The sequence below is a fragment of the Misgurnus anguillicaudatus genome, chromosome 15 (genome assembly GCF_027580225.2).
Source record: "Misgurnus anguillicaudatus chromosome 15, ASM2758022v2, whole genome shotgun sequence".
Lineage (NCBI taxonomy): Eukaryota > Metazoa > Chordata > Actinopteri > Cypriniformes > Cobitidae > Misgurnus > Misgurnus anguillicaudatus.
In genome coordinates this window covers 16,248,657-16,320,745 of record NC_073351.2, presented here as the reverse complement: position 1 = coordinate 16,320,745, position 72,089 = coordinate 16,248,657, and the positions used below count along the sequence as shown (strand labels likewise).

Sequence of the window (72,089 nt, the reverse complement as noted above, 5' to 3'; positions counted from 1 at the left end):
TTGGGAGTACTTAGACTCGCCTGAAAAGTCCGCTCCCCTTCTCCCTCTCATAATGGGAGAAGGTGGGTGTTACTGCGCCGAGTCGAAGTACTCCCATAAGTGCTATTACGCCATACAATATAGTTCATCTTTTAAATCCGCTTAGAAAAGCGCTACGTTTTATTTTGTACCACCAAACTTGCTCGTATAACTACTCGTCTTAAATAGGAAAAACGTTGATGTGTTTGGTCCTTTCTAACTTTATCTCTAAATGGTACCATTGAATGAATGGGGCTAAGCTAAATGCTATCGAAGCATCGCAGCGCGCTCCAGCGCTTACGTGCACGCACACAGATGATAGAGGGATGTATCAACAATTCTTAGTTAAAGTAATAACATATTTTAATATTGAAAATGAGGAGATTATTCCTTTAAGACACAGTCTTAATGTCACGGCTATGTTTATGCAACCGGCCACTGGTTTCTGACCACACCACAGTACAGAGTCAGCACTCATAAAGATAATAAATGATATTCGCCTCAATAAAGACACAGGCAAACTATCAGTGCTGGTGCTACTTGACCTCAGTGCTGCTTTTGACACTGTCGATCACAACATACTTCTTGACAGGCTGGAAAACTGGGTCGGGCTTTCTGGGGTGGTCCTGAAATGGTTCAAGTCATACTTAGAAGGGAGAGGTTATTATGTAAGTATAGGTGGCCATAAATCTGAGTGGACATCCATGACATGCGGAGTCCCGCAAAGCTCAATTCTTGCGCCACTCCTGTTCAACCTGTCACTGCCCCCTGACCAGCGCTTTGTACTTAACCCTGAAAACATAGTCTGGGCTGGAGGACAAATGGAGGTAAATGAACATAACCTAGCTGTGGTACAGTGTTTGTAATTAATGAAGGAAACTGAAAGAAAATAGCTAAAAAATAATAATAATTCTTGCATTGTCCTATGTGAAGGAATTAAAAGACACTGCATTATAATAGGTTATATGATTATATAAAGGATTTTATAACATGCCCACTCCCAACAGAGTTTCCACACCCAAAACCATTTTTATTTGTATACAATAAACTTCTAGTAAGTTTGAAAAAAAAATAGTGACAGACGTCTTTACAACTCATTGAATCAATTAAGGAAAAAACATTAGTTATCCTGGTTAACCAAATTAAAGATGTTCTTTTAATAAGCTAAAATTTCACCACCAATATCTTTATGACATTAAGTGGCATTGTCAGTTAAAAGTTACATTTAATCATTTAAATTTATACTTGAGGTTGCCAAATCAACAGCAGAGGGCAGTGATGAATGAAAAGATTATAATTTATTGCTGAACGCACAGAGCAGTTATGCTCAATTTCCTTTACATCACAAATTACTTTGTGTTCCCATAAAATACATCAACACTTATTACATATTGAGTTTCAAAATTGTCTCAGTAATACCGATACATTCGAAATCTAAATTCTGTACAGTTCATATAATAAACTATGTGCATGTTATTTTCCATGTAGAAGCCAAGGTCTGTGTGCAGTGAGAGTTGTCCTCCAGGCACTAGGAAGGCCGCACAGAAAGGAAGACCTGTCTGCTGTTATGACTGTATTACATGTGCAGATGGAGAAATCAGTAATGAGACAGGTAAACTTCAGACCATCTCCAAGGTCCAAAAAAACTGGCTGGTTACTATTTTTGTGTTTTCCTTTTATTGTTTAGTGTGCAGTTTCTAATCAAAGGTGTTCGTAAGTAAAATCCAGTCTTTTTGTTTGTTAAAAAAAACAACAGCATCAAAACAACAATAAGAATAGCAGATTAAACATTGTGGTTAGAGGCCCTATTGGCTTTGTATTGGCAAAATTTGGCCTGTGGTAAAACTAATTGAACTGCCCTCTGCTGTTGATTTGGCCTATGCGCCTATGCTATGCCCACAAAGTCAAGTGGCATTTTCTTATCTGTGACTCCAGTTAATATTTCACATTCAGAATCTGATGTATAGATATTTCACTTCGGTTAGAAGAAAAATTTGTACTGATGATTGATATGTACTGAAAATTGATATGTGTTATTTGTGTTTTTATAGATGTTTTGTCTTAATATTCTACATTAAAAGTAATGTATTTTTTATTCAGACTACTTGCATTTATTTCGGGCTACCAAAAACTGAAGAGTGCCTGCCCGAAGGGCCACCAGGGATTTTGAAATTTTGCGAGCCCTGCCATGAATACAGCAAATGAAATTAATGTACATGTGACAAAAAAAGGCTGTTTATTATTCTGGCCGGTAAAAAAATATGCTTGGCTGGTGGATTTTTTCATCTATACCAGTCCCCGTGGCAGGTGAGCCAAAAAGTTAATTTCGGACCCTGGACGTGAACATCATTGCAGCGTTTGCAAGTTTCCGCAGTTTTTGCAAGTTCCGCAATTTTCGCGAATTCCTGCAATTCCATCTCATAAATTGCATAAATATCCTGCATATTCCATCGCATTTTTTAAGAAAACGTGCCGCAAAATCGAGGATTTTTGCCCACAACAATCACAAAAAAACTCCATGTTTTTCTGGAAGGACTGTTTACTGGTTGTTCTTGTCTTTCAGGGAGTCTGATGTATCAGAGAGGAATGAATCCCGGACGACCCCCCACTTTGTGTAGTGCCCCCTACCCTATTTGATGTGTATGACTCAAATTTCTTTAGAGTGGGCGACGGGTTCAATTTGTTTGTCTCTCGACTAAAAAATAAACATCCTACTCTGATACCCTTAAAGCTGCTTTTGGGAACTCAAATAACCCAAACAGTTTGAAAAAAAAAAACACTTTAAGTGGATTTATTTTAACAAAATATAGAAAAATATGAAGATAAATGCAATAAAATATATATTTGTGTTTAAAGAATAGAATTTTATAAGAATTTTTTCTTATTGCAATACCTGCTTATTATCACAGTTTGTGAACCGTTAATCCACTGTTATACTGTTATTTTTACACTACACAGTATCACAGAATAACACACTATAGCAAAGAGAAAAAACTGCAAAACCCCAAATAACACTTTACAATACACACTGGTATGCCAAATCTCAAACGGTAAAAGTGCAAATTGGTATTCTCAGACACACAAGAGAACCTTTAGCTTATTAGTATCCCTCATTATAACACAGCATGTAATTTTCACAGATTTCTCACAGTATCAAAGTAAACAAATGATGACAAATAGTTACAGGTGTGATGCCCCAGCTTTAATGTGCTGGGTCTGCCACTTTCTCCCTTTGCTAGTGTGATATTTTGTGGCTGGTTTTGGTTTGTTTCTGTTCTGGTTTGCAGGAGGAGCTATGGGGGTTGTACCAAGGTGGCTAATTGATGGCCTAATTGGAGGCTGGATAAAATCAGTGCTCTCCAGCTGGCTCGCCCTCTAGGACTGCACTCCCAAGCAGACTCTTTACCTTTTTGCAGTACACATTCACTATGTTGATTTACACAACAGTTTTGATTTGTCTTACATATACTGACTTCATGAATATTTTAGTTAATAAATATACTTTTGTTTAAAATATACTTTGGTGTGGTTTCCCCTTTATGTCGTGTTCACTGTGAGCCAAGTGGCTACGACATATGGGGGCTCGTCCGGGATTTGAACCCGGGACCTCTCGCACCCGAAGCGAGAATCATACCCCTAGACATGAAACCTGTGGGGCTGTTATCAAGGAGGTATTGAGCACATCTCAGGTGGCAGCTGAAGATGGGGTTCAGGGTCCGGACGACGCAGTCCTACATGGGCGTTTAAATAACACTGAGCCGCTGGCTAAGTTGGACAGTCTTTTGACTCATTTGGAGGGGAGGCAACGTGAACAGTGGAAAAGCTTAATTTTTGAGTTTTCTTTATTTTCAGACATTCCAACCTGTACGAGTCTAATAGAGCATGACATAGACGTCGGGGATGCACAGCCTATTCGTCAGAGATTTTATCGGGTTTCACCGGATAAACACAAAAGTTTGGAGGACAGTGTCCGGTATCTTTTAGATAATGGTTTGGCTAAGCCTTCTTACTCAAGCTGGGCATCACCATGCTTGTTGGTCAAAAAACCTGATAACACCTTTAGGTTTTTTACTGACTATAGGAAAGTTAACATGGTGACAAAACCAGACTCATTTCCATTACCCCGAATGGAAGACTGTGTGGACCAGGTTGGTGCTGCACGTTTTGTTAGTAAATTTGATTTGTTGAAAGGTTACTATCAAGTACCGCTTACACCTCGAGCCCAAGAGATTTCCTCTTTTATTACACCATCTGGACTTTATTCTTATAACCGGATGAGCTTTGGTCTTCGAAATGCACCTTCCACTTTTCAACGACTCATACACAGAGTTGTTGCTGGGTTGGAAGGGTGCACAGTTTATCTTGATGATGTGGTGTCCTATGCTGACACCTGGGAGCAACATCTGGCATGCATTCGTGCACTATTTGAGAAGTTGGTGGCAGCGAATCTCACTGTGAATCTTGCGAAATGCGAGTTTGCCCAAGCCACTGTGGTTTACTTGGGCATGGTGGTCGGTCAAGATCAGGTACGATTGGTGAGAGCCAAAGTTTTGGCTATAGATAAGTTTCCTCCTCCGACAACAAAAAAAGAGTTGATGCGTTTCTTGGGGATGATTGGTTATTATAGAAATTTCTGTTGTAATTTTTCAACTGTTGTCTCCCCACTTACAAATCTGCTTAAGAGTTCTGTTAAGTTTGACTGGTCCCCTGAGTGTCAGCAGGCATTTGAGAATGCAAAGCTAATGCTGAGTTCTGCACCTGTTTTGGCTGCGCCACAGTTAGATCAACCTTTTCAGATTCAGGTTGATGCAAGCCAGGTAGGGGCAGGCGCAGTTCTTTTGCAGAGAGATAAAAATGGGGTGGATAGACCTGTTTGTTATTTTTCACGCAAGTTTAATCGACACCAAAGTAATTATTCAACAATTGAGAAGGAGGCTTTGGCCTTGATCTGGGCTATCCAAAATTTTGATGTGTATGTGGGGGGTGGCCTGCATCCAGTGGTGGTCTATTCAGACCACAATCCCCTCACTTTTCTCCACTCTTTGCAAAATGCTAACCAACCCCTTATGCGGTGGGCACTTTTCTTACAGCCATATAGATTGTCTATACGTCACATCAAGGGTGTTGAGAACGTGATGGCTGATGCACTATCTCGGGCCGCGGAGGGGTCATAATAATTGTGTCTGTCTTTATCCTTGTCTTTTTGGTCTCTACTGTCCTTAATTTGCTTTCCAGGCGCCAGGATTGCTGGATAGTGAGATATGAAGGAGACTGGGGGTGAGAGTGATCAATCTAGGTGAAAGTGGTGTTTCACGGGTGAGTGGTTATGAATGAATCAGTGTGATTGAGTTTTCCAGAACGAATGTTTTTGATATTTGTTTTGAACTTATTTTTAGTTATTTGTGCCTGTAAATGCTGATTCAGAGTCCCATATATATGGGTCTCTGTCTTTGTAGAGGGGAGGTGTGATGCCCCAGCTCTAATGTGCTGTGGTCTGCCACTTTCTCCCTTTGCTAGTGTGGTATTTTGTGGCTGGTTTTGGTTTGTTTCTGTTCTGGTTTGCAGGAGGAGCTATGGGGGTTGTACCAAGGTGGCTAATTGATGGCCTAATTGGAGGCTGGATAAAATCAGTGCTCTCCAGCTGGCTCGCTCTCTAGGACTGCACTCGCGAGCAGACTCTCAGCAGGGCTGGCTGCAGCCCTGCTTCTTTACCTTTTTGCACTACACATTCACTATGTTGATTTACACAACAGTTTTGTTTTCTCTTACATATACTGACTTCATGAATATTTTAGTTAATAAATATACTTTTGTTTAAAATACTTTGGTGTGGTCTCCCCTTTATGTCGTGTTCACTGTGAGCCAAGTGGCTACAACACAGGTCAATTAATAACCACCAACAATATACAGAATGGGCCCACTCTCACAAACAACGGTACTCACACACCCCCACCCCGATGCAGGCCTGTGTAACTTTAGTTGCTTGAGATCGTAGAGGCCTTTGAAACTTTAAAATGGCCGCTTCGCTCGTGTGAGCAAATAAACAAAACAAACACGGTACCTGTGCTCCTTAACCAGCAGCAATAGATCTTGTACCGGGCAACCGCGTCCACTCGCGACAACGCTCACCGTCACTCGTATCCGTAGGAACGCCAGACAGCGTCCGTTGCTACAGGCAATAGCTGGATGTCTCAGATGTTGAGTCAAAGATTATTTTGCGTACTCACAAGAAACTCGGTGTTAACACAAAAACAACACTTTTCTCACATATAGCAAGTTATTCACTCACTGACGAAAACTCTCATCTGTCCAAAACTTGTATCTCCCCTCTCTCAGTCACTCACTCATTATCACCCAATAACATCACACCCACATAGGAGGCAGGTTTTAGCCTTTCATATCCAATCAAATAGCAAACTTGGCTACACACGCCTCGTGTTTTACAAGTACATTTCAACCCAACATTATTTAGGATGACATAACAAACATTACACATAATAATATAAGACATATTGAAATAAATTAACTTTTTATCTCTGAATTAGAGATAATTACCAGATGTTTGTACAGATGATGAAAAAACAGAAAAAACAGAAAAATAAATGTTTTTACCCAGCTGCTCTGTATTAAAGCTATAGGGCATTACATAAAGATATAAAGAAATACTCATGTTCAGTAAAATACATCATGGAATTAAATAAAATTGTAATATCTTCCGTTCGTGCGCCTACATTTGAAATAACGAACTTGCAAAAGACGCAATATGTAAACCAGCCCTAACATTGTAGAATCCAGTCATTTTTCTGTGTGTGTGTGTTCAGGTAGCAAACTTAAAAAAAGTAGCCAAGTCTCGTACCGCTCAGATCAAGGGAACTATTTAAAAAAAAAATTAACTTATTTTGCCCACATTTGTTCCCAACTCGGTATGAGGGTTAATGGCTACTTTAGCTATTATTAAATTAGCTAACTACCAACTAACCAGATATTAACAAATTGACAAGCACACAGGGCAGAATGGCTCCTCAAATGACGGACAAAATTGGAGGTTGTCGTCTGTCTGCCCGTGATTTTAATGGTGCATGTCTTGCAACGCATTGTTCATCTTTTGCCATCTTGTTAAAGCCGAAAGCAATGACCCTCGCTACCCCTCCGGCTGACATGTTGATATCTGTTCTAAGTGGGCGTGGTGTGCATAAGGTACGAGAGGGCATGACTGGTGATAGTGTCATGATTCAGTCATGACAGTGCCATTATCAGCCTGCGCTCCAACTGGGTCAACTTTATTTTTTAAAATAGTTTATATATTTTATATTCAAACTGAAAACATGATGTGATTAACACTCAAGTCATTCAAGTCATCGTGTCTCAAGTCAAGTCAAGTCCCGAGTCCCATAGTCTGATTTAAATTCAGTGTGGTTACTTTTACCTTTCCACTGTACAAGACAACACAGAAAGAGGGCCAAGTGCAGGAGGGGAGGAGTGGTCTTGGGGCCAGTACACCAGTGTGAAGCAAGGCCTTTCCATCTCAGAGACGCAAGTTGGTGGTCCAGGAGGTACGTCGGGAGGAGGAAGCAATAAGGTGCGCCCAAGCTGTGGCACAGGCAAAGCAAGGGCAGTGAATGACATTGGAAGAAGTGGAGAAGAGGAAGATTTCCTGGAACCAGCTGTGGGAGATGGAGGCATTCAGGGCAAGCTTTACCGTCAGGGCTGCCTACGATGTCCTGCCTTCTCTTTTAAACCTAAGCCAATGGTATGTTGAGGACCCTGTGTGCCCTCTATGCCAAAGTCTAGCAACACTGAAGCACATCTTAGTGGGATGCAAGATCAGCCTCACCCAAGGCTGTTACATCTGGCAGCACAATCTGGTGTTGAAGTGTCTTGCTGCAGTGTTGGAAAGTCGACGGACAAGTGAGAATGCACTTCCTTTCAAATACGAAGTACAGTACCGGCCGGGCTGTCTTAATTCAACCGCGGACTGCCTGTCCCGTCTTCCTCTGCCTTCTGATTGCCCTGATTCGGACATTGAGCCTGAACAAGTAGCTTTGCTTACTTCTGCGCTGATGGCTGTGACACCAGAAGAGTTTGCTACTGCATCTGCCTCCTGCCCTGAGATGTGTGCGTTGTGCGCGCAGATACAAAAAGGCTGGCTGCGTTCTCTTCACATGTGGACCCTCTCTTGCTGCCATTCTACAAACTGAGAAACGAACTGGCTGCAACGGATGACCTTATTCTAAGGGGATCACGTTTAGTCGCACCTGCTTTGTTACGTCATAGACTGGTGATGCTCGCGCACGAGGGACACCAGGGTATAGTTGCGCACAAAGCAACGCTTACGTGATTTATATTGGTGGCCGCGGATGGACGAGTCTGTTACATGCTTTATTTCATCCTGCCAACTGTGTCAGGTTTCAGATAAAACTGCTAAACTCAATTCTGCTCCACTGCAACCTGTTCCCTTCCCGGCCGAGCCATGGCGCAAAGTTGCAATGGATGTGGTAGGCCCATTTGAATCAGCTACCTGGGATTGCCTCTATGCTCTGACACTGATAGATTACCACAGCAAATGGCCTGAAGTGGTGTTTATGTCTTCAGTGAGCGCATCGTAAGTTGTTAATTTCCTCACATCAGTGTTTAGTCGGCACGGGAACCCGGAGTGTATTGTAACGGATAGTGGACCTCAATTTACAGCTGCGGAATTTTCCGCCTTAGGTCAAGGGACATTGATCATGTGCATACACCTGTGTACCATCCGGCTGCTAATGGAGCAATAGAGCGTTTTCACAGGGTTCTCAAGAGTTGCATTCAGTCTGCCACAATTGAGTTAAAACCTTGGAAAACGTCTGTCACTAAATTTCTTCATGTTTACAGAGCAACTCCTCACTTCACTACTGGAGTGACCCCCTTTGAATTACTACACGGAAGGAAAATGTGCACTCGTTTGGACGTAATGGCCCCACTGACATCTAGTGCGAAGGCGGATGTTGTGCACGAACAGGTAACAGCGCGACAAGCAAAAATGAAGCAATGGTTTGACACAAGGCGCAGAGCCCGCTGCACTCTTCTACAACGAGGTGACAAAGTGCGTGTTAAACTTCCTTGGCATGTATCAAAAGGACATCAAAGATTTTCAGAGCCAAAAGAAATCAGCAAACAAGTGGTAAAGAATACTTTCATTCTTTTGGATGGGAGGAAATGGCACGCATCACAGCTGGCATTATTTCCTAGTGGGTCAGCTACAACCACTGTGACTGATATGGCTTACTCAGCCACCTCAAGCGCCGGTCAATGTTCATAGACCTGGTTCTGGTGAGGTTGTATTACCTCGACCTCAGCGTGTAAGGTGCTCTGCGGCGTGGTTAAAAGACTATGTTCATTAAAGTGAAAATACTGTTGTAAGTGATGTCACTGTATTAACCACTGTTGAGGTAAATTGATGTTTGTTGTTGCATTCATACCCGTTGTTGTATTTGGTGCTTAGTTAGACTTGGATATGCATTTAAATAATTTTATTCATAGTGTTTCCAGAAATAGAAGTTAGTTTTGGTATTGTATGTTTTCTAAGTAACATACAATATTTAAGTACAGAGCATTTGTTCTTAATGTGAATTTCTGAGGAAGAATTGTTTTGAGTAAAAGGGGAATATGTTATATTTCTATGTTATATTTCTCCCCGACAATAGGTGTCACTGAGGAGGTTAGGTAAGTAACAAAGTAGCAGAGAAAAACGAGTAGAAAAATAAGTAGTGATGAAGCATGAGGTGTATGATGCTGCTTGAATAATAAAAGATGATTCCTCGTGATTACTGGTGATTAATTTCTTCTACGCAACATAACATTATGTTAATAACATTTTTACAAACCAAACCATTTAAAACTAATAGAGATACATAAAAGCCTGATATTAGACTCACATTGTGCCAGGGTAAAGTTTAGATTCAATTTGTTAGTTGTCCTATGTCACAAGGTGACAATCTTTTTGGGCGGAACCAAAAGTTGGGAAAGTTTGGTTCCGCCCGGATGTTTCCGCCCAGACCGGGAAGAGGAAACACCGGACATCCGGTAGCATCGCGAGGGCTGTAATCAGCCAAATCAAGCACAGCTGTGCGTTGTTAAGAGGAGCGCCGGGTGATTGGAAGACTGAAGCACACAGAGGAGTATTTAAGAGCAGTTTAAATCACAGTTTGGGGTGCTTAGTGTGAGTTGAGGTGCGGAGCTGTGCTCGTCCGATACGCATTGGTGGCTGTTTATACTTTCTCTCTCTCTCTTTCATAGTCTGCAGTGGAAATGCTGGAGTAATAGGAAACCCTACGGGTGGAAGAAGCATCGGTCTAAGTGACACATTTAGAGGAACAAAGGAGGAAGGAAACGTAACGTGTTTGCAACGTAAACAAAGGCGGACCGCTGTGAGTATTAAATCCGTATTAAAACGAAGTGGAATACTTACCTGTGAATTTACTGAATACCTCCAGGAGGAGGAGGGCGGCCCTACCCCTGAACCAGCGTGGTAGGTGAGCCGCAGGAACGTTCCATCTAAGCAGCCACAGCAGCAGAATAAAATATCCAGGCCGTATTATCATCGCCCCCATCCAACCCAAGCGAAGTGGAGGACGTCGGGCGTCTCTTTGTGTACACCTGTAGTGTGGTGGGTGAGTCCTTGTATTTTGAAAACCTTTCACGTTGAAGTGGTGCTGTGTATTTGCTGTGGGTTGCTGTGCAAGTGCTGTGTGTCTTGTCAGACGTACCCCGCATCATCCATTTCATTGAGGAAGAGAAGGAGAGGCTAACGGCCCCAGGAAGAACCATCTATTATACGCTGTGTGCGTTTTTGAGTGTGAAGTGACAGTGTGGGCCTCTGGAAGCCGCCCCCGTCTGTATATCGGCAGATTTCGGAGAACGGCGGTGAAGATTTGGAAGCTGGCAGTGTGTGTGAGTACAACTACGGCCTTTTGCATTGATACCTTACCTGTGTATATTCCCTTGCTGCAGAGTTAGAGGCGAAGGAGTTCCGCCGCCCCGTGGTCTCTACGAAAGGGCGCCCCTGTCCGGTATTCGATCGCCCTACGGGTAGTGAGGATAGGGCAGCGCTCGACCCGGTGAGACGGTGTGACATTTTGCCCCTCTGCCAACCAGCGAGCTCGCCGAGAGGGTCTTGTCCCCGGCGCCTTCTGGGAAATCATCACCCGTTTGACCTTCTATGTAGGCCAGCCGTCGTAAGCCCGCCACCGTTACATTGTCGATCAGAACGCCGTATAGCGAGCTGTGGAAAAGCTGCTGCCTGTGGAGAAAGAGAGAACGAGAGTGAAAGTCAGGAGAACGAACTGTGGACAGTTATACTTGCCGAGAGCTGTAAGCAGCGGAGAGGTGAGCACCATCTGAGTCTAGATTAACCGTGTCTTTGTGTCCCAGCTGCTGCCTGTGGAGAAAGAGAAAACGAGAGTGAACGTCAGGAGAACGAACTGTGGACAGTTATACGTACCAAGAGCTGTAAACAGCGGAGAGGTGAGAAGCATCCAAGTCCGAATTAATCGTGTTGTTGTGTCCAGCTGCTGCCTGGGGAGAAAAAGAGAACAAGAGTGAACGTCAGGAGAACGAACTGTGGAAAATTACATTTACCAAGAGCTGTAAGCAGCAGAAGAGGTGAGAACCATCTAAGTCCAAAGTAACCGTGTCTATGTGTCCCAGCTGCTGCCTGTGGAGAAAAAGAGAACAAGAGTGAACGTCAGGAGAACGAACTGTGGAAAATTACACTTACCAAGAGCTGTAAGCAGCAGAGAGGTGAGAACCATCTAAGTCCAAAGTAACCGTGTCTATGTGTCCCAGCTGCTGCCTGTGGAGGAAACGAGAACGAGAGTGAGCATCGGGAAAGCGAGCCGTGAGGAAATTATACTTACCAAGAGCTGTGAACAGCGGAGAGGTGAGGATCACCCAAGTCCAAATTAACCGTGTCTTTGTGTCCCAGCCGCTGCCTGTGGAAAGAAGAAGGAAGGAGAGCGAGCTGAGCGCAAAGAATTGTATGAGCCCGAGCAGTGAGGCCTCTGCAGAGTGCAACACAGGTACGCAGGTGGAGAGAGAGTCAACCCCCACATACTCACACTATTTTATATTTGCCTCCAGGAAAGAAGAGGAGGGCGCCACGGATAGCGGGGACAGGCAGGAGCCTGTTTTCCACGTCTCCCCCTTGGTCTCCAGCCCCCTGGACCCCCCGTTGCCCCTTTTCCCTTCCTGCCACCTTCCCGTGTCGTGGCCTGCCTGGAGGGCAGAGCCAGAGCTCAGTTTTAATTGCCCCTCCTCTATCAGACCTCTATCAACTTCCCCTCCTCGAGGTGGAAGTTGAGAAGGGGCGTGGCTCTAGCTATACATAGCCAGCCCCTGGGTGTGACAATCTCCTCTTCTCTCCAGCCACAACAAGCGTCTCCACTCGGGCTCACCTACAACATATATTAGAAAGATGCAGCGACTGACGCCGGCAGCCTTTCTGTCTTTCTACAGTTCAGAGGATGGAGGCGGGGGTCTGGCAGGTAATACACACACACAGCAAAGAAAAGACACTGCACCACTTCAAGTGAAAGGTTCCACACAATATAGACTCACCACACCACACTTCTTCCAGCACTCCCACCACACTGCTCCGCGGTAGGGCCGTCCTGCTTTCACTTAAACAATCTGTCACGTAACAGTTTAGCAGCCAATGTATAAAAGTTTTTATTTGTACTCACAAGCACCGTACGGTATGCTCCGTTTCCAGCCTTTCCTCCACACACGGGCTCGCTTCTACAACGGCAGACGAGTTGGCGTGTACACACGCAGAACAATGTTCACATCAGTAATGCCAGTAGCTTTTACTTCCTTCGAATCATTTATTACTCACTCCGACGTTGATTTCTCTCTTTGTTTCGTTTCAGGTTCCAGCAGTATGCTTTCCATTGTCCCACGCAGCCACGCCAGCCCAGCCTGAAGAGTAAACACACACCACAGCAGCGCCAAACACACGTCAACAATGACTCCAGCAATCGACAACACACTGCTCTCTTCAGGGTGCTCCTTTACTCCATTCACGTCCTGCCTTTCTTTCGCCCCTTGCGGCTCCTGTCCTCTCTCCGCGCGCTTCCCAGCGCAGCCCGGATCAACAGAGCCTGCGGGCTCTTCAAAAGGTTCGTGTCCACTTTCTGCCTTTGGCAGAGGAGCTTTCCCCGTGTCGATCGCCTCTCGTGTCTGACGTGCCCCTTTGTCAATCGCTGCAGAGCCTTTTATACCTCTCGTCCTCCCACCGCCTTCAATCATAATTTACTTATTTCATTTGTTTCACCTGCGTCTCGTAAGGTCCTGATTTGTTGTCCTGGAAACCAGGAAGTGAGAACGTGCGTCATCGAATGCGGCCCGGTGGGAAACCTTCCGGGCGGAACCAAACTTCCCTAACTTTGGTTCCGCCCCTGAAAAGATCGTCACCTTGTGACATCCATGTAACCTTGTTGCATTTTACGTAATGTTTTTTTATTGTAAAAATAAAAATAAATAATTTTATTGTATTGTGGCAATCTGAATCGTAACCGGGGTTGTTTCTATTGTAAAGCCTCGGGCCATTTAATTGCAAATTGTCCCATTCTGAGAAAGAAGTATAATGCCAAGCCTGTTGGTTTAGTGTCTGCTTATCTCTGTAATGAACCATTACTTTGATTGGGATCCATCTGTAGTTTATTCAAACAGCACACACAATAGTACAAACAAAGAGGAATATGACAGAACAGGATCGTGAGACAGGCAATGATCGAGGCAGGCGGCAATCCAATAACAAAGTCCAGTAAACATAATCCAAGGTCAGTGCAGATGGCAGGCAATCCAAAGTACATAAGACAGACAGGGGGTCAAAAACAGGGTAGGCAGATAAACAATGATAAACGCTCAGAAATGTTCTCTAAAGCAAAAACAAGACTTCGCGATGAGCAACATCGCTGGCTTTCTAAAATAGTTTGTGTAATGGGGAACAGGTGGCAGTGCGATCAGTAACTGGTACGGGCCAATGGGAAATGTAGTGTGGATAGTATTCAGGTGATGGATCCCTCTGCCGGCCTGAGGAGAGAGCCAAAGAGGCGCCTAACAGTCTCACTTCGATTTCTGATGTTTCTTCGGATTTGTCTCTTTATTCTAGCAAAACCAGTTATGAGCCTTTTATGCATAATGGCTTGATCTATATTCCTGGTCTCTCTGATCTTGTACCTGTTGGCATTTTGCAAGAAACTGATGCAGCTCGGTCATTTATTCTGGAAGGAGTGCTGCTGTTATCCGACGAAAAAGCAACCGGTAGTGACGGCCTTGTCCAAGGAATTGAAATGGGCATAAAGAAAGTGCCATTACACCAAGTACGTCTAAAATCTGAATTGGTGTCTGGTGATCTAATAGTCGGCGTTCATCTGTCACTTCCAATTCACTATGTAAATATTGGGTAATGATTTGGCTGGTGTTGGCCAAATGTGCCACCTGTTGTTTACTCAGTACCCTTTGTTCTCAGGATGTCTGTGCGAAAGAATACCCTGATGTGTTCTTGACCTGCGATGTTACACGCTCTATGACAACATCCGCAGATACCCTTGTTTCAAAAGATGTGGAAATAGGAAATTAATTTATCTTGCTGCCTTGAATGTAACTAAGAACTCTTGTATTATTTCACCGGAGAAAGTAAATTTGTCTTTTTATTCTGCTGGAATAGACTTGAAAGATTTAGACGCATGTGCTGATCCCTCCTGGAAACTGGAATGCTGTTAGCCAAATAGTAGTTCCTAAAGTCTACCAAGAGATGATTTTAAGTGTAGCCCATGATGGTGCAGCTGGCCATTTAGGCATACTGAAAATGTACAATTGAATTAATTTGGCCCGGTCTAAAAAAGGATGTCTCATGTTACTGTCGAACGTGCCATGTTTGCCAAATGTTTGGAAAGTCCAAACAAAAGGTTCCACCTGCCCTACTGTATCCGATTCCGATGGTATCCGTGCCATTTGAACACATAATTCTTGATTGTGTGGGTCTGTTTCCAAATTCAAAGTCTGGTCACAAATATTGATTAGCAATCATGTGCGCTGCTATGCGGTTTCCAAAAGCAATCCCATTGTGTTCTATTACTACTAGGACAATTACCAATACACTCATTAGGTTGTTCACACTTTTTGGTTTGTCAAAAGGTAGTTCAGAATGACCATGGAACGAATTTTACTTCCTATATTTTTTCTCGTCTGCTTAAGCAACTTGGTATTCAACACAATGTCTCCATTGCTTAACATGCTGAAAGTCAGGGTGCGTTAGAGAGATATCATCAGATCCTGAAGTCCATGTTGCGTGCGCACTGGTTTAAACTTGATTGAGAAGGAATTCCTTGGTTACTTTTTGCCTCTCGTGAAGTTGTCCAAGAATCAATTGGGTTTAGTCAAGTGAAGTTAGTCTTGATACTAAATATTCTTCCGGGATATGTTTAAACGTTTTGTACATGCCTTTATAGAGCTTGTAATTTGGCAAAGCCCAACTTTAATTACAATAATAATAATTCATAATTACAATTATTAATTTAATATTTTCTCCACCACCCTATTAAGTTAACTGAGTTGTTTTATCACCATTCCAAACAGGGAATTGTTGATTTTGCTCAAAGGCAAATGCATACAATTAACGTCATTAACTATATTTTGTAGGTTTCTGATTTAGCAGAATTAATAATAATAAATAATTGATTAATTCGTCCTGCGAATATACCCGTAATTGTATATTAACCCTAAGAAACGTTGAGCGTGAGGTAGCATTGTTAAAGTTAATGGTAAAAAAGTTAATAGTATTAGTATTAAAGTTAATGAATGGTAAGGCAAAGCAGCAGTTAGACAGAAACGTTAATACAATCCAAGGTTAAAGCAGGCAGATATCAATCATAAACGTGAACACAGTCCAGTATCAGGGCAGGCAGCAGACAATCATAAACGAGTCAGTGAGAGGGCAGGGGGCGGCAACACATCAGTAATCAAATAGACAGTCAAAAATAAACACCAGGTAAACAAAACATGAATATACAGGAAAATAATGCTCGGTAATGCAGCACGGGGCAAACAAGACTTCACAATGAGCATGTACGTGAGCCCCATGTATATAGGCCCGGTGATGAGCAACAGGTGGTGTGTAATCAACAGAGTGTGGGGCATAATGGTGAATGTAGCCGTATTAGAATTTGGGTGAGTGTGATGCCAGGGGCGTTTGTATCACCATGGTGATATAAGCCGTTTTTCAATGTCAAGGAAGGATCCTCGGAAGCTAGAATTTCAAGGATGCTACGTCATCGACGGTCGTCGAAGGACTATTCCAACGTCGAGGATCCTCGGAATTCCAGCCAAGGACTGAGTCCTTCGTTCGAGAAATATCCCATATACAGGAAAAGATGCATATTTCTATCTTTCGCGCTCTTCACACGCTGAAATCACCCACAATCCTATGCGTGCAGCACCGAAAGCACACCTTTCAATCACGCAATGACGTAATGACGTGCAATTGCTAGCCTGTTACATTTAACGTGTTCTCCGAATGCTTAAAAGGAGCCTTGCCTAGCCTCTGAAGGAAGTGACTAGTAAGGACTAGTCCTGCCAAGGAAGGCTATTGTCTGACTATCCAGGGCCCAGGTCAGCAAACAGACAAATCGGCTTACCTGTCCGTCTGTTAGCTGCCTTGACATGTCAAGATCACATATATCACAGCACATAGAGTCTATTTTACCAGAGTATCAAGACATTTTTTTATTGTCTTTATTTTTTTTATTTAGACCTGAGTCCCATTTGTTTGCATGGAGAGGGCGGGGTTTATGACTTGTACTGCAACCAGCCACCAGGAGGCGATCAAAGAGCCAGCAGCTTAACTTTTCAAAATGTATGAGGCACACCCGGAATTTACATTTGAAGTTCACAAATAAACAGCAGAGTGCACTGCTGAGTTAAATGAACATTAAATCTATAAATCTATGAATAGCAGTTTTTGATGCCATGCTTTCTCTAAATTTAATCCATTTTAATCGATACAGTGACATTTATCAAAAATCAACCAAATATTCTGTAGACTATACATTTGTTTTTTGAACAATGAAAAAACACAGCAAAGTTTGTATGGCCAGGTTAGTTTATTTCTCAAAATGACTTAGTTTGTGCTTTTTCTCATCAAATGCTGCTTAGTATTTTGTTCGGGCTTAAACAGAATGATGTAACATTTTGGTGCAAATATGCAAATTAGTAAACTAAAGCTTGAGGCTAAAATAGCAAATATCTCCACAGCTACAGTAAATTTTCCAGGAGAGCTAACATAAGCAGGTATAAATGTGATCCATACAGCACAGAATATGAGCATACTAAATGTGATGAATTTAGCTTCATTGAAGTTATCAGGCAGCGTCCGGGCCAGAAAAGCTAAAATGAAGCACAAAAGAGCCAAAAGACCAATATAACCCAACACAGCCCAAAAACCTATAGTAGAACCCAGACTGCATTCAAAAATGATTTTTTCTTTATAATATTTCATATTTTTATAAGGAAAAGGAGGAGATATGGTTAGCCAAAGCACACAGATAAGAACTTGAATGAGTGTAAAGGTAAAAACACTGAGTCTCTGTTGTGCAGGCCCAAACCATTTCATGACATTACTTCCTGGAAGTGTGGCCTTGAATGCCATTAACACCACTATTGTTTTCCCCAGAACACAGGAGATACAGAGGACAAAAGCGATCCCAAACGCTGTGTGACGCAACATACAGGACCACCTAGTGGGGCGACCAATGAAAGTAAGTGAACAGAGAAAACACAAAGTCAATGAGAAGAGCAACAGAAAGCTCAGCTCTGAGTTGTTGGCTTTTACTATGGGAGTGTCCTTCTTACGGTGAAACAGAATGACCAAGACCAAAGTTAATCCTACTCCAAACAGAGAGAAAAAGACTAACACTATACCCATAACTTCTGTGAATGACAAAAACTCTACAGCCTTTAACACACATTCAGTGTTGTCAGTATTAGACCAGTATTCCCCTGGACACTGCTGGCAGTTATTTGAATCTGAAAAGGAAGTTGTGATTACTATAGTTAGAGAAAAAAACATTTTATGTATGAACACCTTTGATTTTAAACTGCAGACTAAACAATAAATGGAAAACACAAAAATAGCAACTAGCCAGATTTCTTTTGACCTTGGAGATTGTCTGAAGTTTACCTGTCTCATTACTGATTTCTCCATCTGCACATTTAATACAGTCATAACAGCAGACAGGTTTCCCTTTCTGTGCGGCCTTCCTAGTGCCTGGAGGACAACTCTCACTGCACACAGACCTTGGCTTCTACATGGAAAAAATATTGTTCATAGTTTATTATATGGACTGTATAGAATTTAGATGAATGTATTACTGAGACAATTTTGAACCTTAAAATGGAATAAGTGTTGATGTATTTTGTTGGAACAAAGTAATTTGTGATGTAAAGGAAATTAAGCATAACTACTCTGTGCGTTCAGCAGCTATGGTGATCTTTTCACTCATCACTGCCCTTTGCTGTTGATTTGGCAACCTCAAGTCTAAATTTAAATGATTACATGTAACTTAAACCTGACAATGCCACTTAATGTCTTGAAGATATTAGGGGTGAAATTTTAGCTTATTAAAAAACATCTTTAATTCGGTTAACCAGGATAACTAATGATTTTTCCTTAATTGATTCACTGAATTGTAAAGAAGTCTGTCACAATTTTTCTTTCAAACTTACTAGAAGTTTATGGTATACAAATAAAAAATGGTTTTGGGTGTGGAAACTCTGTTGGGAGTGGGCATGGGTATAATCATATATCCTTTTATAATGCAGTGGCTTTTAATCCCTTCACATAGGACAGTGCAAGCATTTTTTTTTTAGATATTTTCTTTTAGTTCCCCCATTTATTACAAACAGCAAGGTTATGCTAATTTACCTTCAGTTGTCCTCCAGCCCAGATTATGTTTTCAGTGTTAAGGACAAAGCGCTGGTCAGGGGGCAGTGAGGCATCATAGTAACCCACTGCTTTAAACTGGATTGATCCATTTAAGTCCTGCTGCCAATTCACAACTTCATACTGGGCTACTGTAGCACCAGTGCTGTCAAACCACACATGATCTCCAAACTTTACAGTGAAATTTACTTTTTTTAAAGCCTCAACCACCTAGTGAAAATAGATTTGTAAACATCATTATTGAAGGATTTATACATATTAACTGTATGTCCATGTACAAACAGAAATCTTTTTCTATTTTAGTTCTATCTTTTCTTTTTCTATTTTACCTGCTGTGGTTGTATTGTCAGGTCTTTCTCACAACCTTCTTGTTCTTTGCACTTCAGTAGATTGTGTAATGCATGAGCCACAGCATACACAGCATTGTAGACATTACTTGAATATCTTTGCTCAGGCACATCTTCAATAGTATTATTAAGTACAAACAGATCCTGATACCTTCTGCAAATTTTTAAATTCTTAGATTAATTTCAATCTCACTTTAAGCATGTAAAAGCTTTTTCCAAGAATTCTTTAATAAATTAATCTAAAAACCCTTCAATTTTATTGTTTCTCAATGCAAACCCTAGCGACCCTCCCAGCACTTGAAAACTCTTTGGTGTGATCAACCACTTTCCTGTTATCCATGCCTCTACACCAATCATTTGGATGCCTGTAATGTTCTGAATGTATAGCTGTTCAACTAGATTGTTCATCTCAAAACTGGCAAGAAATGCAACAATGACTTTTGCGGTGCTTTGTTTTATGATGTTTAACACTTTTAGGAGTTTTTCATGCTCTGTTCTGTAAAATTTCACAGAGTACTCGACACAAATCCCCTCCTCCTGCGCTGTATTCAGAAATGTGGCCATTCCATTGTTTCCATAATCATTGTCACTGTTCACAGCTCCAACCCAAGTCCAGCCAAAGTGTTTGACTATATATGCAAGAGCTCTGCTCTGGTGATAATCACTAGCAATAGTCCTAAAAAAAGAAGGGTAATCTCTCCTATTACTGAGACACTCACACGTGGCTGAGTGACTTATCTGAAAAAAAAGCACAGTAAAAAAATAGTAATAGTAAAAAAAAATCTGTTAGGGAATTCTGAGTGAAATTCTCATCCCTTACCACTGGAATTTTGAAAGGTCCTGTGGTTCTGGACAAAATCACTGTGGCAGAGCTCTCTGACTCCCCTATAATAGCATGTATAGGAGGCTGTACATTGCATCTTTCTCCTGCTGAAAACTCCTGACCATTCATCACTGCCATAGTTGCACTCATAGAAGACAGTCCTGATCCACAGGTGTCAAAGATTTTATAGCCGATAGAAACATTTGGGAGCAAATTTTCATTTCTGTTAATCTCGTCAATAGCAAAGATAATGACTTGAGCCATTCTGAAAACTTGTATATTTACACTGTGAAAACAATAAATCAGTGGCTTTAATAAGTAATAACTAAACAGGTAAACAAGGTAGGAAGAATATGTGTGTTTATACTACTTAATATTAAATATAATTTATATTTTGAAAATGTCTAAGTTGTAAATACATGTACTACAATTCAGTTTACATTTAAAAGTTCAGTTTGAATTAAATATATTGACTGCTGTAATTTTAAATTTAAATTCCAATATTACAAACCTGGAGCATATAAGCTGAGGTTTTTCTGTAAACTCCGAAGAAGATAATGTTTCTTTTCTGTGGATTGAAAGAAGAGTTCCAATAGTTATGTCTCCATCCTTGGACAGTAGTGGGTTTTTGGGGTCTCCCATTAATCTGCAAAGATTGTTATCTGCCTTTGCATAATGGTAATAGATGAGAAGTGTGCATAGAAAGATAAGCACCCCCATCATGAGTTCAGCTGCATCTGCCAAATGCAACTGACCTGATAAAGTAACTTCACTTTTATACACATAATTATTATGGATGAATTGTTGTGGCAAATTACCTCATGGGGCAGGGTATGCGGCAGGTCAAACAGGGGCGGAATAGAGTGCAAGTTTGGAATAAAGTGAAATATACTGACACTCCTTTTTGTCTGACTGGAAGTATACTTTCTGTTTGGGTGTGTTGTCTCCAAAGTGTTGAGTGCTCTTGTTGCTCCTGACTAAATGTTGTTATGTACAGTTTTCTGTCTGATAGATTGGTGTGCAAACACTGTCTCTCAAAACACGTTTTAATTGAAACTCCGCGAATACTCGTCACACAAACATGATACACATATCCAAAGAAAGCTTGAAATGTCTACTTTTAAAGGAGCATTTCACCCGTAGAAACATTAATCTTTGTTGAAAGTGCGTCATATTTGTAGATGAAATGTAACATACATTTCGAATTTGGTGCCTATTTGACAGAGAAAAGGGGTGTTTGTAGTCTCACCCCCTCAACAAAGATATTGGACTTCCTGCTTTCAATACATCATTGAAAGAAGGAAGTGCAACACTGAAATCTGTATTTCTCATGTCTCAGCGGAAACTGAGGAAATAATGCACGACCATTCAAAAACATGACTGGGGTTCTAATGATACAAAGCTTAATGCAAAGTGTCCCGTTAAACAAGCTTATTATAATCGTAAACAAATATTGCCTGTTTATATAATCTGCATTGAAGTAAAGAAAGAGAGTACTGTTTTTCTTGGCTGACTTCATTATTTCTAATGAGCTTTCGCTCAAAGGCGGTACCCACTGTTCAAATGGTAATGAACAGACGAAGAGTTTAAACAATGACAAACAATGACAAACAAAGCGTAGAGTTTTATCAGATTTAAAGACTTTACCGCATCTTTGGATGATAAACTTTATACACACACGTGAGGAAGATCTTCATTTATGTTTGGACATTGAGGAAGAGAAGAGTTTATCTTTAACGTTAACATTACCTAAGAAGAAAAACAATGGATGACGCACTGGAGGAGGATATATTCCTGTAACAGTTCATTTATCCTAATTTTTTTTGCGATCATTTAATATGCTTCTGGCTTCTGCAGTTCAGCCTACATAAGTGACCTCAGCAGACTGCACACTTCAGACTAAAAAACTTTCACATTGTTTACAAACGAGGACGCGTGAACTCACGTAATGGCGGATAACTGTTACATGGCGTACAGTGTTAAACACAGTAATTCACTTTTGTATCCTTCATGGCAACTTTCAGTAAGGCTGCACTGCAGAATCTTTTAAGTGTGTGCTGTAATATGATTCCATATATTGTTTACATGCAACGCAATTCCATATATTGTGCTTTACATGCGACGCTGTTTTTAATGAGCAGAACAAAACTATGAAGTGGAAAAAAATATTCACACTTTTTTGACATAAAGTTATATGGTAACATGAGCCACATGAGCAGCTCTGTTGTGTATCAGTTTCTTAGTTTATACAAGTTAAGTTTTTGAGTAGGGTTTGTTTCCAAATAAACTGAAAATGTCCTACTGACCTTCATTTCTGTTTTGATTATATTGTTAACCTCTTAATAAACCACAAACAAACATGTATACATTTGTCCTCACATTCTTAACTGTAGTTCCCTCTCAGTTTCCCGTCTAAAGGCTTATTATGCAGCTCATTATGCGAGTCTTTTGTTGCTCAGCTGTCAATCAATCCTTCTCACAAACGGCACCTCTAAACAAAAATTGTCTTACAATTTCTAAATCAATATATTGTCTTATGTGAATGAGTAGGCAGAATGATTTTCACATCATTTAAAGAAAAAACTACTAAATTCTGTTTAGAAAAGTCTTATGAAAACATGTTTATTATGGGTTTATGGACTTATATCAGTGACTTAAAATTTTAGCTTTTTTAAAAGCCATGCATAAACATTATTCTCTCAAAAATACAAACATGTACATACATGTAGCTCATATAATATTGTAGCCCAGTTTGTGCTGAATGCAGTGTTATGAGACACCTGCTATTAATATGTTTAAAACAACTGGAAAAATCCCATATGTAAAAGCATGTCAGAACCTCTGCCAGTGTCCCAAAATTGTCGGACCCCAGATGGTTAAAGACAGAGCAAGTAGAGCAGCTTAGGAAGGAGGTAGCCAGTGGCCTGGAGAACATTGACAGAACCCTGCTTCCAGGCAAGCTGAAGCTCTGGTCCATGCAGTATGGACTACTTCTACATCTCCTGTGGCCACTAACCCTCTATAAAGTCCCGCTCTCAAATGTGTAAAATCTGGAGAGATTGCTCAGCTCATATGTAAGGAAGTGGCTTGTCTTTTTCAGGTGCCTCAGCAGTATTGGACTTTATGGCAGATGGATGCTTCATCTGCCCATTACCAGTCTGGTAGTGGAGTACAAGTGTGCCAAAGTCAGACTGGAGATGATGCTACTGGATTCGAGTGATCCATTTGTAGCCCAAGCTGCCCCCATCTTGGCCACTAGAATGGCCTACGATGTCCTGCCTTCTCTTGTAAATCGAAGCCAATGGTATGCCAATTTACCCTTTATGCCAAAGTCTAGCAACACTGAAGCACATCTTAGTGGTATGTAAGATCAGCCTCACCCAAGGCTGTTACATCTGGCAGCAGAATCAGGTGTTGAAGTTTCTTGCTGCAGTTTTGGAAAGTCTACGGACAAGTGTGAATGCCCTTCCTAACACATCATCCCAGTGGCAAACAACACCATCATGCCAACCTCACCACCATAAGATCAGACTCTGGTCAGCTGGGCAGAGCACGGGACTGGAAGCTATTGGCAGACTTGAACAAGAAACTCTGTTTCCCAGCTGAAATTGCAGCCACCAACTTGCGACCAGACCTTGTTCTGTGGTCAGCCTCGCTCAAGCTTGTCTACATCATCGAGCTCACCATACCCTGGGAGGGTGCAGTGGAGGAGGTCTATGAATGGAAAAGGCTGAGGTTTGCTGAACTTGCAACCGATGCGCAACAACAAGTCTGGAATTTAAAAGTACGCCCAGTGGAAGTAGGTTGCAGAGGGTTTGTAGCCACCTCAACATCCAGGCTTCTCAGGGAGTGCGAGGAAAGGCACGCAGTCTAAGACCTCTCTGCGGCTGCAGATCCATTTGTGGCTGTGGGTGAAGAGAAAAGACTCCGCCTGGGTCTTCAAGTGAGTTGATGGCACCTAGGGAGTGAACATGGGACGCTGAGATTCACTGCTGAACCCTCTGGAGGTGTCGTGGGCCTATCAGCGAAACATTCAGAAAGGAGGGTGCCCACTTGACAACCCAAAGGGTGCCATCACTCAACTGACCATCTCACAGAGTCTCAACGATGCCTCAGGTAGGTATTAAGTGATATCAACATCAAGGCCTATACATTCGATTGGTGTTGTTGGTAGATAGTTTGCCATCGTTTGCCACTGAATTTGCATTAACAATGTCAGTGGGCCCCATGGCCTTAGTCAAACGGGTTGGCACACATGGTCGGGTTGCAGTGAGATTTTGGCTTTTTCTTGTGGTCTTGTGTATTGAGGCAAATAGTATGCCATACACAACAGTTTGCCACTGAACCTGCATTAACAATGACAGTGGGGCTTCTTGCCTTAGTCAAACGGGTTGTGGTGAGATTGTGGCAGTAGAGATTGAAATTAGGTCATGTCAAGGGTTTATGCACTGAGTTACGAGAAAGGAGCAACCTCAGGAGATGGAAGGGCTGAGGAGTAATGTGGCAGAGGGTCACTCAGATGACCATCCCACAGAGTCTTATCAGTGCCTCAAGTATGCATTAAGGGATATCAAAATCAAGTAATATACAACAGATCATCTACCATTGGTAGGTTGTGTTCTCTGCATGTTGTGGAAACCTTTTGTGGAAACATGTTTTCGGGTTCGTTCTCCGGAAGTCGCGTTGCTCGGCCGCATACGTCATCGAGGTTTTCACATTTCAGTTAAAATACATCAGAAAATTAAGATTTATTTCTTTTAAGACATACAATCATTTTAGTTTCATTCTTACCTTGAAATGTAACGGTTGCTTTTCTGAAATTAAACCTGAAATATTAAACCTTGATGACGTATGCAGTCGACCGACTCGACTTCTGGAGAACGAACCCGAAAACATGTTCGGGACGTGTCCGGCGGAACTGGCACGAATGGCCACCCTATCCACTGAATATGCATGATGATGGAAGTCATTTGATTTTGTTTTTATTTGAAAAAATATTTTTATTTTATTTTAATAACATTTTTACAAACCAAAAAATGTAACACTAATAGAGATACATAAAAGCCTGATATTAAACTCCCATTGTGCCTGGGTAAAGTTTAGATTCAATTTGTCAGTTGTCCTACATGTGACCTTGTTGCATTTGATGTAATGCTATTTTTTATTGTAAGAATAATTGTATTGTATTGTGGCAATCTGACCCTTAACCAGGTCTGTTTCTATTATAAACCCTCAGGCCATATAATTGCAAATTGTCCCATTCTGAGAAAGAAGTATACTGTCGGCCTGAGGTGAGAGCCAAAGAGGCGCCTTCCATAACAGTCTCACTTCGAATTCTGATGTTTCTTTGGATTTGTCTCTTTATTCTAGCAAAACCAGTTATGACCCTTTTATGCTTAATGGCTCGATCTCCATTCCTGGTCTCTCTGATCTTGTACCTGTTGGCATTTTGCAAGAAACTGATGCAGCTCAGTAATTTATTCTGGAAGGAGTGCTGCTGTTATCCGACGAAACAGCAACTGGTAGTGACGTCCTTGTCCAAGGAATTGAAATGGGCATAATAAAAGTTTCACGCCATGTACGTCTAAAATCTAAATTGGTGTCTGGTGATTTAATAGTCGGCAATCATCCGTCACTTCCAATTCACAATGTATCATAAATACTGGGTAATGATTTGTAGAGATGAGCCGGATACTCGGCTGAAACGAGTATCCGGTACGGATAAAGCACTTCTGCCGAGTACGAGTATTATACGAGTAATACGAGTCAATATCTGTGCTCGGATTAAATGAAAACCATCATTGGGTAGCTGATTGTGTCAGCGTTCTGTGATAGGCTAGTAGTAACAGCGCCGCCCCTCCCCTACACAAATACAGATGAATCGTGTTGCTGTGAGTCCCACAGCTCCGCTCTGCTCATTCACACACAGAAAAGCTCTCTGTCTCTCTCCCTCAGTCACTCGGGTTCGCGGTTCTTTTCTGTTAAAGTTTAGGGTTTCTTTAGCTTTTTACTTCGGGTTGTAACGTTCAAATACGTACTAACCAGCAGAGTTCTGGTAAACGTGGGTTCGTTCAGACGTGAATGGGACGCGCATCGCGTCTCTGCCTGTCGGAGATTTTTTTTCTTTTTTTAAACCTTCAGCTGGGAGCTGTCTGTGTCCCGCTCTGCACACTCATACACAGAACAGCTTTCTGTCTCTCTCTCCCTCAGTCTCTCGGGTTCACGGTTCTTTTCCATTAATGTTTAGGGTTTCTTCAGCTTTTTACTTCGGGTTGTAACGTTAATACATACTAACCAGCAGAGTTCTGGTAAACATGGGTTCGTTCAGACGTGAATGCAACTCGCATCGCGTCTCTGCCTGTCGGAGAATTTTTTTCTTTTTTAAACCTTCAGCTGTCTCTAACCAGTAACCAGACACTGAGTGTCTCTGACACGTATTTGCTGTATTTCATACAAAAATAAAGGTATTAAGCTATAATATAAATATTACAAATTAATTTAAGCTACTCTCTCTCTCTCTCTCTCTCTCTCTCTCTCTCTCTCTCTCTCTCTCTCTCTCTCTCTCTCTCTCTCTTGTCAGTTTTTTCTCTCTGACACTTTTTTGCTGTATTTCATAAAAAATAAAGGTAGTAAGTTAAAGTTAGTGTTATAAATATTACAAATTAATTAAGCTACACACACTCTCCCTCTCTCTTCCTCTCTCTGCCAGTCATCTAAGTTTTTTCGTTTTAACCATCAGCTGGCTTTAACCAGTTTTTTTTTACTCTGACACTTTTTGCTGTATTTCATAAAATATAAAGGTAGTAGTGGTATAAATAATAAATAATATTACAAATTAAGCTACACACACAAACAAACACTCTCTCTCTCCCTCTTATGATCAGTGATACAGAAATATAACAATTTCTGATCAACCCATATATTAATTGCATGCTTAAAATAACATACCGGCTAAAGCCCCGCCCATTTCAAGACAAACCCCGCCTACTTCCGGGTTAGGCCACACCCACTCCGAGTACAGATACAGATACAGATAATTCATATGGTTTACAGATACAGATACAGATAATGCTGTACTCGCCCATCCCTAATGATTTGGCTGGATGTAATGTCTAGTGTTGGCCAAATGTGCCACCTGTTGTTGTCTCAGTACCCTTTGTTCTCAGGATGTCTGTGCAAAGAATACCCTGATGTGTTCTTGACCTGCAATGTTACACGATCTATGATGACATCCGCAGATATCCTTGTTGCAAAAGATGTGGAAATAGGAAATTAATTTCTCTTGCTGACTTGAATGTGACTAAGAACTCTCGTATTATTCCACCAGAGAAAGTAAATTTGTCTTTTTATTCTGCTGGAATAGACTTGAAAGATTTAGACACTGTGCTGATGCCTCCTGGAAACTGGAATGCTGTTAGCCAAATAGTAGTTCCTAAAGTCTACCAAGCAATGATTTTAAGTGTAGCATATGATGGTGCCGCTGGCCATCTGGGCATACTAAAAACATACAATTTAATTCATTTGGCCCGGTCTAAAAAAGGATGTCTCACGTTACTGTCGAACGTGCCATGTTTGCCAAATGTTTGGAAAGTCCAAACAAAAGGTTCCACCTGCCCTTCTGTATCTGATTCTGATGGTATCCGTGCCATTTGAACACATAATTCTTGATTTCCGAGATTGTTTCCGAGATCAAAGTCTGGTCACAAATATCGGTTAACGATCATGTGCGCTGCTATGCAGTTTCCAAAAGCAATCCCATTGCGTTCCATTACTACTAGGGCAATTACCAAGGCAGTCATTAAGTTTTTCACACTTTTTGGTTTGCCACATTTTAGTTCAGAATGACCATGGAACTTTCTATATTTTTCTCATCTGCTTAAGCAACTTGGTATTCAACACAATGTCTCCATTGATTAACATGCTGAAAGTCAGGGTGCGTTAGAGGGATATCATCAGACTCTGAAGTCCATGTTGTGTGCACACTGCTTTAAACTTGATTGAGATTAAGAAGTAATTCCTTGGGGGTTTTTTTCTCTCGTGAAGATGTCCAAGAATTAATTGGGTTTAGTCAAGTGGAGTTAGTCTTGATCCTAAATATTCTTCCGGAATATGTTTAAACATTTTGTACACGCCTTTATAGAGTTTGTGATTTAGCAAAGCACATCTTTAACTCTTTCCCCGCCATTGACGAGATATCTCGTCAATTAAGAGAAAACGCTTCCCCGCCAATTACGAGATTTTCCGTCTTTCCGCAATACCTCTATTATCCACCAGGTGGCGCCCTTCCGCAACTTTTTAAACCCGGAAGTATTGCCCTATGGCAAGCTGCTGCATGTCCGTGTCTGTTTTAAAGATCGCTCTGAATGGGATCGCTATGAAAAGTCCGTCACAAACATGGAATTATCTCTGCTTTTTGCTCAAAATGTGGTGTTTTTGCAGAAACCTACCCATATTCAAAAGCTGATTACAAAAGAACTCCTCAAGGTAGGATGAAACGGGTTTTTTTGTTTGAAAGCAGAGGGTCTGTTCTGTCATTTGGTATATTGTATGTTTATATATCTGAAGAAGAACATTTTCTGGAAGGCATTAAACTTTGGTGAAAATCATGAAAAACGCTGGCGCTGGCTGGCAACTTTTTTAAAAAATGCTGGCGGTGAAAGAGTTAATTACAATAATAATAATAATAATTAATTATTACAATTATAAATTTAATATTTTCTCCACCACCTTATTAAGTTGAGTTGTTTTATCCCCATTCCAATCAGGGAAGTGTTGATTTAGCTCAAAGGCAAATGCATACAATTAACGTCAGCTATATTTTGTAGGTTTCATCTGATTTAGCAGAAATAATAATAACAATTAATTGATTAATTCGTCCAGCAAATATACCCATAATTGTATATTAATCCTAAGAAACATTGAGCATGAGGTAGCATTATTAAAGTTGCTAATTTTAATGTAAAATCATAACTCAGAGGCATTTATCTGTAACTGGTCAGACAGGTTTGGATAAATATGCAATTCTTTATTAGTAATATCACTCAGTAGACAGAAGATATCTGCAGCAAAGCAGCAGTTAGACAGAAACGTTAATACAATCCAAGGTCGGGGCAGGCAGATATCCAGAGCCGATCTTGACCTCCCTTGGGCCCTAAGCAAAATTCTGCGGTTGGATGCTGGCAATGTTCAGGTTAGATGCACGAAAATCGCGTGACACTGTGTAGACCGGGCTCCCTCGAAGAAGTGAATGAGTTTTAAAGGGACCATTTAAAATATCCGCCAAAAAAAAATCAATTCATACTCCACACTCCAAACAGACGGGGGCAGTATACCTCCAGAAAGTGAGTTGGTCTATTTTAATTTAGCAGCATATATCAAGTTTGATTTACATTAGCAACTAAGTTATCATTAGTCACAAAAAAAAACATTCAGTCACAAAAAAAAAAACATTCGGCCTCATTAAAATTGCAATGTTTTCCGCTACGTTTCGTGCGACCATTTGGTGTTCATTATCATCGAAGACATTTCAAGCTTCTTAGCTAATGTTACATTTTAGCATCAGCTTGGTAGATAACGGGTGAAAACCGGATCGGATATGTGGGTAAAGCTAACGATTAAACGCTAACAGCTAAGGATGCGCGATAATTTGCATGCGATAGTCATTGCGCTTCTCGTCAGTGAAGCCGGTTTCTTGATTAAAAGTGAATCGTCATCAGCTGCTTTCAGATGGAGCCACATTTACTGCACAAAGCCGTAGTTCATGTACAAGCTGAGCATAGGTTATCGCAATGCCTATTATAAGTGAACTTTTAGCGAAATACTAACAGCATCTTACTTACCAATCGAAAAGAAATGTTGTCATTTCGGAGTCGAACCTCATTTCTTTCATGTCCATTAACGTTAGTTGTCTCCAGCGATGAAAAGCAGTGCCAGTATTTACTCTGGTTTGGTTCCTTTATTTATCATATTTTATTTGTGATTCTGAGCGCGTTGTTCCCTGCAGCAAATGGTTGTGGTAGTGGTAAATGTCTCTTGCTTTAGCCATTCTTCCGCTCTCTTCCCTGAACTGAAATACGTCCGAAAACCCTATTGCAAGGCAGGAAGGCATGTCCGAATCCATGGCTATCCGAATTGCATTTCTCTGAGCTGCCTTCATGCTTCTTAAGTCAACAAGTCAGCTTCGGACGCAGCGATAGTAGTAGAGGGCTGTACTCCCACACACACGCGACTTATTCGTGTATTGCAGTTTGGCTGGCGGTTATGTGCGTGGCCCGCATACCGCCTCCCATGGTCGAAACTGGTATTACAACACCAGTCGGGCTGTAGCTAGTAATTTAGCATGCTAATTCAGATTGATATTTCTGCAGCACTATACCTTGTCATTTTTTTAATGACATCTTTGCCCTTATTTCTTCTCATTCTTTTGATGTGTGTAGCTAATTTTCTAAAATCTTTTACCTCAATTATTACAAATGGCACCTTTAAACACAGGAGAAGTGGTGGCGCTGCTTCTCTTAAAAACTGCATTAAGGTAAAGTGTTTTATGAAAATATACAGTCTACACACACATATGCACACTGAACGGCATTATAGAGAAAAGAATTGTGCCTTATGAGGTCAATGTCCTGTGTTGATCATAAAAGGAACATATGAAACAGCGCGTCTGTCGTAACTCCACTGAAATTTCCATGCTAAGCAAGCTTTCACAATATAACATCCATCTGCAGTTTTTACACATTTTTAAACGTATTACATATGAGAAATATTGATATTCCGTCAGATTTTGTATACAATAATCATCAATCCTATTGTTTTTCAATGCAGCGTGATTCTACTATGGAAAAAGGCAGTACTAAGGTCAGGGCAGTAGAGTCTTGTGTGTAAAACAAACCCAAACATATTATGAGGCTGTTTACACTTGGCATTAACATGCGTTTTCGTCGATCGAATCACAAGTGGACGACGTTAATGCCAGGTGTAAACGGTGTTCAAAACGTTTTGAGCTCGTCCACTTTCGACCACTTTCAACCACATCCAGAGGTAGTCGAAACCACGTTCGATCGGATCGCTTTGGAGTTGCGGAACGCACATGTGGTTAAATGTGTTCGAACAGCCACACTCGACCGCCTTCTCTCAGCCCATTTATCTAATCTGAGGTATTAAACACAAGTTTTACATCTTTTTTGACTTCTGGCGTGAACATACGGTGAACAGCGTTATTTTTAGCCTTTCATTGATAAAACTAAAGCGGCTGATATCCGTAGTTTCGTTTTGAAAGCGTGTGAAAGTTGCGCGATCCTGTTTCATCAATTGCGCTGAAAATTCAGAGAAAGCTCTTACATACACACGTACAAAACTCTGTGCAGCATGTTTACTTGCTAAACAAGCAGTGGACTCCGACATAATATTAGTTTGTGTCCATATAAACTCATAATTACTCCCGCTCGGGTTTGAATGAGAGCGCAGAGACTCACCCACCGTCTCAAATACCACCCCCTTACAGTATTCAGCACAGAAGCGGTCGAAAGTCGACAAAAGAGACGGATTTAAATACCAGGTGTAAACGTAATGTGTCTCTCTCGTCCACTTGTGATCCGATTGATCTTAATAAAACACATCTTAATACCAAGTGTAAACAGCCCCTATGATTAATATGATTAATCATATATATTATGATTAAAATGGAATTTAGATTTTGTGACGAAAATTCTCGGTCTGTTATTTTTTCCCCTTGGATTAGCCCAGTGCTTCTCAGTTATTTTCTGTCACGCCCCCCCTAGGAAGAGGTAAACATTTCCCGCCCCCCCAACTCTCCGCCGCGACTGTAAATAGTATAGTTTTTCTATAAAATTACACATCCGCAAAACATTGTATCCTTATTAACATTGAGAAAACATAAAAAAAGAAAACACAAAAAAAGAAATATCGATTAACTTACAACAAAGAATAACTTTATTAACATTGTTTTTTAGTCTGTAACAGAAAAGACTTAAAATGCATCAATTTGCCTGAAATAAAAAATCTATTATTATTTAAAGTATAATATTTTTTGCCCATTTGATACTGAAAAATTTAATATAAATCAATAAATAATAATAAAAAACACAAGCGGCTTATCAGCGTGATTGGGGTGTAATGTCTTTAAAAATCACTTCCTGAAAAAGTATTTTCACTGGGATCTCGCGTGCCCCCCCCCCCCCCCGGTGTCGCTTCTAGCCCCCCTGGGGGTCCTGCCCCACAATTTGAGAAGCACTTAGCCTATCCCCAACATTTACTGCAGCAACGTTATAAAAAAGACAGAAGATTAGTGTGGGGGAATTTTTGTATTTTCAAAGTACTAATTACTTATATTTTATTTAAATACAGTTTTCACATCAGTATTTTGTATTTTTACTTTGTTACATTTTATGAGCCAGAATTTGTAGTTTGTAACAAAATAGTTTTTGATGTATTTGTGCCCACCTCTGTACTACATACAACATATGGTTACTACTATAAATCACACTCTTAAAATTTATATTTTAAGTAGTGAAAACTGGATTCTTGATATCAAAAATCCATATCATGTGAATGTATAAAAGCTAAAATGGCTTGCCATACCGTATAACTGTAGTATGCATAAGAGCAATACTTGATCCCTGATGGTTATTATTTACTGAGGGAATCCATTGGTTTCCATATTACATTGTTGCATACGTTGTCATTTAGGAGTGTTATCACGCTATTTTTGTTATGGTCCCCACACAGATGTTGCTGCTGTAAAGCGCGCGTGTCATTTTGTGCACGATTGCACGCGCATATGAACACAAATTCATGCGCTGCACGGTTATCGAGTTGCTGTTTATAAACACTCCTCCCTAAGCAGTTTATTCATGCGAATATTCACACAATAAATTGTTGTGTAACAGACAGGCTAAGAGATGCACTGGCAACACTACACAGCTAATTTAGCAAGTCAGATAGAGAGAGACAGAATCACATCACATCAACTTAACTTTACTGTTTGCTCTTGCTGACATGACATCAAACTTGAAGAGAACACAAGTTTACCTGATTGCTGTTCTCCCGTTTAACTCTCATTTTATTTTATTTTTTCATGGCCTACGGATAGCTTCGTTTCATATTGTCATCTCAGTAAACAGTAACATGCGCTGTAAAACGAGGCAGGAGGAGGCGGGGCCTTAGGTAATTTGCGGGGCCCTGTGCAGTCTGTGTAGTACGCGTATAGGGCCGATCGGCTCTGCAGATATCAATTTGTTTTAATTTCTTAATTAGGTGATCCGATACACATGCAGTTCCTCCGCACATGCCTTTAAATTCTGTGATTCCGGTGAGAGAACGGAGGGGAAACATTGGTGCTGGTGTCCAGCAGACGAAAGCCACAGTGTTGCAGCTGGATTATTTTCTTACCTTGCTTTATTTACAATACCTTAAATAAATACCACTAATTTACAGAGCCTTTGTGTCCCCTGATTGTGTTGTGGTGGTGACCATAAAGACTTTCTAACTATGTCTTCATCATGACATTAGGTGGCATTGTAAATTTAAAAGAGAAAAAATGTAAAGTTCAGAAATTAACAGCAGATGTCAGTGCTGAGTAAAATGAACATTAAAGCAACACTATGTAGTTTTTATTACCTTTAAATAATGTCTCTAAAATTATTTCAGTGATAGAACAACTTTAAACTGGACAAATTGTACTGTTTCTGCAACCTGAGTAGCCTCCTAGCTGCTACAAGCACACTCTGAAAGTGGCGGTGGAGGGTAGGAAACACAGCCCCGCCCCTCCCCCTGCCTGATACCAGCCACTGTTGCGCTTTTCAACCACATGGGGGAGCTGTAAGTCATTTTTACATGGAAACTACATGGTGTTGCTTTAAATCTATAAATCTATAAAGCAGTTTTTCATGCCATACTTCCCAAATGTAATTCATTTTAATTGATACAGTGATATTTATTAAAAACCTACCTAATATACTGTAGACTATATGATACATTTGTTTTTATTGATAATGAAAAACACAGCAAGGTTTGTATGGCCATGTTAATTTATTTCTCAAAATGACTTAGTTTGTGTTTTTTCCCATCAAATGCTTCTTTGTATTTTGTTCAGGCTTAAACAGAATGATGTAACATTTAGGTGCAAATATGCAAAATAGTAAACTAAAGCTTGAGGCTAAAATAGCAAATATCTCCACAGCTACAGTAAATTTTCCAGGAGAGCTGACATAAGCTGGGATAAATGTGATCCATACAGCACAGAATATGAGCATACTGAATGTGATAAATTTAGCTTCATTGAAGTTATCAGGCAGCGTCCGAGCCAGAAAAGCTAAAATAAAGCACAATAGAGCCAGAAGACCAATATAACCCAACACAGCAGAAAAACCTATAGAAGAACCCAGACTGCATTCAAAAATTATTTTTTCTTTATAATATTTTATATTTTTATAGGGAAAAGGCGGAGATATTGTTAGCCAAAGCACACAGATAAGAACTTGTATAAGTGTAAAGGCAAAAACACTGAGTCTCTGTTGTTCAGGCCCAAACCATTTCATGACATTACTTCCTGGAAGTGTGGCCTTGAATGCCATTAACACCACTATTGTTTTCCCCAGAACACAGGAGATACAGAGGACAAAAGCGATCCCAAACGCTGTGTGACGCAATATACAGGACCACCTAGTGGGGCGACCAATGAAAGTAAGTGAACAGAGAAAGCACAAAGTCAATGAGAAGAGCAACAGGAAGCTCAGCTCTGAGTTGTTGGCTTTTACTATGGGAGTGTCCTTCTTACTGTAAAACAGGATGGCCACCAGTACAGATATTCCTACTCCAAACAGAGAGAAAAAGACTAACACTATACCCATAACTTCTGTGAATGACAGAAACTCTACAACCTTTAACACACATTCAGTGTTGTCAGTATTAGACCAGTATTCCCCTGGACACTGCTGGCAGTTATTTGAATCTGGAAAGGAAGGTGTGATCACTATAGTTAGAGACAAAACATTTTAAGTATGAACACCTTTGATTTTAAACTGCAGACTAAACAATAAAAGGAAAACACAAAAATAGCAACTAGCCAGTTTTTTTTGGACCTTGGAGATGGTCTGAAGTTTACCTGTCTCATTACTGATTTCTCCATCTGCACATGTAATACAGTCATAACAGCAGACAGGTCTTCCTTTCTGTGCGGCCTTCCTTGTGCCTGGAGGACAACTCTCACTGCACACAGATCTTTGCTTCTACATGTAAAATAACACGTACATAGTTTATTATATGGTCTGTGTAGAATTTAGATAAATGTATCGGTATTACTGAGACAATTTTAAAACTCATTATAGAATAAGTGTTGATGTATTTTATGGGAACAAATAATTTTTGATTTTAAGGAAATTGAGCATAACTGCTCTGTGCGTTCAGCAATAAATGATAATCTTTTCACTCATCACTGCCCTTTGCTGTTGATTTGGCAACCTCAAGTCTAAATTTAAATGATTAAATGTAACTTAAACCTGACAATGCCACTTAATGTCATGAAGATATTAGGGGTGAAATTTTAGCTTATTAAAAGAACACCTTTAATTCGGTTAACCAGGATAACCAATTTAGTTTTTTCCTTAATTGATTCACTGAGTTGTAAAGAAGTCTGTAATTTTTTTTGGTATGTAAACAAAGTTGATGGTATGCAATTAAAAATGGTTTTGGGTGTGGAAACACTGTTGGGAGTGGGCACTGTTATAAAATCCTTTAATCATATACTGTAACCTATAATAATGCAGTGGCATTTAATTCCTTCACATAAGACAATGCAAGCATTATTATTTCTTTGATTTTCTTTTAGTTCCCCCATTTATTACACACTGCTAGGTTATGTTAATTTACCTTCAGCTGTCCTCCAGCCCAGATTATGTTTTCAGTGTTAAGTACAAAGCGCTGGTCAGGGGGCAGTGAGGCATCATAATAACCCACAGCTTTAAACTGGATTGATCCATCTGAGTCCTGCTGCCAGTTCACAACTTCATACTGGGCTACTGTAGCACCAGTGCTGTCAAACCACACATGATCTCCAAACTTTACAGGGAAATTTACTTTTTTTAAAGCCTCAACCACCTAGTGAAAATAGATTTTTAAACATCATTATTGTTGAATTTATACATATTAAATGTATGTCCATGTATGTACAAACAGAAATCTTTATTTTAGTTTTTACCTGCTGTGGTTGTATTGTCAGGCCTTTCTCACAACCTTCTTGTTCTTTGCACTTCAGCAAACTGTGCAATGCATAAGCCACAGCATACACTGCTTTGTAGACATTACTTGTATATCTTTGCTCAGGCACATCTTCGATGGTATTTTTAAGCACAAACAGATCCTGATACCTCCTGCAAATTTCTACATTCTGAGATGAATTTCCATCTCTCTGTAAGCATGGAAAAGCTGTTTCCCAGAATTCTTTAATGACATAATCTAAAAACCCTTCAATTTTATTTTTTCTCAATGCAAACCCTAGCGACCCTCCCAGCACTTGAAAGCTCTTTGGTGTGATCAAACTCTTTGCTGTTATCCATGCCTCTACACCAATCATTTGAATGCCTGTAATGTTCTGAATATATAGCTGTTCAAGTAGATTGTTCATCTCAAAACTGGCAAGAAATGCAACAATGACTTTTGCAGTGCTTTGTTTTATGATGTTTACCACTTTTTGGAGTTTTTCATGCTCTGTTCTGTAAAATTTCACAGAGTACTCGACACAAATCCCCTCCTCCTGCGCTGTATTCAGAAATGTGGCCATTCCATTGTTTCCATAATCATTGTCACTGTTTACAGCTCCAACCCAAGTCCAGCCAAAGTGTTTGACTATATATGCAAGTGCTCTGCTCTGGTGATAATCACTAGCAATAGTCCTGAAGAAAGAAGGGTAATCTCTCCTATTACTGAGACACTCACACGTAGCTGAATGACTAATCTGAAAAAAAAATGCACAGTAAAAAATAGTAATAGTAAAAAAATAGGTAATTCTGTGTAAAAATCGTGTTCTAATCCCTTACCACTGGAATTTTGAAAGGTCCTGTGGTTCTGGACAAAATCACTGTGGCAGAGCTCTCTGACTCCCCTATAATAGCATGTATAGGAGGCTGTCCATTGCATCTGTCTCCTGCTGCAAACTCCTGACCATTCATCACTGCCATAGTTGCACTCATAGAAGACAGTCCTGATCCACAGGTGTCAAAGATTTTATAGCCGATAGAAACATTTGGGAGCAAATTTCCACTTCTGTTAATCTCGTCTATAGCAAAGATCATGATTTGAGCCAGTCGTAAATCTTGTATATTTAAACTGTGAAAACATTTAATCAGTAGCTTTAATAAGTAATAACTAAACATGTAAACAAGGTAGAAAGTATATCTTTGTTTATACTACTAAATATTAAATATAGTTTATATTTTGAAAAAATTCTAAGTTGTAAATACATGTACTACAGTTTAGTTTACATTTAAAAGTTAAACTTGTATTACATATACAAATAATAATAATAATAATAATACACTGCTGTAATTTTACATTTAAATTCCAATATTACAAACCTGGAGCATATAAGCTGAGGTTTTTCTGTAAACTCAGATGAAGATAATGTTTCTTTACTGTGGATTGAAATAAGAGTTCCAATAGTTATGTCCCCATCCTTGGACAGTAGTGGGTTTTTGGGGTCTCCCATTATTCTGCAAAGATTGTTATCTGCCTTTGCATAATGGTAATAGATGAGAAGTGTGCATAGAAAGATAAGCACCCCCATCATGAGTTCAGCTGCATCTGCCAAATGCAATTGACCTGATAAAGTAACTGCACTTTTATACACATAATTATTATGGATGAATTGTTGTGGCATATGACCTCATAGGGGAGGGCATGAGGCAGGTCAAACAGGGGCAGAATAGAGTGCAAGTTTGAATATATTTAAATATACTGACACTCCTTTTTGTCTGACAGGAAGTATACTTTCTGTTTGAGTATGCTGTGTTAAGTTCTCTTTTTGCTCCAGACTAAATGTCAATATGTACAGTTTTTTGTCTGATAGATTGGTGTGCAAACACGTAAAATTACACACACAAAAATAATTCATTTTTGCACATGGAAAGCAAAAATATTTAAATAGGCATTCATATGATGATTGATCGGCCAAATTTATGCTTTAAGGGGTTAAGGCATTTTGAGATACTCTTCAGGTATTCTGTATTACAGAAAAATCTTAACTTTAAAATCTTATCTTAACTGTTTGGTAACCATTGTAATTTTAGGTAGGACCTCATTTAAGACAAAAGGTATTACATTATAATGTTCCTAGGTGAATTATCTTATCTTAATTGCAGATTGGAAAGTGGTATTAAATCATCCTAACTTGAAAAAAACATCCTAAAAACAATTTTTCAATTTTATGATAGCCCCACAGGTGTCCTACATTTTTAACAAATTTAAATGAAAGCCAGCTGATTCTGAAACAATCATATTATGATAGACCTGCGGAAGAATGACATTGCATGTTTTAACAAAGTGTGGAGTGATAAACAACAATGTTTGTTTTTGGATTACTCTTTGAATATTTTTTACCATCACTACATCACTCCCCCTCTTATCTTATCTGTGAACACGTGGTAGGATCATAATGAAACAGTACACCAGGGGTCTTACAACTACTCTTCTTCAGGGGCCAGATTTTAAAATTGTAAATATGATGCGGGCCAAACTTTTACCCCTATTTTTACCTTTTATATATATATATTTTTTTTACTTTTACCATAAAAGTGTGTGTGTGTGTTGTTGTTTTTTGTTACTTTTGCTACAGTATATTAAAAAACATTCAAAAACACGTATTTTGAAAAAAAAATGCACACTTCTTGTAACCAGTATGTTGCCTTTTAATTACTAAAAACTCATATTTTCTTTTTTAATATTTAAAAACAATAGCAGTTTAACATGTAAGAGCCAAATGTTAATAGTTATGAACGTCTCGGTTAGGTATGTAACCCTCGTTCCCTGAAGGAAGGGAACGGAGATGTCACGTTGTGACCGACGAATTGGGAACTCGCTTACAGAGACCAATCTGCTTTGTTTACTACTAAAACGCCTATGAACTTGGCATTGAGGTATTTGCATAATGCCGGCGCCGCCCGCCAGGTGCGTATATAAGCCGCTGGTGCAAATAGGGAAATTAGCTTCATTTCGCTGAGAAAGCCGGAAAGTGCGACCGGCCGTAAACAGCAGGGAGCAGCCCTGTGGCGGCGGGACGTGACGTCTCCGTTCCCTTCCTTCAGCACGGGGCAAAGTGTGCTCTTTTCCCAGTTGACCCGAAGACCCAAACGGGTGAGATGCCGAAGCATTAAGTCTCTGTGTTTGCAAAGCAGTGCTCTACTGAGGGAAACGTGGGCTAGTAGGATTAACCCCACGGAAAAATACTCACAAAGGAACCCGGTGGGACGCAATGTGGATGCCCGAGCCAAACAGATAGGTTTGCGAGGATACAGCTAGTGAGAGGCTGACAGCGGATGCTCCGCAACATCAGGCTGCCAGGACCGCGTTCTTCCCTCAAAATGAATCGAGGCAAGTCAGGATCGACTGGATGCACACTTCTGTTAAACGTGCTGATAAATCGATCGAGTTCGCCAGGAGGACATTGACTTCTGCACGCAGTACATGTGCATCGGATGCTTTCACTGTAGTGAAATGAATGCCCAAGAATTTAGGTGTGTGCTGGTTGAATTGAATTTCGTAGCCGAGGCGGATCGTGCGTAATAACCAATAGGACAGGCTGAGGAGCTGAAGTGCTCCCATCTAATTTCAGGTCGCCCGTCTCAGGGCCGCTTAGATCCCCGTTGGCCACCACGGGAAGCAGGTCAAGCGGGCGAGGAGGGCTGTCGATGGCTGTTTCACCTCCGCTGCTGGGATGACATCCTGGGGGGTTCCCTCGGCGAGGAGCAGACTGGGCGGCCAGCGCTGGTGGACAAGAGGCAGGCCTCTTGCACCGGGGCATGATCTTAGCAATTGCTTCAGTCTGCTTCTGAGAAGCTGTGAACTGCTGGGCGAAGGACTCCACCGACTCGCCGAAGAGGCCGGTCTGGGAGACTGGAGCGTCCAGGAACTTGTTCTTGTCCGCTTCCGTCATGTCAGCAAGACACAACCAAAGGTGGCGTTCTTGGACCACAAGAGTGAACATAGCATGACCAATCGCCTGCGCCATCACTTTCATTGTGCGGAGAGTCAGATCAGTGGCAGCCCGGAGCTCTGAGAAGACAGGCGAGTTATGTTCTCCCTCGTGCAGATCCCGCAAGGCCTTCGCTTTGTGGACCTGCAGCAACGCCATTGCGTGCAGAGCCGAAGCCGCTTCTCCACAAGCCTGGTGGGCAGCGCCCGTTAAACCGGACGACTGTCTGCAAGCTTGGGAAGAAAGGGTTGGGCGGTCCTTCCAGGAGGCAGAGGTGGCTGGACACAACTGCATCACACCCCCCCGCTCCACAGGAGGGATCACCGTGTAACCCTTAGCAGGTCCGTTCAGCACTCACCGGACGAGGACACGGTTCCCGGAGAAACAAAAGCCGTCTGTGCAAATCCAAAAGGGACATCTCCTCGCAGTGAGAACATGAACACCCAGCGAACGCAGCCTCCGCATGCTCGATGCCCAAGCATGAGAGACAACGATCGTGACCATCCTTCGGACCCATGTACTTGCCGCACCCAAGATCGCATGGACGAAAAGCCATCCTGAAAAGGACGCTGATCTCCGGATATACGAGAGAGTGGCTGTCTTTAACAAGACACAGAGCTCTCTCGTATCCCTCTTTTAGGAAATCACTTTTTGATGCTCAGTTGATGCGCACAGGATCAGCAATGCACTCACTAAAACTCAAAACAAGAAAGCTGCAGAGTAGTGGAAAAACTGCGGTGTCGATGTGGTACTGCTTGTCCAACCAACTTCAGCAATCGTTTTCCCAAAGAGCAGAAAGTAGCTTCTCAGTAGCAGATTCTGCCGGCTTTCGAAGCGAAAAAGCCTAAATTTCCCTATTTGCCCCTATGGCTTATATATGCACCTGGCGGGGCAGCGCCGGCATTATGCAAATACCTCAATGCCAAGTTCATTGGTGTTTTAGTAGTAAACGAAGCAGATTGGTCTCTCTAAGCGAGTTCCCAGTTCGTCGGTCACGACGTGGCGTCATAGTGATCGACTGAAAGGGAACAACTATGAACAGTAAACATTGCACAAAAAAGTACATGTGTCAAAGATCAACACATATAGAGCTTTTAAACATATTTTGGTTATAACTGTTTAACTTTCATTAATTGTTAGATGTCAAGTATTCACAACATATAGCCAGTCTTCTCCTAATTTTTGCAAAGACATAAGTGTTGTCCCCTTGTCATATAAGCTTAATCTGTGACTAATAATGGATCAATTAGGTCTCAGGTGTGTATACAAAGAACCCTAGTAAACTAGACCTTTACATCAACTGCAACTATACCTCTGTAAACATGCCTAACATTCACCCTGAGACTAAAGTTTTGATTATCAAGAGGCTGAATACCAGATCCACTGCTGATGTGGCAGACAACTTCAATGTGTCTCAGCGTCAAGTACAGAGGATAAAAAAGATTTGAAAAGACTGGAGACGTTTTTTGACAAGCCCAGGTCATGCAGACCCCACAAGACAACTGCTCGAGAGGACCGTTTGTTGGCTTGAAAATCCAAGGCCAGCCCATTTTCCACTGCAGCAGAGCTCCACGAGACCTGGTCACCTGAAGTCCCTGTGTCAACCAGAACAGTTAGTCGGATTTTGTCTCGAAATGGCCTCCATGGTCGAATCAGTGCCCAGAAGCCAGCACTAAGCAGAAGACAATTGAAAAACGTGTGGCATTTGCCAAGGCCCACAGCCAAAGGATGGACGCTGGATTTTTCAGATGAATCTCCTGTTGAATTACACCACAGTCACCTCAAATATTGCAGGAGACCTACTGGAGCCCGAATGATCCGAGATTCACCCAGAAAACATTGAAGTTTGGTGGCAGAAAATCATGGTCTGGTTACATCCAGTATGGGGGTGTGCAAGAGATTTGCAGGGTGGAAGGCAACATCAATAGTCTAAAATACCAAGAAATCTTAGCTTCTTCTTATATTCCCAACCATAAAAGAGGCCAAATTCTGCAGCAGGATGGTGCTCCATCGCATACTTCCATTTCCACATCTAAGTTCCTCAAGGCGTAGAAAATCAAAATGCTCTAGGATTGGCCAGCCCAGTCACCAGACATGAACCTCATTGAGTATATGTGGGGTAGGATGAAAGAATAAGCATGGAAGACGAAACCAAAGAATTTTGATGAACTCTGGGAGGCATGCAAGATTGCTTTCTTTGCTATTCCTGATGACCTCATCAATACATTATATGAATCCTTGCCAAATCGCATGGATGCAGTCCTTCAAGCTCATGGAAGTCATACAAGATATCACATTTGATTCTCACAGCACCACTACTTAATTTGCTGACATATTTTTGAATTTGCAGTAAATTTGTTAAATTTCTGTATAGGCGACAAAACTTTTGTCTTGTCAAAATTTGACCTTTCTATCTTGATTAAAGGATAATCTTTTTTTAGTGAAACTTATTTATTTCCGTGCATTAAGCATCATTTGGGAGAGTTTTAGCTTTTCATATGAGCTATTTCTAACACCAATTGATTAATTAAAGTCAGGTTAATAGCAGGTGTTTCTTCAAAATAGATCAGCAACAAGACTTTTGTCAGGGAGTGTACAGTGACTGCTGATGTTCAATTAAGGTTCTTGTTTGTCTGTCTTCGTTTTCATTAAAGAATCTAACACTGGCGATGAGCGGATCCGGACCGCGGCATAAAGATAAGTGAAATAGAACATAGCTACTCTGGGTCACATCGAAGAGTTTGATGAATGCTCAAGTTACTCTTTTGAAGAATATGTTGAAAGACTGGAATGTTTTTTTTTTCATGCAAACAACATTGAACCTGATGCCAAGAAACGATCAGTGCTACTGAGTGTGTGTGGTGCAAAAACTTATTACACTTTGCAATCAGTGCTGGCCCCGACATATCCGTCGAATGTGACCCATTCAATCATTGTGGCTGCTTTAAAACGCCATTACAGCCCAGTGCCATCAGAGATTGTGCAGTGTTTTCACTTCCATAATTGTAAGCAGATAGCCAATCAAAGTATTTCTAACTACATTGCTGAGCTTAGACGATTGTCTGTCCACTTTGCCTTCGGCAATCAGTTAGACGGTATGCTGCGTGACAGGATTGTGTGTGGTGTATTGGATGAGGTGCTGCAACGCCACTTATTGTCTGAATCTAAGCTTATGTTTACAGAGGCAGAACAGCATGATTGGTTACCTGCAGATGATGTTCATTATGCGGCTCACACATCAGTTCATAAGACAGCAGCACAAAATGAAAATCCAAAGTGTGAAAAAACATGTTTTGGCCAGCATCCTTCACCAGCCTGTAAATTCACCACAGCAGTATGCCATTATGGTAAACAAAAACAGGGGCACATAGCTTGCGTGTGTTTTACATGAATCAAGCACAATGCTGGACAAAGTACAGAAAATACTAAAATGGGGCAGAGTACTAACGTTATAACACATGAAGAGCACGATGAATACTCTGTTTACAGCATGAATGAAACATCAAAAAAAAATAAGAACGGAAGCCATATTTGATTACGGTTTTCTTAAATTATCTAGCACACACAATAGAAGTGGTATAAGGTGCAGCATGGTCCCTGATTAGTGAGGACACTTACCACTCGTTATATTCAGCCTCCAGAATTGCACCAAGACAAAGGAATACTTAAACTATGGTCACAGGCAACTTTGGACGTGAAAGGGAAAATATTTGTGGACGTAAGATACAGAGGGACACAAAACACACTCCTTTGTTTGTCATTCATGGGCAGGGCATTAGTCTGCTGGGACGAGACTGGTTTGAGCCACTAGGAATATCAGTGGAAGGAATACATGGCATACAGCTGCAATTGGTGGAGGACATTTTGTCTGAATATGCAGAGGTATTTCAGGACATTGGGGTCTTAAGAGCCCCCCACAATCACTATTGACATTCAGCCCACAGCTACCCCACGTTTCTTTAAGGCACGTCCGGTTCCCTTTGCCTTATGGCTGCAGCTAAATAAGGAGCTGGATAAATTAGTAGCCCAAGGAATTTTTAAGCTGGTGTGACATGCAAGATGGGTCACACCCATAGTGATTGTGGCAAAAAAGATGGGGGTCTAAGAATTTGCGGTGACTATCACTGTACTGTGAATATAGCTGTAAACCTGATGTGTACCCCATTACCACACTATCTGAACTTTTCTCAAAACTAGCTCCGGGAGTATTTTTCCCTAAACTTGATTTGAAACAAGCTTACTAAAAACTTCCATTGGACAACAAAGCAGCAGATTTGCTAACTATTAACCTTTTTCCGACCTCAACAATTACAGTTTGGGGTGACAATAGCTGTTTCAAGATTTATGGACACTCTGTTTGCTGGAATTCCAAGAGTTTAACCATACCTTGATGACATTCTGATTTCAGGTAAATCTATGGAAGACCACAATGCATAGCTGAAGGCTATATTAAAGCATCTTGCAGAAGCTGGTCTGAGGCTGCAAAAGGAGAAATGCATTTTTGCAGCAACCCAAGTTGAGTTTTGGGGGTTTTGAGTGGATAAGGATGGAATTAGGCTGACTTGTGAAAAAGTGGAGGCTATTTAAAAAGCCCCGGCCCCACAGAACTAAACAGAACTCCAGGCTTTTTTGGGGTTGCTCAACTTTAATAACTGTTTCCTTCCCAACAAAGCTACAGTCCTGGAACCCCTGCATCGCTTGCTCGATCAATCTGCTTCGTGGCAGTGGGGAGCCGAACATGAAACAGCTTATGCTCAGGCAAAGCAGCTGCTACAAACAGATCAGGTGCTAGTGCATTATGTATGCGATGCCTCACCTTATGGCCTTGGTATTTTATTGTTTCACTTGGAATGTGTGGGCCAGGAAAGGCCTATCTGCTTTGCTTCCAGAAAAATGTCTTTCACTGAACGGAATTATGCCCAGGTTGATAAGGAAGCTTTGGCTGTCATTTTTGTTGTCAGAAAATTTCTTCAGTATCTCGCAGGGAGTCATTTTGTGATTTTTACAGACCACAAACCCTTGCTTTGCCTATTACACCACTCCAAGCCAATGCCTGCCATTCTGTCACCATGAATGTTACGTTGGAGTTTGATCCTTGGAGCTTATGACTACAAGCTGTGTTACAGACCTGGAAAGGACATTGCGAATGCTGATGCCCTGAGCCGGTTACCGCTGCCCGGGACTGACGCTGTTACACCACCACCGTTGGAGGTCCTGTTACTCGAAACGGTTCCAGATGCTCCTATGCATGCTGATCGACTTGCCAGTCTTACACTGAAGGACCTGTTGTGTCACGGGTATTACGCTGGGCCCTGCATGGTTGGCCAGCTGATATAACAGACAGCCACTTCAAACCTTTTCTGATGCGCCGCTACGAACTTTCTGCACACAAAAACTGCTTGCTGTGGGGGAGCCGGGTTGTGGTTCCTGAGTTGGCAAGGAAGGAAGTGCTTGCCATGTTACATGATGCTCATCCTGGCATTGTCCACATGAAGGGGTTCGCATGAAGTTATGTGTGGTGGCCAGGGATAGACAAGGATATAGAGGAGACTGTCGGGCCTGTGATATCTGTCAGAAGTCACGTCATGCACCACCTAGGGCGAAGCTGCACCCTTGGGAATGGACAACGAAAAGATGGTCCAAACTACACATTGACTTTGCAGCCCCTTTTCAATGTAAAATATTTCTGATAGTAGTTGATTCACATAGCAAGTGGCTAGAGGTTTCTTTGATGAGTTCCATGTCATTATCTGTCGTTATTAATACACTGAGACTTCTTTTTGCAACACATGGTTGGCCTGACATCATTGTATCTGACAATGGAGCCGCTTTTACCTCTGCAGAGTTCAAGGAGTTTGTTGAACGTAATGCCATTCGACATGTCACCATAGCGCTGTATCATCCAAGTTCAAATGGGCAGGGGGAGCGCATGGTACAGATGACGAAGGAGTCTCAATCTCGCATCACCAAAGGTGATTGGCAAACTCGGCTTGCTCGTTTCCTGTTGTCGCAACAAGTAACATCCAACTCTACAACAGGTACACCTATTGGTGTATTTATGTAAAATAAAGAAATGGTCACTGAACGGATCAGTGAATGAATCTGAACAAATCATTTTGGTGAACGAACTGAAAATGAACGAGTCACTTAAATGAATGAAAATTTCCATCACTAATTGAAATATAAAAAGCAGCAACTTGAGTGGACAAAAAGTAACAGGTGAAAATAAAACAAATATATTGTTCATAATGGTAAGTGTAGTTCATTTAGGCATTTAAGCATAATCATATGCTAGAAGTTTCTAATACCATGATGTTAGCTGTCAAAAAAGTTGACTGGCAGTGAGGAGAGCACTAGGCTACTTTGTCATTTTGATCAAGAAGTGTCTGCTAAATGCACTGTAATTACAACACACTAAACGCATGTGAAGAAACTTACCTTTACAAGTACAACACTGTTTTCATCACCTGGAGGCTTGTAGATGGTCGATTTGTGGCTTTTAAACTTCTGCATTGTGTAGTTACTTACACCAAAAACAAAATAATTTACAATGTCCATAGGTTTCTGTGCCATGCCGCTGCAGGTAGCTCGTATGGGTCAATATTTTGGATCCCTGAGATCTTCTTCAAATACATCTGTTTTGCGTTTGGTGTGAGCTTGTTCCTGTAAGGTCCCTTTTCTTTGCCTTATCTTTTTTTATTGCTTTTTTTCTTTTCTTTATCTTATTTGTAGAAACATCTCTGTCCTGCTGAAATAATAAATGCACCAAAATTAAAGAGCTCCGGAAGTAGTGCCTCTCTGAAGTTGCCCCCGGCAACCGATAGCGTATCCTACCATCATGGCTGACAGGCTCAGACCCTGCTCAAATCAGCACCAGACTCCTCACTCTCTATAGCACCTGTCACATAAAAAATCTGATTTACATAGAGCAGGTGTCTCTGAATCCAGTGTTTGGTTTACTTCCTGTCTCCTGAGATACCTTCATCGTCTTGTCACACAATTCCATGCGCAGGGAATGTGATTGGTCGAGCCTGGTTCGAAAAAATAAAATGTCAGCCAAGAAAGCGTTTGGAGCACAAATTTAGTGTAAATAAAGTTTTATTTTCCCCTTTTACACCTTTTGAATGCATTCCTAGAAATTAGTATTGTAGTTTTCAAATATGCGATTAGTTAACACAAAGACGCTCTCTGTTTATATTTCAAACATAATTTCATTACGCTGCATATGAAGGCTGTCCTAATGCATTTCCCTGGTGACCTACCTTCCTGTAGACTTCAGTTTCAACCCAGCTCTAACACACCTGTCTTTAGCAGGTCTGTCTAACTGTCTGATTTCAAGCAATCCTGCAAACCTTGATTAGCGGCTTCAGCTGTGTTTAATTAGGGTTGGAGCACCAGGAGCAGTAAAAAATTAACCTGCACAGTACTACTGACAAAAAAAAGGATTAAATAAGAGAAACCAAACAAGATAACAAGAAGGAAACAGGTGAAGGGAGTAAACTAATAATTAATAATAAGCTGGGAGACGAGGGGGTGGGGACAAGAGACAAGACACCAAGAGCACATGACCCGATACGCAATGTCATGAGCCCTCACAAAGAACATGGGACTGTCAGAACCCTGCCCTCATGACAAGACATAAATATTAAACAAGACTTTTGGCAGAATCCTGACACTGAAGCTTTGACAAATATAGTTTTTTGTGTCTTTCTACATTTTCTCCCAAAAGCTAGAAAGTTGGCGCAGGAAGACACTATGGTGAGCTTTGAGGATGAACTGGGTTTTAATGTGGCAATCTGTGTCAGATTTTTCTTTCCTACCATTTGCTCATTGCCCAGTGTGACTTGCAATCTGTGAAGTACCTTTTTAGCTGTCTGTTGATTACTTTTGGGAACTTATATAAGAGTAAAGTTATCAATTGCAGCATCACAGGGTGAGCTTTCTCATTAGTGGCTGATGACTCGGTTGCCCCCCCTTGGGTGTGGTGTCGCTGTCCGAGAGATCACCCAGATGGAAGCTGTGCTTTCCCGGACCATTCAGAGCATCGGGCTGGTTGGACCCTCCACTCGACCCCAGCGTTCTGAGCCGGCTGATTGGTACTTTGTGGTTGCACATGCCTTGGTTATGCCCAACCTCAGTACCTTTCTTTCCGGATGTGTATGATGGGTTAATGAGATTGAGGATCACCGTTGGTAGATTTTCATTTCTTTATTTTGTCTGCCCTCACCACCCCCCTTGGTGGGGCAGCCTTGGGCGTTTGGAGTTCCCTCAGGTGGTGTGCCATCTCCTGGCAGAACGGTCCTTGGCTCTTGTCTGGAGCATGTTGGGTCTTTTGCTACGGCAGGGATTGGCATTGCAACCAGTCAGGCTGACCCCACCTCAAAGGGTGGTCAGGACTCAGTGTGTAGATACTACACGATTAGTGACGGTAGTCACGGCGTATGTCTTGGGTCATGCAATGCCCTTTACAGTAGTCAAGTTAAGCCTTTTCTGATTTCTGCTCATTATGGTGGTTTGGCAGTGCCATTTTTGGCCTTTTCTGCTCATTGTGATAGTCATTTGTGGGGCTCTCTTGCAGTTAGAGACAGCTAGATGTGCTGCGGCGGCTGTCTATGTGTTCGCCTTTGCCTGCTCCCCGCCTTTGGCGAAGGTCCCAGAGAAGTGGGCCTGCTGTGTCTGTCCACCTCCTGCTGGGTGGTGAGTGTAACTAGGTGGGCCACTGCAGTTTGCATCCCCCCCATGGTCAAGTTTTTCTGTGTACGGAAACAATTTATTCTGTCCTGTACACCTCTACTCTCACTTATGCGTCACATGGCGGAGCCTTTTCTTCTTTTATGATGTTTCGGGTGGAGGGTGGTCCCATAGCCCTTTGGGTTTGGACCACCATTGTTCTTGGACACAGTTTGTTCTGTCCTGCATATCTCCGCTCTCACTGGTGCATCATGTAGCAGAGACTTCTCTTCTATTGTGATGCTGAGGGTGGTGGGTGGTCCCATAGCCTATTCGGTATGGTCCACCATTCTGAATCCCCCCCCCTAGGCCCCGAATTCCATCGTCCCTTCGACCCCTCGACAGGGTTTTGGAGTGACTTACACTTCCTAACCAGTCTCAGTGGCTCATGGGACCATTTGGCTCGGCCGTGTCAGGCGCCACTCGTTTCAACTGCATTCTTTTCTCCCTTGTGGAAAGAAACCCCCGGGCTGTGGGGTAAAGGTCAAAACCACAAGTTTCTTTAAAAATGAAATGGTGTCTATACATTAGGGCTGTCAACGAATATTCTAAATTCGAATATATATTCAAATAGTTCCAAAAAAACGAATTTCGAATATGAAAATTAATATTCGAATAAATTATTATTTATTTTTTTTAAAGCCCGCGGTAGTAGAGGCGTGGCTGTCTGCTTTGTCAGTGGGCGCACTAGTGGTTCAGGGACAGGTCACAGTAGTCACACTGTCACTGTTAAAAGTTGTTGTCTTGCATGGAAGATGGCAGAAAGCCATTTTAATGCTTAATCCTGTTCTGTACACACACACTTCAGTAATTTACGGGACTGACAATCGCATTCTACAACCGCATTAACTCCCGTAAACTGCAATGACAACCGCGTTTACAGAAACTTTGCATAGTGTGTAGCCGACATAACTGAACTGAACAACTAGTAGTTAATAAAGTGTTTAAACGTGCATCATGGACATGACAGGTCTCTCTTCTGAAGAAATAAATTATTACAAGGGGGAAAAGTCTTCTGTATGTGCGGTACAGAGAATGACCGGGGCCCCATTGTTTGCTGCTCAGTGTTGCCAGATCTTGCATTAAAAAAACAGCGAACAAGAAAAATCCAATAATAAACCAAAATAAATCCAAACGCTTTACCTCAAAGATCAAAATATTCGGACTGGCACCTTCACATTTTAACAACATCAAAAACTTGATCGCTTCATGAGCCAAAAGCCATAAACGGTTAAGCGCTAAAATGGTATGCGAGTACAAAAAAGACGAGGACCTGGCAACACTGCAAGAGCGTGCAGCCTCACAAATGCGTACAATACACAACGACACGACGGAGGTTTATTGCTAAACATAATGCTGTTAAATTATTTTCATCAAAGCTGTGAGTGATAAGCACGTCAGACAGCAGACCGTTGCTATGGTTATCTCCGTGTCAATCATCATATTTTCACATTTAAATGCGGTTGTCACTCCTGAAAGTTTGCAGTGTGTACGAGACCACAATGTGTCGAACTCCAGCTAAACAGCCACGTCTTAACACTTACTTTGCATCGCCCGCCACAAGCTATTTGTCTGCAACACGACAAGAGGTCATAAAGGAAAAATTAATTTCGTTCATTTGTAAGGACATGAGACCGATCAGTGTCGTGGATGGAGCAGGCTTCAGGGAGTTTTGTCAAGCAATGTAACCGAGGTGCCATATCACTTTGATGTCTCTAGATTAGATGCCCATCACATCTTGTTGATTGATCTTTGGCTTATGGGTTAGAGAAGTGGGACTATCCTATTAGCGACTTGAGTTATGGAGGTGGGACTTTTGTTCAATGTTTGTGTACCACCTATAGCGCTAATTTTACAGAACAGTCTTCTTTAAATATTCATGGATAAATAAATGTTAAATAAAATAGGTAATACGTAAAAAACACAAGTCACAGACAGACACCAGTGGTTATATGTACATAAAGATTCATTGTTTGGTTGAAATTATTGCTAGGGACAAGTCAGTGTTCCCTTGGTATTGGTAGGGACATGTCTCTTACATCCCTACCCAAATCAGTGCCTTTGCATCCAGTGATCAAACGCTGAGTGCTGCTCCATTTTGCATCTTGTCTCGTCGTTGCTTCACTCCTGTGAGTTTCCACACCCCTCCCCCTCTTACCTGGAAAAACTTGAATAATCACAAACGTATATAAGCGTATGTAATTTATTATGAAAAATGTACGAAAAATGAGGAGATTTACCAAATTGTGAACATCTTACTGCCATAGTGTGAACAATATGTTATCATGTAATCCATAAAAAAGTAACAGTAGTCTGATTACAATTAATTTAATCTAATTACAAGTACTTGATTTTTTGGAATCTGATCCAGATTACATGTAATCCTTTACTACCCAGCTCTGTTCAGAGCATTTCTTTTCTTGAGATATAGTTGGATTCAGTCATCATAATGACACTTTTGTTGGAGCAGCATGTCCAGGCCACACTGAGGATTCCAAGAGCTCCTGGGACATATGTTCATCTTCGTTGATGGCTTTACCTCTCAAATTGATGCATATCAAAGTTCAAAGTTTTATTTGCCATTTGCAGAGCACAAAGAATTGTACACATACATAGGAATTGTACTGCATCATCCTTAGATAAACAAAATACACCAGTGCCTGCTAACCATGTATACCCTATTTGGTTGAGTTGGCCATTTGTCTGACCAGTGTTGGATAAAGGCTATTATAAAAGCGTGTTTTAAGTGTGATGATACTGTCCGCTCTTGTATGTCTCAGACTGTAGGGTTTGTGTCTGGGCCTCAATAGTGAGTGAGCTGGATGATGAGTATTACAAAGTATTGACTGGGCTTTCTTCTTACAGCGCTCTGTGTAGATATTGGTCAGGGGCACAAGATTTGTCCCAATGAGTCTCTCTGCAGTTTTTATCACCCCTACCGCTTGTGACAGGGACTGGTTGAAGATATCTGCATACACACCTGTAAGTTGTTCGGCACAGGACTTTAATACTCTGGGTGACACTCCATCAGGTCCCACAGCTTTACCGGGGTTAACCTGCTTAAGCGCCTTTAGCACCTGTGTGTGTGTCACCTGTAGGGCAACCTCCTTAGCGCTGTGTGTAAGTCTAGAGGGTGTGTCCGAATTCATCCTGTCAAATCTGCAGTAAAATTTGTTAAGGCGGTCCGGCAAGGTGGGGTCTCTAACCTTGGTGATGTTTGTGGTCCTACTATAATTTGTAATGGATTGAATTTCCTTCCACATAGTGTGGGTGTTGTTCTGTAGATGAAGACTTTCAATTTTTAGGGAGCGTGCCCTTTTTGCTGCTTTGATGGACTTTCACAGATTGTATTTGGCCCTTTAATACTCCACTTTGTTTCCTGACTTGAAAGCAAACCGTCTTTCCTTGATCTTTTTCCGTATGTCAGCATTAAACCAGGACTTTTGGTTTGGAAAAATGTGGACAGTCCATACAGGAACACATAAGGAGGTACACCAGCTAATATAGTCACTGACAGTCTCTGTATACTCATGAATATTGTCTGTGGCCTCCTTAAAGATGTTCATATCCGTGGCCTCCAGACACCCCTGAAGGCTGGGCATAGCACTGTCAGTCCAAACCTGAACAGTGCGAGTGGTGACAGGAGTAGCCTTTAACCTATTTATGTATATAGGCTTAAGAAAAATAGCAATGTGATCAGACTTCCCAAAATGTGGTTTGGGTTCAGCTGCATATGCATTTTTTAAGTTACAATAGCACTGATCCAGTGTTTTGTTAACTCTAGTGGGAAACGTCACACATTGATACAATTTTGGAATGACTTTACAATGATTAAAATCTCCTAAGATTATAAAAACAGCTTCAGGATACTCATTTTCATGTGTACTGACCATTTTGTATAAGATGTTTAGTGCAGCCTCCTCCTTAGCAGACGGCGGAATATACACAACACTTAAAATAAGGCAGTGTAGCTCCCTGGGTAAATAAAATGGCCTGCTCTTCAAAGTTAGAAATTCCACATGTTCGGAGCAATGCTGAGAGATTACCTTGTTATCTGTACACCAAGTCTGGTTTACTAGGGCGGCAATTCCACCTCCCCGGCTCTTCCCGCAGTCTGCTACGCACCTGTCAGCTCTGTAGATGGTGTAACCCTCCGGTGTTAGAGGTTCATCAGGGATTTCCTCCCCCAACCACGTTTCACTAAAACATAATAAGGAGCAGTCTCTCAAGTACCGCTCAGCTGATAATCTTGTGTGCAGTTCATCCATTTTATTTCCCAATGACTGGACGTTTGTAAACAAAATTACAGGAAGTGTTAGCCTCCCTTTGCTAACAAGCCTCCTAAGCTTTCGCCCGGTTCCACCCCTTCTCCCTCGTTTGCGCTTCGATTTATTGAAGCCAATATAGACTCCCGCTTGAGTCTGGCTCCCGGAGAGATCTTGCTTCGCGTTGTTGTGGCGTAACAGTTCTGGGTATAAATCCAACACTGTGTGATTGAATGTACCACAATAGCTTTGCTCTTGTAAGGAAAACAGCATCTCCCGATCGTACCTGATGCTAGATCTTACTGTTGCCTTTACGTGACATGTAAATAACAATAAAAATAACAAAAATAACACCAATATGAGATTGCTTCAGCAATGGCCTCATGACCGAATCTCATGGTGACACCATGGTACGCAGAGGGTTTCTACTCTCCAGTTTGCCACAGTTTTATCAGTCCGTGGCAGACCTCAGCTTCTTGTGGACCGTGGTCCCTCAAGCGAGTCTGCAGATGCATCATGGTCCTATTGACATGTGTCTTGTGGGTATTTTGTAAACGTGAGCGTCTCTTTTATCATAAACCCTTTAGACGCGTCTGCAGCAGGCACTTATTTTGACAAAACACGTTATGCACATGGTTCATATGACACAACAAACACATATTTTGAAAACACAAGCAACAAACATGACACTCCGAACACATATTTTGAATTTGCGCCCCTCAAATGAGCAGTCACGAGCCACTACTGTATACAGTAGAGATCTACATGGAAGATTTAAGACTCGAGGACCCGGGACCCGACCCAGGACCTGTAGGGCTTCGGGTCTATATTTTAAATGATCAGCCGGGGGCCGGGTTGGGTCACAATGTATTACTTCGGGTCCCGGGTGTGTTTAACATTGTGGGTAATACTCAAGTCTATCGGACTCAGAGAACACACACCCACATTTAAATAAAATATTTTAAAAACAGCAACAAAGTCTTAAACTGTCGCATACATTTTTTTTATGATGCTCAAATTGGGTTAAAAAGTTTATTTTTGGTTGCTCCAGCCAGGCAGCCAACGTGCATGTTCTCTTGTAATGTTTCCATGGTTACCAGTCAGCTTCTGCAGTGATGCAATGACTTTACCTTTGACAACTGGCTCTTTTATTTAGGAGGTGGGACTTTTTCCACCATACTGCGTGTTTTGCACTGTAGGCTACTTTGCACTTTCTCCAATTTTTATAATAATATTATAAATTGACTGTCTTGCTGTTATATCTAAAGTTTTCGCACAGACTCTGCTCAAAGAGCACAGTAAAGCTAACTTCAGCAGCCATGCCACTGAACGAGCAATCATTATTATAATCCCAATGGGCAAACAGTCTAAATTATTAAGCAAGTTGACTCAAGAAACAAAAAATGCAAAACTGCTTTATTCATCACCATGAATCTAAGTGGAATTTTAAAGCTGGAATAATGAGTGGATTAAGCATTTCAATCGGAAAGAGAAAGGAATAACATGGAACTTTCTTGGCAAGGAGGATTGTGCATCACAATCAGGTACAAGGAGGGAGAAGGCTATATGGGTAAAACAACAAGTTAATTTTCGCTACTTGTTTATTGACTTATTAATAGCATTTAGTTGAAGTAAGCAAGTCTGTTAAAAGGATATTGGCAGGTTCCCTTAACGGAATGTGCAAAAGAAATCTCTGCCTTCAGGACCCCTGATGTTTTCCTTCAGTGCAACATCTTAGTTTTCAAAATGAAAAACGTGCCTAGCACTTTTAATTATCATTGTTTAATTGCTACGATCCTGTCTGGTCTCACTGGCTGTGAAGCCTTCTAGACAACATTGTGTTATATAGTTTGTCTTGGACTGAGCATTTACTTTGCTTTGTGACGTTTTCAATCGTTTTGTGGATATAAAACTTACTGTTAATCTGGCAAAATGTGAGTTTAGAAAGGCCACTTTATACTTTGGTAAAGTTTTAGGGAGGGGACAAGTTCGTCCAGTTGCAGTGAAAGTTAGTGCCATATGTGACTTTCCGCCTCCCACTGACTGCAAACAGTTGCGTCATTTCATGGGAATGGCAGGCTACTACCGCTGTAGTGATTTTGACACAGGCACAAATTGATTTAATTATTTTCACAAGTGCAGCCATTGGTTAGTATGCCATACACAGGACACTACGGCTCTGTTTAAACGTACATGGTTATTTTTAAAAACTTAAAAAAAAAAAATTTTAAGCGTGTTTGACTTCATGTGGCGCTGCAAGAACCGACAGACGGATGATGTCAAAGTACCGCTAGAGCGATTCGAAATTAGACCTCTATGTGTGATTCCTCAACTCGCTCTCGCGGTACTTTGACGTCATCGATCACCTACTACTGCAACAACTCCTCCCTCCAACATGAAGAACCAGTTCGCGTCACCACCAGTGCTGCCGGTGATTGGCTTACGTGGGCTTGAGCTTCTCTTGACGGCATATATGCATGGGTATGTGTAAATAAACACTTTTCTGAAAACTGACATGTGTGCACGATATTATTTTTGAAACCGGAGAGGTTGAAATGTCCGTTTATGAAAATAGCTCCCCCCGTGTAAACATAGCCTAGAGGTTTCACCTCAGGTGTGTGTGTGCGTGTGTGTCAGATGACCCCTCCTTCTCTACTTTGGGGCACCAGCTAAAGAATTTCACTTTAACAATAAGAAGGATCTAAATAGATCATTTAACAAATAAGAAAATATGTAAATTAGAGGGAGTTATCTATAGTCATCTAATTTCTTTGAAGGATTTTATGAGATTTGGACCAGCTTGTAGAACCCTTTAACTGTATTATCAACACAAGGAAGACACAGTGGTAATAAAATAGAATTTATTAATAAAAGATAAACAAGAATAATTAAAAACACTACTAAATGATACTAAAATAATAAAGAATAGAAAAGATACAAACTAAAATGTAAAGAATAGAAAATTGAAGTGACTGAACACAAAACAGAACACAAGACAAAAAAAAATCCATGGGTATCCATGTGGGCAGGTGTGCCAGGACCTTGAGGAAGAGGCAGGGCATGGACAGATACCAGAGGCGGTCCCGGACCGTGGAGCACAGAAAATCCTGGATCAAGAGGTCCTGATGGACCTGGGTCGTGTGGCCAGGACGGACCGTAGTCACAAGGCAGACTAGGCCATGGTGGACCTGGATCATGGTATAGCAGAGGACTATGATTACAAGGCAGCAGTGGACCTGGATCGTGGGGCAAACTCAGGAGTTACCATCTTGGCCTCTACAGGAAACTCAGGGAACTTAGAAACAGGCCTTAAGGTCATGACACGAATTTCAGGAAATATAGGCTCAGCAGACTTGGTCGAAACAGATAGCCCAGGGGACACAGATTCAAACTTTTCAGCCATAAAACAAAGTGCAGTAGACTCAGATGAATCAGGTGAACCAGGCGACTCAGCTGAACCAGGCAACTCAGGTGAACCAGGCGACTCAGATGAACGAGGCGAACTAGGTGAACCAGGCGACTCAGGTTGAACCAGGCGACTCAGGTAAAACAGGGGACTCAGGTGAAACAGGTGACTCGGGTAAACCAGGTGAAACAGGCGACTCAGGTGAAGCAGGCGACTCATGTGAACTAGGTGAACCAGGCGACTCAGGTGAACCAGGCGACTCAGGTGAACCAGGCGACTCAGGTGAACCAGGCGACTCAGGTGAACCAGGCGACTCAGGTGAACCAGGTGAAACAGGCGACTCAGGTGAAACAGGCGACTCAGGGGAAACAGGTGACTCAGGGGAAACAGGCGACTCAGGTGAAACAGGCGACTCGGGTGAAACAGGCGACTCAGGTGAAACAGGCGACTCAGGTGAAACAGGCGATTCAGGTGACTCAGATGATTCATTTATGACAGAATGTGCAGGAGGCTCAGGTTCAGACCTTCTAGTCGTGATTGTAAGTGTAGGAGACACAGGTTCGGACCTTCTAGCCATGCCAGGAGGTGATTCAGATGAAACATCACAGGAAACAGAAGAGCAGAAAACAGACCAAGCACACCACAGGGCCATGGCAAAAACAGGAAGCACAGAATTCAAAGGACATACCTCCATAGCCATAGGGACCATTGAACTGGACATAACTTGCAGCCATCTTGTGAAGTGGCTCGGGTGTGGCAGCCATCTTGTGAAGTGGCTGAGGTGCGGCAGACATTTTGTGTACAGGCTCGGTTGCGGTAGCCATCTTAATAGCGGGTGCAGGGATGACAGTGTCCTTCTGGAAGACAAGTGTGGTGACAGCTCTTTGGACAACAGGTGCAGGCATGGCGACAGCCATCTTGGGCACAGACACAGGTAAGGTCAGAAAAGTGTTGCCTGGAATAAGTTTTACAAATTGGTAAATCAGGATAACACCAGTGCAGGCTATGTAATTTGTGCGTTTAATTTAGGCTATATATATATTTTTGTCCCTGTGCGCCGATCGGAGACGGAGTTCACTGCTGATATTCTGTCATCAGCAGCGCCTTGCATTGCCCAATAAGCGGATGACAGGCGGGTTCGGTTTTAAAAATGGGTCAAAAACGTTAGTGCGGATGGATGAAGGACAGATGATGAGTTTTGTGATGCGGTTGCGGATGAAATAATAGCCCATCCGCACATCTCTAGTTTAGGCAAAACAGGCATGACTTTAGCTGGCTCTTGTGAGATAGTTGTGGTTGAACTGTAGTGCTCCTCATCTACAGCTCCCACAGTGAAGGGAGAGCCACTCATTGACAATGCAAAGTCTATGTACCGCTCCAAAGTCCAATGTGAGGCATATTACGTGGCATACACAGGCGTAAATCCTTATTAAGTCCATTATAAAATGTATCATTATAGTTTACCTGGTAGCTTAAATTCAGGAAGTCCTTGACATAATCCTCAATCGGGCGGTTGCCCTGGCGTAATTCAAACAGAGAAAACACTGGATTCATGTTGCCGGCTGGAATTCACAAACCTCTGCTGGATTCTGTTAAGGCGAAGTATTCTTTAACAAATGCTGCTTACTCAAAGTGAGAGAGAGAGCGACAGAATCCAAGTGCAGAGAAGTTTTTTTACAAATCCCAAAGGGGCAGGCAAACACACCCAAAGGGTAATCCAAAGCGTAATCCAAATAAACAAGGGTCAAAACCAAGAACAAGAATATGAAAACATGAAACAATACAATGACAAAATCGAAAATGCTTGATAAGGCAGGTGTTACACTGGCAATACCTTGCAAGGTGTGATGGTGGCTGAACAGGCTTTATGCAGACAAACAGAAAGTGAATGGTGAAGTGAGACATGACATGATTTCAAAATAAAAGACCGGAAACATGACTTCAAAATAAAAACCTAAACAAACAGAACAAAAGACAAAACCAGTACAGAGACCAATGGCATGGTTTCAGGAAAGATTTGGTTGTGTTATATTTACGTTAGGTTCTATATTAACTGGGGTAAAGATGGCTATACAAAAGGTACGGTTCAAACAGTAGTTAGAATGACCTAATACTGGTCGTATAACAGTAACAATCACCAGTAGTAAGAGAATCAATCAAAGATAAAGAAAATAAACCAAAAAAAATAATAATAAATAAATCAGAACCAGAGAAATAAATCACAAACAAAAATACATAACACAAGGAAATCTCATTAAGCGACTCAGTATCAAACACCGGCAGATAAAATGAAGCATAATACCTCAAGTTGAAGTAACGGTGGCCCCAAAGAGCTTTCCCCTGAGGCGGGTAACGGTAAATTTGTCCATAAAGGAACGACACGTAAACTCTTCCTTAATAGACGCACACACTAACCAGAAGTTGTTGGTACACAGCAGCTAACCTGCCATAGGCGAAGCGACAATTAGATCGCCGTTGGCAACACAATAAACAGCTCGCCGACGGCAAACAAACTGGCGAATTGTGGTGAGCAAAACATTCGTAACGTTTCCCCCACAGGCAAAACAGCAGCGCCGTCACACACTCGGGCAAAAACCCTCTCTGTTTATCTGATTGTGTTCTGGTGGTAACCGTAACAGACCTTCTAACTATGTCTTAATGACATTAGGTGGCATTGTAAATTTAAAAGAGAAAAAGTTAAAGTTCACAAATCAACAGCTGATGGCAGTGCTAAGTAAAATGAACATTAAATCTATAAATCTATGAATAGCAGTTTTTCAAGCCAACTTTCCCTAAATGTAATCTATTTTGATTAATACAGTTACATTTATCAAAAACCTACCAAATATACTGTAGACTATATGATTGTTTTTTGAATAATGAAAAACACAGCAAGGTTTGTATGGCAATGTTAATTTATTTCTCAAAATGACTTAGTTTGTGTTTTTTCCCATCAAATGCTGCTTTGTATTTTGTTCAGGCTTAAACAGAATGATGTAACATTTAGGTGCAAATATGCAAAGTAGTAAACTAAAGCTTGAGGCTAAAATAGCAAATATCTCCACAGCTACAGTAAATTTTCCAGGTGAACTGACATAAGCTGGAATAAATGTGATCCATACAGCACAGAATATGAGCATACTGAATGTGATGAATTTAGCTTCATTGAAGTTATCAGGCAGCGTCCGGGCTAGAAAAGCTAAAATAAAGCACAAAAGAGCCAGAAGACCAATATAACCCAACACAGCAGAGAAACCTATAGTAGAACCCAGACTGCATTCAAAAATGATTTTTTCTTTATAATATTTCATATTTTTATTGGGGAAAGGAGGAGATATTGTTAGCCAAAGCACACAGATAAGAACTTGTATGAGTGTAAAGGCAAGAACACTGAGTCTCTGTTGTGCAGGCCCAAACCATTTCATGACATTACTTCCTGGAAGTGTGGCCTTGAATGCCATTAACACCACTATTGTTTTCCCCAGAACACAGGAGATACAGAGGACAAAAGCGATCCCAAACACTGTGTGACGCAACATACAGGACCACTCAGTGGGGCGACCAATGAAAGTAAGTGAACAGAGAAAACACAGAATCAATGAAAAGAGCAACAGGAAGCTCAGCTCTGAGTTGTTTGCTTTTACTATGGGAGTGTCCTTCTTACTGTAAAACAGGATGGCCACCAGTACAGTTATTCCTACTCCAAACAGAGAGAAAAAGACTAACACTATACCCATAACTTCTGTGAATGACAGAAACTCTACAGCCTTTAACACACATTCAGTGTTCTCAGTATTAGACCAGTATTCCCCTGGACACTGCTGGCAGTTATTTGAATCTGGAAAGGAAGTTGTGATCACTATAGTTAGAGACAAAACACGATTTTACGTATGAACACCTTTGATTATAAACTGCACACTAAACAATAAAAGGAAAACACAAAAATAGCAACTAGCCAGTTTTCTTTGGACCTTGGAGATGGTCTGAAGTTTACCTGTCTCATTACTGATTTCTCCATCTGCACATTTAATACAGTCATAACAGCAGACAGGTCTTCCTTTCTGTGCGGCCTTCCTTGTGCCTGGAGGACAACTTTCACTGCACACAGACCTTGGCTTCTACATGGACAACAACATTGTACATAGTTTATTATATGGTCTGTGTAGAATTTAGATAAATGTATCAGTATTACTGAGACAATTTTGAAATTCAATATAGAATAATTGTTGATGTATTTTGTGCGAACAAATCATTTGTGATGTTAAGGAAATTGAGCATAACCGCTCTGGGGTGCGTTTCCCGAAAGCATCTTTAGCCAACTACTGTCGTAAGTTTTCTCATTACTGACAAGCTCAATGATTTGGTGTTTCCCGAAACCATAGTTCAAACGAACATTCGCAAGCTGCATCGCAAACTTGAATGACAGCTCTTTACCTGTCGGTAGAAGCATAGTTCCTTGTTAATATAATATGTAGACTTACGTTGATCATGCTTTTGAATAAAATAAGCAAAAAACATGTAGTAGAGTCTATATCCATCATTCTAAATATATTAAAATTATATTTTACTTCTTCAAGTTTGCAAACAGAATTAAAGCGCTGCATTTGAAAATTGCTTACGTCACTCTCAAAACAGTCCTATGAGAGTGACGTAAGAAGGAACTTTCGCATGAATTAAATATCTTGAAAATAAACGACAGATAACTGAATCACGGTAACAAAATCATTCTTCCGATGCAATATACAGGATGTTATTTACAACAATAATCTCACATTAAATCGATTTGCACAGATTAATTAGTACTTCACCTCCAATGTGACATCATCAACTATGTTTTTAAGCCAACATGGTTAAAACAACGAATGTACGACAAAGTTACTATGCTTTCGGGAAACGGTTGTGACAAGGTAGTTTGTTTCTCCAACTATTTATCGGTCTATGTTGGTTCAGCAGCAAGTTATGTCGTTGTTCGGGAAACGCACCCCTGTGCGTTCAGCAGTACTGATAATCTTTTCACTAATCACTGCCCTCTGCTGTTGATTTGGCAACCTGAAGTCTAAATTTAAATGAATAAATGTAACTTATAACTGACAATGCCACTTAATGTCATGAAGATATTAGGGGTGAAAATTTAGCTTATTAAAAGAACATCTTAAATTCGGTTAACCAGGATAACTAATGTTTTTCCTTAATTAATTCACTGAGTTGTAAAGAAGTCTGTCACAATAGGGGATTTTCACGCTGAAATGTAGAACTCCCGCTTTCAGCGATCTTTGTGCACGGCCGCTTCCGGCACAGTTCAACAGTGGCTGAAACGAAGGCTAGATGTCACTGCTCTGTTGGAAGTCGGACAAACAACGCCAATCCTACCTAGGTTTTCTTGGATTCTCGACTAGAAGTGGATGATGTGGCACTTTTTAACAACATTGCAGTGTTCAAAAGCAGCTTTACAAGAGAAGAAACCATAGAAAATGGGGAATTATTTATATATAGAATATAAAGCAATGAAATAGAATTGAATATATGCAGAGCCGGACAGTAACGGAGTACATTTACTTGAGTACAGTACTTAAGTACAATTTTGAGGGATCTGTACTTTACTCGAGTATAATTTTTTTGGAGTACTCATGACTTTACTCAAGTACATTTGAGAAGCAAATATTTTACTCTTTACTCCACTACATTTCTATCCATAACCGTAAGTACCCGTTACTTTTTCTTAAAAAAAAAAAATCTCAGAAACCCTCAATTTGTTGTTTCCCTCTCTTAAACGTGATTGGATTGTGCAGGCGCAACTGATTGGGACAGCCTATCAGCAATCACCTTCAGCTTTCCGCCAAAGTCACCATGGTCAGATTTAGATAAGAGACGAAACCACTCACGAAACAATGGATGAAGACGCAGCAGGTCCATTCTGGGAATGTGTCAACCCGTGGCCCCACCTCGCCAGACTATTTAAAATTTTGAACAAGTTAATGATAGTTTTCTTTTCAAGTGTTTGCTGTGTTTACCAAAACAAAACTTCAGCGGCCGGAATCACTGGTGAGCCCGGATTATTGTTGTTCAAAATGAATTACTCTTCAAAACATCACACTCTTACTTGATCTGGACAAACTCAGCATCACAAGACAGGTTTAAGACTCCAGCTTCGACATTTGACCACTGTTTATGATTAAACTGGTTTGCAGTGACATTCATTTCTTAATTTATGCCAGGAGTCCAAAATAATGAATCTGTAACGCTCGTTATTTTGAATAGAAATCATCATTCGTAAAACATTTATTCTCGTCTTCTCTGGTTTATTTGTGTTCAAATAGATAAAATATACAGAATCCGCCAGGGCTATTAGTACAATGGTGAGCATATTTGGGGAAATAATGATTAATTATCACATGTTAGTAAAATATTTAGTCTTAAAGAATAACATTTCTATTAATTTTCCACTGATTTATGCGATCTGAAGAGCTCAAACAGTGAACAGAGCGATTTGTGTCTCCTCTTCCTGATTTGCTTCAGATTTGACCTCAGAGCTCTATCATTTGCTGTACAGCTGTCAATCATCTCATGTGGTTCAACGTGCACTGTGGCAGTAGTAATGCAACATTTAGAAAATTTACTCTTGTACTCTTGATACTCAAGTACTTTTAAAAACAAGTACTTTTGTACTTTTACTTAAGTAGACATCTGACTATAGTACTTTTACTTTTACTTGAGTAAAATTTAGCAAGGGGTAACTGTACTTTTACTCAAGTACTGAAGCTGTGTACTCTGTCCGCCTCTGAATATATGGTATTTCTGCAAAGTTTTGTGTTCTCACCAATAAAAAATAAAAAAACGGTATTAACTAATAAAATGGTATTATCTTTCCTTCGAGTATTAAGATGTATTAGTCAATATGATTAATGACAGGTATGTTTATTTAATGTGTAAATGATTGTGTACTATAATCACGGCATTTTGAGTTTTGAATTTTGTGTTAAAATGTTATGCAAGAAAAAATAAACTCAGTTGTCATTTGCGTGATGTCTTTACTATTTGGTTGTACTCAGTGGCGGATGCAGAACGTGACATATAGGTGGGCATGGATTAAGTACAATTTGCAAGCCCTGCATAGGTTTGTTTTGTAGAAAGACTTTCTTTAAAGTGAATTTCGTTTTATATAAATTGTATCTCAATATTATTCAATGTTTAATCAAACAATTGCCTCGATTTAATAAATAAGAAGCAAACCAAGAACGTCGGGTGTGGTGTGGATCGAAGTGAACCCACTATATATTTCCGCAGGCTACGTCATCTGCTTTTAATGCATTTCTTAAATGAATGTCTCAATTACACAGTAGGCTTATAGAAAGTTATAATAGGCTATTTGTTGCTTAAAAGCAATAGGCTATATTGTATAAAGTGTAGCAATAAACGTGGCGTGACTTATAGTGCTGAGTTAGAGAGCTGGTGGGCTATATCAAACAACATGTGATCAGATGCTTTCTATTTTTTTACCCCGCTGTCATATTTGTTGTGTGTTTATGTTATTGAGAGGAAAGCGCGCAGCACATATTTATAACGTGTTTGTTATTCAAAATACGTTTTCCACTTGCTTGCAAGAAAAGTTCTCAAAGTGATCATGGCTGAAAGCTGCTTGGGAATATTTTTCTCATTAGAACCATAATGTAACGCAACATTCAACTGCTTTATAATCGTTTTTAAATAGTTATCAGGCTTACTTATAATTTTACTGTTTTTAACATAACATGCTATAAAATACACCACATAAAGTAGTATCCATGTCTAACTATACAGAGTAGTATTTTTTTTTATTTCTGATTGGGCTCCGCGCCTGGTTATACCGCATGTTGTCTGAAGCCTTAATATGTGTGTCGGGCTAGCGGTTGAGGGGTGCGAGCAAACAAAACTTATCAAACAACGCATGAGTAAAGTATTGAGATCTGTTTTGCGTTTTTTTTTTTGCTTTTTTTGCTGCTAACAACACATTAATTTTACCACGTTTGTAATTATCTTACCAATGACAAATAAATAAACTTTTTGATGATATTGTAATTATATGACCAGCACCTGTATATAAAAGGAATAAAATAAAATTGAATATATAGTATTACTATAAACGTTTGTGTTCTCAAAATAAATAAAAATCAGAATGGTATTAACTAATACAATGGTAATAAATTTCCTTCGAGTATAAGATGTTTAGTCAATATGATTAATGACAAGCATTATATTTAATTAGACATGACTTTCCATCTGTAAAAATGGCCCCTAACAAAAGAATTACGTTATAGCAGGTTTTTATATTACATAAAGAATTTGCAATAATACCATTAACAGCAGTGCAAAAACATCATTAGGTGCATCTCAGCACCATACGCTTACAAAAGTGAACTAGTGAGGTCTATAGCAATAAAAGCTATATTAACAGAAATTAAATAATCTGTATTTCTTCAATTGAGTTATTCACCGGAAGCGGCCGTGCACAAAGATCTTTGACAGCGAAAGTACTATGTAACAGCGTGATAATCCCCTATTACTTCTTTCAAACTTACTAGAAGTTTATGATATACAAATAAAAACGTTTTTTGGTGTGGAAACACTGTTGGGAGTGGGCACTGTTATAAAATCATTTATATAATCTTATATCCTTTTATAATGCAGTGGCTTTTAATCCCCTCACATAGGACAATGCAAGCATTTTTTTTTTAGATATTTTCTTTCAGTTTCCCCATTTATTACAAACCCTGTACCACAGCTAGGTTATGTTCATTTACCTTCAGCTGTCCTCCAACCCAGATTATGTTTTCAGTGTTAAGTACAAAGCGCTGATCAGGGGGCAGTGAGGCATCATAGTAACCCACAGCTTTAAACTGGATTGATCCATCTGAGTCCTGCTGCCAGTTCACAACTTCATACTGGGCTACTGTAGCACCAGTGCTGTCAAACCACACATGATCTCCAAACTTTACAGTGAAATTTACTTTTTTTAATGCCTCAACCACCTAATGAAAATAGATTTTTAAACACCATTATTGATGAATTTATACATATTAAATGTATGTCCATGTATATACAAACAGAACTCGTTCTCTATCTTGTTTTTACCTGCTGTGGTTGTATTGTCAAGTCTTTCTCACAACCTTCTTGTTCTTTGCACTTCAGTAGATTGTGTAATGCATGAGCCACAGCATACACTGCTTTGTAGACATTACTTGTATATCTTTGTTCAGGCACATCTTCGAAGTAATTTTTATGTACAAACAGATCCTGATACCTGCTGCAAATTTCTACATATTGAGATGAATTTCCATCTCCCTGTAAGCATGGAAAAGCTGTTTCCCAGAATTCTTTAATTACATAATCTAAAAACCCTTCAATTTAAATTTTTCTCATTGCAAACCCTAGCGATCCTCCCAGAACTTGAAAACTCTTTGGTGTGATCAAACCCTTTGCTGTTATCCATGCCTCTACGCCAATCATTTGGATGCCTGTAATGTTCTGAATATATAGCTGTTCAACTAGATTGTACATCTCTAATCTAGTAAGAAATGCAACAATCACTTTTGCAGTGCTTTGTTTTATGATGTTTGCCACGTTTAGGAGTTTTTCAGGCTCTGTTCTGTAAAATTTCACAGAGTACTCGACACAAATCCCCTCCTCCTGTGCTGTATTCAGAAATATGGCCATTCCATTGTTTCCATAATCATTGTCAGTGTGCACAGCTCCAACCCAAGTCCAGCCAAAGTGTTTGACTATATATGCAAGAGCTCTGCTCTGGTGAAAATCACTAGCAATAGTCCTGAAGAATGAAGGGTAATCTCTCCTATTACTGAGACACTCACATGTGGATGAGTGACTTATCTGGAAAAAAAATGCACAGACAATAGTAAAAAATCAGTTTTGTAATTCTGTGTAAAAATCTTGTTCTCTTCCCTTACCACTGGAATTTTGAAAGGTCCTGTGGTTCTGGACAAAATCACTGTGGCAGAGGACTCTGTTTCCCCTATAATAGCATGTATAGGAGGCTGTCCATTGCATCTGTCTCCTGCTGCAAACTCCTGACCATTCATCACTGCCATAGTTGCACTCATAGAAGACAGTCCTGATCCACAGGTGTCAAAGATTTTATAGCCGATAGAAACATTTGGGAGCAAATTTTCACTTCTGTTAATCTCGTCAATAGCAAAGATCATGATTTGAGCCAGTCGTAAATCTTGTATATTGACACTGTGAAAACATGAAATCAGTAGCTTTAACAAGTAATAACTAAACAGGTAAACAAGGTAGAAAGGATATGTGTGTTTATACTACTTAATATTAAATATAGTTAATATCTTGAAAAAATTCTAAGTTGTAAATACATGTACTACAGTTTAATTTACATTTAAAATTTCAATTTGTATTACATTTATTGACTGCTGTAATTTCAAATTTAAATTCCAATATTACAAACCTGGAGCATATCAGCTGAGGTTTTTCTGTAAACTCAGATGAAGATAATGTTTCTTTACTGTGGATTGAAATAAGACTTCCAATAGTTATGTCTCCATCCTTGGACAGTAGTGGGTTTTTGGGGTCTCCCATTATTCTGCAAAGATTGTTATCTGCCTTTGCATAATGGTAATAGATGAGAAGTGTGGATAAAAACATAAGCACCCCCATGATGAGTTCAGCTGCATCTGCCAAATGCAATTGACCTGATTAAGTAACTGCACTCTTATACAATTATTATGGATGAATTGTTGTGGCTAATGACCTCATGGGGCAGGGCATGCGGCAGGTCAAACAGGGGCGGAATAGAGTGCAAGTTTGGAATAAAGTTAAATATATTCACACTCCTTTTTGTCTGACAGGAAGTATGCGTTCTGTTTGGGTATGCTGTCTCCAAATTGTTGAAGGCTCTTGTTGCTCCAGACTAAATGTCATTGTGTACAGTTTTCTGTCTGATAGATTGGTGTACAAATACATAAAATTTAATAACACACAAAAAGAAATTCATTTTTGCACATGGAAAGCAACAATATTTAAATTGGCATTCATATGATGATTGATCGCCCAAATTTAAGCTTTATGGGTTAAGTCATTTTGAGATACTCTTCTTGTCACAACAGTTGTATAGTGTTGTTATGTAGTTACCATAGTCTTCTGTCTGCTTCATCCAGTCCGACCATTTTCTGTTGACCTCTCCCATTAAACAAAACCATGACGTGAGCAGTCTCTGACTTGGCAGGCATGACGTGAGCAGGCTCTGGCTTGGCAGGCTCGGCATAAGGAAGCTGTGGCTTGTTAGGCATGGAGTAAGCAAGCTCTGGCTTGGCAGTCATGACATGAATCTTTAATAAAACCAACAAAAGAATTATGTTGCAGACAATTCAGATTTTATTTTAATACATAACGATTGTAGTCTTTCGTGTAGCAGTTTAAAAAAAAAATACTGGCTAGACTGTTGGGGTTTTGTTGTAAAGGACGGGAATGGCGGCGACCATACGCGATTAATTTGTCGCCTGGACGCAGAGGGGTGTGTGTCTCCTCTCTGCTTTGACTGCAGCGCGAGGCTACTGAAGGCCGGGGTATACCTTTTTTCCGCGTCCGTGCAGCTTTCCAAGTATACTCCCCGCGGCTACACGCGTATGGCCGCGTTCGACAATATACGCAATACAAATGATTTCTTATTCAAATTATTAGTCTAACAGGCTGTCAGGGCAGCACTTGTTTGGCGACATTTACAGTACATTGAGAGACTGAGCGGCCGCCTGCAAGTTTTGGACGGGAGGGACTAACTGCAGAGTGATTCGTGCTTTCGTGTCTCCAAACACCACAAAAGTCTCAAAAACACCAGTAAAAGTCCCTGGATTTGTCGCTTTTGACAAAAAAAGTTATGTTTGAGTTATAATCAGTGCTTGAAATGGGGGAAAAAGGTGGCGGTACGCCCTTTGCATTGTCAAATCTTGACATTTTTACAGTGAAAAACAAAACTTGGACATATTGCTGTTACAACATCAATTTATTGTTATTAATTAACAATATAAATTTATTTAAACATGTTTGTGTGAGCGTGGCTGCGTGCGTGTGTATTCTTTCCGAAGACAACATTTTCTTTTTAGAAGTTGGTCATTAATTAAATTCAATTCAATTTTATTTATATAGCGCTTTTCACAAATGTTAATTGTTGCAAAGCAGCTTTACATGAGTAGATGTAAAGGAGAACACAGAAAATCAATAGATAATATAAGCAGTAGAACATAGCGGCTAAGGTTAAACCGTACAAGCAAGCGTATTAATAGTGTTACATATACAGTAAAGTGCTAAGCTAAGCCAAAGTTGGCTGACTCTCCCTGGGACTAAAAACCCCCTAGGAAAAAAACCCGGTGGGAAAAATCCTAGAAGGACAAAAACCCTATAGATAGATAGATAGATACGGTAGGGATAGGAAGCGGGTAAGCGGATTAAACTGGTAAACTTAATAGTCTTGAACTTTGTTAAGATGGTGTACAACAATTGCATCTAGATGTTAAACAACCAAGAAAACAGCCCTGATCTTGTCTTTTCAGTCATATTTCGATATGGTTACAAGACAGCAAACATAGTAAATAACTTCATAAGAAGTAGGCCTACACTTGCAGGGCTCTAGAGTGCGACCTAATTTCTCAATGGTGCGACTTAAAAAAATATCAGGTCGCACTGGTGCGACCAGGCGTTCGAGGGAAAAAATATGGTCCAGATCTACGGGTGTTTACGTTTAAAAATGCGTGTGCGCTCCAGTCAGAGAGAGAGAGAGAGAGAGAGAGAGGTGAGAAGCCTTGGTCCGTCAGATAAACAGAGTGGATGTAGCCGCGGATGATAAGAGAAGAGGGAAAGAACGATTGATAACTTTTTCGTTAGTTAAGTTAATGCCTGATCCGTCTGAAGATCATAACTCTCTAACATCAACCTCCCGTCACATCAGCCCTGGCCCGAAGACGGAATTAGGTAATGAGCCTCATACAATCGAGTCAGAGCCAGAGCATAATTCTTTTGAAGAAAATTATTTGAACGTAACCCCGAACAGCAATGTCGCGTGCGCCCAATTTATAGAAAAAAGCCAGGAGTCAGGACTGCTGTTTTCTTCATAATCTTACTTCCAAATCGAATAAACTTTTCGGTGTTTGCTGTATCGCTATTACCGCCCTGCCAGACTGTCTTAAATAGAGAAATAAGCTAATTCCTTGATTTGCGTTGTTGATTCATTTATAAATAATTCCCCCCAAGGCTTTAGTTTATGCGCAAAAAGCATTAAAATGAATAGAACATGATGATTACGCTTTCTTTGGTGAAAAAAATAATAAAATAAATAAGCCTACATGAAATGTGTTTCACTTAAATAATTAGCAAATTAACAAAACGAATTCAAAAGTAGCCTATAGCCTATATGAGTATATTTATTGTGTGACGCGCTCCAAATCCGATGCAGCACAAAAATTTTTTTTTTTACCTATTTAAAAAAGCACAATGTTTTGTTATTATTGTGAGTGTAGCTTTACATAAATAAATGTACACCATTACAGTTTTTAATGTTGTTTTACTTTTATTTGTATGACGATGATAATTTAAGGTAATGCAAGATGCAAGCTCATCACGTGTATCATGCCATCACCGGCGCGGGTTTACGCAGGGCAGCGAGAAAAATACATTAAACTTTAAACATTAAACATTCTACTTAAATCTCACGTAACACACGCTGTTTCTGCATTTCTGATATTAATCTGGAGTACCTATGGAGTAGTATGACATCCTTTATATCTCTGAAGAGTCTTTAGTTTAATCAGATTTATAAAAGAAAGATTAGCTTTACCGAATCTTTCCGATAACGTACGAAAAAATGAAGAAGGAGGAGTTATAACACGGGAGGAGCGAGTACAAGTCATGCAACACTATACAACACTGTTTTAACTTATGATTCACTACATGTTCGTGTCATTTATATAATATACATGCGCCTATTTCCAACATAAGACAGAAGTCTTACTTACCACGTGTAACTCGTCATGACCCGGTTCTGAAAATCCACCGCATCAAACACACACGCAAAACTCCGCTGCTAATCCGGATAATAAACTATATCCATTGTTTCCATAAGGCTGGATGTCTTCTCCGTACATCCAAAAACACACTTCTTGTTGTGCCATTGTTGACTTTTGAAATTAAACAAAGCTGAGTGGCGTGATAAGCTGTTAGCAAGCCCATATAAAGAAGTGATACGTATCAAAAACCCCTGAAACGTCAGTTAGAACCGTAATCGAAAAAAATTAGCCGAAACTTGTACGAACCCTGGCGAAGTGCATTCGGCACAGAAATACTCTGAAACACGCCCAACTGCATTTTTGACACTTTGCCTACGTTTAGCATGAGGAAACAACTCTATAACTGTGTTAATAAGTCAGAATGCTTGAAATACCATTAAACCCCCCCTTTAAGTTTTTTTGGACATCCTTTGGAATCACTGCAATCATATCATCAATTTATAAGGTATAAATATAAGCGCAGCGCGTATGAGTGTTCAAACACTGCTGACCGCTCAGCTGTCAATCTACCGACTCTCACAAAGTTTCACATTAAATTAAAGCTGCAAGCAGCGATGGAAGGGCCCTCGCACACATGTGCACCGCCACCCTATGGCATTAGTAAAGCAGTGAACCAGGGGGATATGAATTAAAGTGGGTAAATATAGGTGGCTATTCAAAGAAAAATTGATGTGCCACACCACCTGTGTGCAGCAGGTGGCGCTATGATGGTACCTGATTATTGTTATATTGACCTGTTCAGGCCGGGACCCTTATCAAACGTGTGAAGTCTGGAGCAGATCAAACAATGTATGCCTGAATTACAACAGCTTCCTGTTTCATGGTGAAACATCACACTTTGCCAGGCTGCCACGGACACGCCCTTCAGGGCTCGAAATTGCGACCATTTTGGTCGCATATGCGCCCGAAATTTAATCTATGCGACCTTAAAATATATTTGGGAGCATTTGTGCGACTGCCCATTTTGTTGTGACGCGAGTTGATTGTGATTCTGCGTGCTGGCGCTGTCCCAGGTTCAGTGTTCTCTCCAACGATACATAACCAATCAAATTTCACCATTAAGTTCTTGCGTTTAATGAAGACCGCAGATTGGCTAATATGAGCGTCAGTCATTCCTTGTTGCCGTGAAGCGCGCAAATGTGAAAAGACGAACGCGTCGCGAGCATGACGAGAGCGATTATTACTGGTTATTACTGTATTTTTTTGACGACGATCCGGATTCAAATGTAACTCCACCACCGGAAAATACGAGCTGACG

The 72,089-nt window shown here is 40.7% G+C and overlaps 1 protein-coding gene and 3 pseudogenes across 1 annotated transcript; 1 reads left to right on the top strand and 3 right to left on the bottom strand.

Annotated features, from left to right (window-relative positions):
- Window positions 1-17,173: 17,173 nt before the first annotated feature.
- On the bottom strand, window positions 17,174-20,833 carry LOC129419659 (extracellular calcium-sensing receptor-like; annotated as a pseudogene).
- A 13,397-nt stretch (window positions 20,834-34,230) lies between these two features.
- Window positions 34,231-37,913, bottom strand: LOC129419831 (extracellular calcium-sensing receptor-like). Its single transcript, XM_055175025.2, has 6 exons — window positions 37,756-37,913; window positions 37,219-37,507; window positions 36,381-37,136; window positions 36,053-36,280; window positions 35,289-35,412; window positions 34,231-35,135 (listed from the first exon to the last, which is right to left on the bottom strand). The coding sequence occupies exons 1-6, from the start codon at window positions 37,884-37,886 to the stop codon at window positions 34,231-34,233; spliced, it is 2,433 nt and encodes an 810-aa protein (XP_055031000.2). The 5' UTR covers window positions 37,887-37,913.
- Window positions 37,914-41,689: 3,776 nt separating this feature from the next.
- LOC129419832 (uncharacterized) lies at window positions 41,690-49,068 on the top strand (annotated as a pseudogene).
- Window positions 49,069-59,701: 10,633 nt separating this feature from the next.
- Window positions 59,702-67,370, bottom strand: LOC129419632 (extracellular calcium-sensing receptor-like; annotated as a pseudogene).
- Between the last annotated feature and the right edge of the window lie 4,719 nt (window positions 67,371-72,089).

Coding starts and splice junctions, on each gene's coding strand:
- LOC129419831 (XM_055175025.2), bottom strand. CDS start 37,886: ATGGGAGACCCCAAAAACCCACTACTGTCCAAGGATGGGGACATAACT. Junction 37,508..37,755: donor CCTCAGCTTATATGCTCCAG/GTTTGTAATATT, acceptor ATGTTTTCACAG/TTTAAATATACAAGATTTAC. Junction 37,137..37,218: donor GACCTTTCAAAATTCCAGTG/GTAAGGGATTAG, acceptor TTTTTTTTTCAG/ATTAGTCATTCAGCTACGTG.